Consider the following 72089-nt stretch of genomic DNA (forward strand, 5'->3'; position numbering starts at 1 on the left):
CAACATCACTACTCTGGACGGCTCTGACTTAGAATACGTGGACAACTACAAATACTTAGGTGTCTGGTTAGACTGTAAACTGTCCTTCCAGACCCATATCAAACATCTCCAATCCAAAGTTAAATCTAGAATTGGCTTCCTATTTTGCAACAAAGCATCCTTCACTCATGCTGCCAAACATACCCTTGTAAAACTGACCATCCTACCAATCCTCGACTTCGGCGATGTCATTTACAAAATAGCCTCCAATACAACAAATTGGATGCAGTCTATGACAGTGCAATCTGTTTTGTCACCAAAGCCCCATATACTACCCACCATTGCGACCTGTACGCTCTCGTTGGCTGGCCCTCGCTTCATACTCGTCGCCAAACCCACTGGCTCCATGTCATCTACAAGACCCTGGTAGGTAAAGTCCCCCCTTATCTCAGCTTGCTGGTCACCATAGCATCTCCCACCAGTAGCACACGCTCCAGCAGGTATATCTCTCTAGTCACCCCCAAAACCAATTCTTTCTTTGGCCGCCTCTCCTTCCTGTTCTCTGCTGCCAATGACTGGAACGAACTACAAAAGTCTCTGAAACTGGAAACACTTATTTCCCTCACTAGCTTTAAGCACCAACTGTCAGAGCAGCTCACAGATTACTGCACCTGTACATAGCCCACCTATAATTTAGCCCAAACAACTACCTCTTTCCCTACTGTATTTTATTTATTTATTTATTTATTTTGCTCCTTTGCACCCCATTATTTTTTATTTCTACTTTGCACATTCTTCCACTGCAAATCTACCATTCCAGTGTTTTACTTGCTATATTGTATTTACTTTGCCACCATGGCCTTTTTTTGCCTTTACCTCCCTTATCTCACCTCATTTGCTCACATCGTATATAGACTTGTTTATACTGTATTATTGACTGTATGTTTGTTTTACTCCATATGTAACTCTGTGTCGTTGTATGTGTCGAACTGCTTTGCTTTATCTTGGCCAGGTCGCAATTGTAAATGACAACTTGTTCTCAACTTGCCTACCTGGTTAAATAAAGGTGAAATAAAAAAAATAAAAAATAAAAACTCCTGGACAGTCTGTGGTGCAATGTGGCGTTGGTGGATGGAGCGAGACATGATGTCCCAGATGTGCTCAATTGGATTAAGGTCTGGGGAATGGGCGGGCCAGTCCATAGCATCAATGCCTTCCTCTTGCAGGAACTGCTGACACAATCCAGCCACATGAGGTCTAGCATTGTCTTGCATTAGGAGGAACAAAGGGTCTGAGGATCTCATCTCGGTACCTAATGGCAGTCAGGCTACCTTTGGCGAGCACATGGAGGGCTGAGCGGCCCCCCAAATAAATGCCACCCCACACCGGTCATGCTGGAGGATGTTGCAGGCAGCAGAACGTTCTCCACGGCGTCTCCAGACTCTGTCACGTCTGTCACATGTGCTCAGTGTGAACCTGCTTTCATCTGTGAAGAGCACAGGGCACCAGTGGCGAATTTGCCAATCTTGGTGTTCTCTGGCAAATGCCAAACGTCCTGCACGGTTTTGGGCTGTACGCATAACCCCCACCTGTGGACGTCGGGCCCTCATACCACCCTCATGGAGTCTTTTCTGACCGTTTGAGCAGACACATGCACATTTGTGGCCTGCTGGAGGTCATTTTGCAGGGCTCTGGCAGTGCTCCTCCTGCTCCTCCTTGCACAAAGGCGGAGGTAGCGGTCCTGCTGCTGGGTTGTTGCCCTCCTACGGCCTCCTCCACGTCTCCTGATGTACTGTCCTGTCTCCTGGTAGCGCCTCCATGCTCTGGACACTACGCTGACAGACACAGCAAACCTTCTTGCCACAGCTCGCATTGATGTGCCATCACTACCTGAGCCACTTGTATGGGCTGTAGACTCCGTCTCATGCTACCACTAGAATGAAAGCCCCGCCAGCATTCAAAAGTGACCAAAATATCAGCCAGGAAGCATAGGAACTGAGAAGTGGTCTGTGGTCACCACCTGCAGAACCACTCCTTTATTGGGAGTGTCTTGCTAATTGCCTATAATTTCCACCTGTTGTCTATTCCATTTGCACAACAGCATGTGAAATGTATTGTCAATCAGTGTTGCTTCCTAAGTGGACAGTTTGATTTCACAGAAGTGTGATTGACTTGGAGTTACATTGTGTTGTTTAAGTGTTTAAGTTATTTTTTGAGCAGTGTATATTTTGATTTGTTTAACATGTTTTTGGTTACTACATGAACCCAGAAGTGTTATTTCATAGTGTTGATGTATTCAATGTTATTCTACAATGTAGAAAATAGTCAAAATAAAGATAGACCCTGGAATGAGTGGGTGTGTCCAAACATTTGACTGGTACTCTATATCTCATCAATCTACACACAATACCCCATAATGACAAAGTGATAACAGGTTTTTAGAAATGTTTGCAAATGTATTAAAAATAAAAACCAAAATACCTTACATAAGTATTCAGACCCTTTGCTATGAGACTCGAAATTGAGCTCAGGTGCATCCTGTTTCCATTGATCATCCTTGAGATGTTTCTACAATTTGATTGGAGTCCACCTGTGGTAAATTCAATTGATTGTACATGATTTGGAAAGGCACTCACCTGTCTATTTAAGGTCCCACAGTTGACACTGCATGTCAGAGCAAAAACCAAGCCATGAGGTCAAAGGAATTGTCCGTAGAGCTCCGAGACAGGATTGTGTCAAGGCACAGATCTGGGGAAGAGTACTAAAAAATGTCTGCAGCATTGAAATTTATTTAACCAGGTAGGCCAGTTGGGAACAAGTTCTCATTTACAACTGTGACCTGGCCAAGATAAAGCAAGGCAGGGTGACCAAAAACAACAACAGAGTTACACATAACACAAGATCCCCAAGAACTCTGTGACCTCCATCATTCTTAAATGGATGAAGTTTGGAACCACCAAGAGTCTTCCTAGAGCTGGACGCCTGGCCAAACTGAGCAATCGAGGGAGATGGGAAAACCTTCCAGAAGGACAACTATCTTTGTAGCACTCCACCAATCAGGCCTTTGTGAGAGAGTTGCCAGATGGAAACACTCCTCAGTAAAAGGCACATGACAGCCCGCTTTGATTTTGTCAAAAGGCACCTAAAGGACTCTCAGACCATGAGAAACAACATTCTCTGGTCTGATGAAACCAAGATTGAACTCTAGCCTGAATGCCAAGCATCACATCTGAAGGAAACCTGGCACCATACCTATGGTGAAGCATGGTGGTGGCAGCATCATGCTGTGGGGATGTTTTGCAGGGACTGGGAGACTAGTCAGAATTGAGGGAAAGATGAACTGAGCAAAGTACAGAGAGATCCTTGATGAAAAACTGCTCCAGAGCGCTCAGGACCTCAGACTGGGGCTAAGGTTCACCTTCCAACAGGACAACGACCCTAAGCACACAGCCAAGACAACGCAGGAGAGGCTTCGGGACAAATAGCTGTGCAGCGATGCACCCCATCCAACCTGACAGAGCTTGAGAGGATCTGCAGAGAAGAATGGGAGAGTCTCCCCAAATACAAGTGTGCCAATTTTGTAGCGCCATACCCATGAAGATTTGAGGCTGTAATCGCTGACACATTTGCTTCAATAAAGTATTAAGTAAAGGTTTTTTTGCAAACATTTAATAAGAACTGTTTTTGCTTTGTCATTGTGGGGTTTTGTGTGTAGATTGATGAGGGAAAACATTTAATCAATTTTAGAATAAGGATGTAACGTAACAATGTGGAAAAAGTGAAGAGGTCAGAATACTTTCCGAATGCACTGTATTTGATAACCTCCTCACTGGAAATGTAATTCTAGTTTAAAGGAACAACATGTTCCTCCATCTTGATGACAAAAGCAGGAATGTCTTGGGTGGGATGTCAGCGGGAGTAGCCTCTGGTTTTGCTGACCAATTCCAAAAACAACTCCAACACAAACACTACTGCTTTAGGACGGTGTGGTGCAGGGAAGATGAGATTAATGATTTGACATGAGCGACTTTGTGTGCACGCGCGCACATCTGTGTTTGTGCTTGAGGGCTAGCCAGTGGTGTGAGACAACAACCAAGGAGCATTTCACGTGTGATGGAGCAGTGTTTAAGCCCCCCTCTTCTTCCACACCCCACTTGTTCCTTCCTGTTCCGCTGTCCACTGGACAGGAAGTCTGTGCTACTGGGCTGTGACAAAGCTCTGAGTCATTCCACTGGCTTCAGCCTCAGGGGTCCACCACTGTCTAGCCATGCTGAATTATGAGACTTTCTTAAGTAACCTATAGGTTTTTACCACTTCTAACAAATATCTTATGTACTTGCTCATCACTTAAGAAAAAAAATACAATTTGTCCTTTTATTGTAAGCCTTGGAATGGAGTGACTGACTCACTGTCTTTTATTAGAGACTATCTGGGTGCACCTGCTTTGCCTGAGTCATCTATTACTCTGTCTCTCTTTGGCTGAATTCCAAACACTTAAAAGACACCCTATCCTCAGCCCTCAAATTAAGTGGGCACTTCTCATGACGGATCATGACGTCTGACGAGTAGACGCTTGCAGGGCAAGGAGCGAGGGAGGAAGGAATGATTTTTAAATGGTCCGCCCTTGCCTGGAAATTCGTCACTCGTTCAACCCGCGATGATTATTTCAGCCACCGGTAGCTTGTGAGTGCTTTATATGCGCTACAGTCAATTATGATTGCAAGTCTACTTAAATTATCTATATCATTATTAATATACGCCTACTGTATGACAGATAGCAAATTAATTAGCTAACGAATGTTAGCCTGCCTAGCTGGAACTTCTGAAGAAGGAAAACATTTATTTCTACAATTTCCAAAAGCTAATCAAACAAAAACATAATTACTTTTACGATACGTGTTTGTGCCATCATGTGCATTAGTAGCACAATTTCTTTTTTTTCACCCCTTTTTCTCCCTTGTCCCATCGCTGCAACTTCCGTACGGACTCGGGAAAGGCGAAGGTCAAGAGCCATACGTCCTCCGAAACACAACACAACCCAACCAAGCCGCACTGCTTCTTGACACAACGCCCGCTTAACCCAGAAGCCAGCCGCACCATTGTGTCGGAGGAAACATCGTACACCTGGTGACCGTCCCGGCCCGCCACAGGAGTCGCGAGTGTGCAATGGGACAAGAACATCCCTGCTGGCCAAACCCTCCATAAACGCGGACGACGCTGGGCCAATTGTGCGCCGGCTGGCTGCGACAGAGCCGGCTGCGACAGTGCCTTAGACCGCTGCGCCACTCACGAGGCCTGAGTAGCACAATTTCTAACCTTTTTTACTTACACTTGTATGTTGACTTATCCATATTGACATTGAGGTTTTACATTTCGGCAGACTATTCGTAGCGGATGTACAATCTTCGCGAATTGAATTATTGGGCCGAAGTAAACATAATTGTACACTTGCAAACTCGATCAAAAACGAGGGCTGAAGGGCTTACGTTGCGAACTTCCCTTGTTACAGTTGAAGTCGGAAGTTTACATACACTTAAGTTGGAGTCATTAAAAATCGTTTTTCAACCACTCCACAAATTTCTTGTTAACAAACTATAGTTTTGGCAAGTCGGTTAGGATATCTACTTTGTGCATGACACAGATAATTTATCCAACAATTGTTTACAGACAGATTATTTCACTTATAAATTCACTGTATCACAATTCAAGTTGACTGTGCCTTTAAACAGCTTGGAAAATTCCAGAAAATGACATTGTGGCTTTAGAAGCTTCTGGTAGGCTAATTAACATCATTTGAGCCAATTGGAGGTGTACCTGTGGATGTATTTCAAGGCCTACCTTCAAACTCAGTGCCTCTTTGCTTGACATCATGGGAAAATCTAAAGAAATCAGCCAAGAACTAAAAACAAAAATTGTAGACCTCCACAAGTCTGGTTCATCCTTGGGAACAATTTCCAAACAGGGGTGGCAGCATCATGTTGTGGGGGTGCTTTGCTGCAGGAGGAACTGGTGCACTTCACAAAATAGATGGCATCATGAGGAAAGAAAATTGTGTATATATTGAAGCAACATCTCAAGACAGGAAGTTAAAGCTTGGTCGCAAATGGGTCTTCCAAATGGATAATGGCCCCAAGCATACTTCCAAAGTTGTGGCAAAATGACTTAAGGACAACAGAGTCAAGGTATAGGAGTGGCCATCACAAAGCCCTGACCTCAATCCTATAGAAAATATGTGGCCAGAACTGAAAAGCGTGTGCGAGCAAGGAGGCCTACAAACCTGACTCAGTCACACCAGCTCTGTCAGGAGGAGTGGGCCAAATTCACCCAATTTATTGTGGGAAGCTTGTGGAAGGCTACCGAAACATTTGACCCAAGTTAAAAAATGTAAAGGCAATGCTACCAAATACTAATTGAGTGTATGTAAACTTCTGACCCACTGGGAATGTGATTAAAGAAATAAAAGCTGAAATAAATCACTCTCTACTATTATTCTGACATTTCACATTCTTAAAATAAAGGGGTGATCCTAACTGACCTAAAACAGGGAATGTTTACTAGGATTAAATGTCAGGAATTGTGAAAAACTGAGTTCCTCCCTGACCAAGGCCCTTGGCCGCCGATTGCTCAGTTTGGCCGGATGGCCAGCTCTAGGAAGAGTCTTGGTGGTTCCAAACTTCTTCCATTTAAGAATGATGGAGCCACTGTGTTCTTGGGGACCTTCAATGTTGCAGAAATCTGTGCCTTGACACAATCCTGTCCCGGAGCTCAAAGGACAATTCCTTTGACCTCCTGGCCTGTTTTTTTCTCTGACATGCACTGTCAACTGTGGGACCTTATATAGACAAGTGTGTGCCTTTCCAAATCATGTCCAATCAATTGAATCTACCACAGGTGGACTCCAATCCCGTTTTAGAAACATCTCAAGAATGATCAATGGAGACAGGATGCACCTGAGCTCAATTTCGAGTCTCATTGCAAAGGTTCTGAATACTTATGTAAATAAGGTATTTCTGTTTTTTATTAATTCGCACAAAAATCTAAAAGCATGTTTACGCTTTGTCATTAGGTATTGCGTGTAGATTGCTGAGGATTTTATAAATCAATTTTAAAATATGTAAGTGTAACGTAACGAAATATGGAAAAGTCAAAGGGTCTGAATACTAACAGACTACAGTGGAAATGTACAAATTAATGAACGTGATATTTGAGTTTCTCTCTCACCAATTGATTGTACAATGTAGCTTACACATATATTTCAGTTTGTGAGTGTGTGATATGGGGGATGGAGACATGTTTATTTCGACATAAATAATAAAAAAAATAAACAATGGCAACACTGCCATGTTGCACTGAGACTTGCTGTTGGAAAACCACATCAGTGTCTGACTTTTGGCTCTCGCAGATGCACCTCCCGACTTCACTGCTCGACTTTCACATGTACAGCCGGTTACTTTCGCCTTACCAGTCAAACAAGCCCAATAACTCAGCCCAATTGCCAACCACTGCACTGGGTTGATGTAACCCTTAAATACAGATCTTGGATCAGCTTACCCTCTCCAATTTCTAACCTTAACCATTAGGGCGATAAATCGAAACTGATCAGGGGAATTTTCAACTCCCGCGCCCACTCCCTCCTTTTCGTGTCTCAATCTCTCCCAGTTAGGTCAAATTTACCGGTCAACACTGTGTTCCCAATGATTCTACTGAGATTAATATTGGCATATTGTATCACATTGGGCACATGTTGTCTTTATGATAAGAATTAATTGTGTTTTTGATTGAGTAGGATATTAGTAGTGCAATATGAGGCATTCAATAAAGTTTAATATTTCTTATCTGTAGTTTTTATTGTCAACATTTTGATAGTTTTTTTTCTTTAACAAATGATGGCTCAAACACAGAATGAACCACTGAGATCTTACATTCAGTGGTGTAGTGGATGGTATATGCCATATGTCCACTTCTTTTTTTAGTGGACATTGCATATACTCACTTCCTAATCCCCATTGATATGTTTCAAAGTAGTGTAGTGGAGGTACACACTGTATCAATTAATAGTGCAGATAGACCAGATCAGAATGTTTAGTTTAAAATGTACACATGCTGGAAGGCCTACGCATGAATGTTCCAAAATTATATTTGCGGGAAAATACCGTTCACATGTGAGGGGTTTCATGGACAGATATTGAAATATCCGTTGGAATTTTAGAAAGAGGGGTGATTTAAAGATACAACAACTATCATGGGTTGATAATATGACTAGGATAATGCCCTTGGATGCTAGACAATGAAATAAAGTTGATAGAAAACCAATACAACAGAAGGCATGAGGAACTCAATAAAAATAATTGCCTCCACCTTTCTATGGTGGGATTTTGGCTATAGGCTACTTTGAAGCAAAGAAAGTTGAATAAAGGTTCAATAAAAATACATTTTAAAAAGCAAGGAAAGACCCATAATATTAAGTAAAACACCCAGGTTTCAAACAATTAAGGAAAAGGGAAAATATAGTGATGCTAATGATAGGCCTAACCTTCTTCTGATAGATGGAAAAGCTTTCCCAAAAACGTTCTATATTACATGTTAACTAGTTACAAAGTAGCCTACATGTCAAAATTATTATTTGCACCATTGTAGACGATGGCATGGCGACGTTGGTCTTTAATAGAAACACTTTATCCGGTCTAACGGTTGTCTCGCGCCGAATTGAGCATGTGCAGGCCATCAAATCAAAGGGACTCCTTCGATATAAAATAGTTTTTGACGAAAATGAAAACGTGTCAGTTTGTCAATTTCACGAGGTTTGAGTAATAATAGATTCAACTACTTAAGACATTGTCTCGTATCTAGGTTGGGCCATTAGATTTCGTGAAAATTAACAAATAAAGAATAATGTTTCACTTCTCTCATTGACTTCTCAAACCCTAAGCCCCGACCTGGTCTGTTTGGTTTGTTTCGCAAGCTTTCCCGGAAGTCTTGAAATCTAAAACCGGTGAATTTCTGACTCAGTTGACAGCCTCATTTATCAGTTTCAATTAGCCTACTTGCACAGTACAGCTTGGGCTGGGCTAACTGTGAAATACAGAAGGCGATTGATCATTTTAGGTTATTCAGATCGTAGTCTATGTCACTGTTTATCATGTACTTTTTCACACAGGGCACCTGTTCTTTTCCCTGGGGGGCAGTTAGGAAAGAAAAAGTAAAATGATTGTATACCCAATTCTCCTGGCACCTCTAGACCCCTGCTTACGCAATAACACATAGTTATTGTTGCTGTGGTCATTGCTGAATTACTGTCTTTTCGTAAACCCATTCTCCCTGTCCTTAGCCTATGCAGATGTTCCGGTTTTCAGGGGAAATGGAAAAAGAGCCTGTGACGCGACTTCTGCTTTTGGACATTAACAAGGCGACACTCCATCTTAACTCCTCCACATTTACCGGATTGGTTGAACAGTGCAGAAGAGAACCTCCCTCAACAATTTTTTTTTCTTATCGTCAAGACCAGCATATAGGGGGTCTAGTTTCAGGCGTTTCTTTTATGACTGCTACGTTAGGTTACAGGCGGGGAGTCTGTGTCTGGCTGGGTGTGGGTCTTTGGAATGTCCCTAGGCCGGGCCTTTATGAGGCTCATCCATACCACCACATTATAGACCCTGTCGCTAGGCAACAGCAGGTCCTAAACCGTTACCATGGCAAGGGCCCATTGAGTGACGTTGCTGGTCCTGTTTGCCTCTTTTCTCTCTGGAATGGGGGTCATTTTAGAGGTGCGCCCCCAACTCTACACCCCAGACAGTCCCAAAATAACAGCCCAGCCCATTCCCGAAAGATCATACTGCTTCTTTGTGCAGAAACCCCAGATACACATCAGAGTCTGAATGCCTATAGAGGGGGTTATGGGAGTGATGCGATGCCTAGGTTGTCCTCAGCGAAAAGTTACATTGAACGTTTGGGAAAGTCATCTGCAAGTGCACACTAAGATGTTTATTCACAATGGAGTTCTATCAAGTGGTTCTTTGCCACTTTTGGCTAAAATGTCAATTGCATAGCCTACATACATGCAGTTGTTGGACATAATTTCTCTCTACTAATAATGTCGTTGTCTTTTTTTAACCAAAATATAATCAGCCCAACTCATATCTACCTCGATTCAGTTGAGCTGGTGAATGACCTTTACATGTTCTAGTTATAAGTGGGCATATGACCCACTAAGACTCTTATGTGGCCAGCTAAACTATAAGTAAGCTTTGAAAATCCAGCCAAAGCTTTGAACACGGGGCATTCATAATCAGCTCTGAGAATACCAATAGTTTACATGCCAGATGTTTTTGTTAATTAAGTTAAACCTGAATTTTAGGATTTGCATAATGTAGGCCTAGTATTTAAAAAAAAGAATTACAGGAAATAATTTTATTTGAACTCAAAGATGCCTAAAGTTGGGAATATATTTTAAGAGAAAAGGTCAGAACTTTTTTTCATCTCACAAAAAAGTTGTTTTGCCACCATAAAATCTGCCAATTTTACAACCCACAATCACAATCACACAGACAGGCCTACAAAATCCAAAACCCCTCCATTGGCGGGAAAGTGCGATAGTGGTGGAAAGACATCCGAATTTTCACGCCTTTTAAACAGCGCGGTGGATTGAGAAAGAGCTGTCTGAAAGGGGGATGGGTCGGGGAGTATTGTGTGTTTAACAGCAGAGCCCCACTCTTGCTGAATGGGTATTGTCATCTAGATTTCTATAGTTCACCAAAATACTTTCTCCTGCTGGGGAACTCAACGCATCACGCAGGCGTCAGGCCCAGACATAAATAATATTGAAGATTTGCAAACTACATGTTCTGATGCCCTATTTATTATATTAATTAAACTACATTTCAATTTGTTTAAATAAAACACGGTAGAACAAATACGTTTAAAACGATATCAGTTTAATCTCAGTTTAACATTGGAAAGAATATTGCATGAAATATATAATGGATCTTTACATCAAACATCAACAAAACCAGTTAGTAAAACAGCAGTGTATTCATACAAATCCATGACAAGAAACACATCCAGCACAGCTTCTACATACAGATATAAAGCTCACATTTGCAAACTTTTAAAAGTTTCATCTGGACATCCTATATTTGGCATCTAAATCTATGGTCCTAATTTTTGTAAAATAGATTATATTCCACTATTATAGACACATATAAGGACGCCTGAGTTGTGTTTACTTAAAAATAGGCCTAGCCTACATGTATTTTTTTTTAGCTCGTCCCACAGTGCCATGAAGCAAAAATCCACTGTCCAAAAACCTTTCAGGTGGTTTGGAGTGCTATCACTCCGAAATCACAGTAACTGAAGCCTACACTGAAGTAAAACAAAACAGTGGATATATTCAGTCGTATAATCTTCATAATGGTAAACATTTCAAAATGCAAGGGATTATGAGCGATCATAGAAAATATAGACTAGGACATTTAAAAATACAGGTACCTAAAACAAAGACGCTCATTTTTGTCATTGGCTATCACTTTATATCCAGACGTGTATGCATAGTCTCCAAAAAGTTTATTTTCTGCTGTTTGAAAAAATGATGAACGAATATGTTATCCAATAGTGAGTTTAGTTTATAGTCAGTGTAACAAAATGATGCTTTAATTGATTTCAAAGTTCAGAGTAAACTGCAGGTGCAAAAAATACGTTTAAAAAAATAGTTTTTCAAAGATCACAGCACATTTACGCACAGCATAGCTACCCCATCCCGAGGGTGGGAAGCAGGGCTACACGTAATTCCTTTTGTCATAGTCTCCGGTCCCGTTCGGTGTGGCCCGTTTGGTCGGGGAATATTTGGCCGAATAGCCCGAATTCCCGTCAGAAGGACAAGAGCAGCAGAGTAGCGCGCCCCCGATCAGCAGGAGCGCCGTGGCCGCCCAACCGATGTAGAGCGCGGCCCCGATCTCCCTCTTTTTGGAAGCAGGCACCTGTGGGTTGTAGAAGTCAGAGATGATGTTGTTGGCCATCCAGCAGAGGGGAACTAACACAAACAACCCACTGGTGATGTAGATGACCCCTCCGGCGTTTACCACCCGGGTTTTGACGTTCTCGGCGCTAATGCAGTTGGTGCACTGCGCCCCTGCGATCACCACCATCAGCCCCAGCACGCCAAACACACACGAGATGACGGTGAGGGCTCGCGCCGCCTGCAGGTCGTGGCCGAGCGCAAGGACCGAGTCGTGCACCTTGCACTGCATCTGGCCGGTGCTCTGCACCACACAAGACATCCAGAGCCCATCCCAGATGGTCTGAGCCACCACAATGTTGGCCTCGATGAACGCCGTTACCTTCCACATGGGCAGCCCGCACACCACCATCACCAGGAGCGAGCCAATGACGCACAGCCCCAGCCCAAGGATCTCCAGTGCAGCGGACACCATCTTCGCTATTTTAAATGGATATTTGTTATAATTTGTGTCCTCCTCTGTGCTGAACAACGCGTCTTTATGTGGATGGTGCGCTTTGGAATATCTGAGCTTCAGACAGATTCAGACAACGTCGATTTGTTTGAGACTCCTTACATCACTCTTGCTACAAATAGTCTACAATAGGCTGTCGTTTTAGTCAGTATGTTACTGACTGTAAAAACAACTGGACTCATAGAGCGGCTTGACCAATTATATGTTTTGAGTGGGGTGGGGGTGACTCCACAAGTACTAAAGCCAGAGGAAAAACTTTCACCCAATCAGAAGTCCCCGCATCCTCTCAGCACCAATGAGGAGGCAGGGATGTTGGATGAGAACGAACAAAGCCAGGAGACCGCATTGTATGCGTGCGTGCGTGTGAGAACAGTTAGTCGGTTGAATATAAGGTTGGGAACAAACGCAGAGGACTTGTAAGACCCTAGGCTGTAATAAAACATATTCTAACCAAGTTTCTCATTACTGGAATAGCCTTCACAATATCTAAATGATATGACTTTGAAGCAAACATAATTGCTGCGCTCTTATTTCTAATTTAGTCGAATTTAAGAACATACAATGAATTGGTTATACCCATAGCCAGACCCATGGGCTACTGTATATGACTCTGGTTCTAGACAGAACTGCATCATTTAGTATGACATTCGATGTTATTGATTTTTTTATTTTTAATATTGGAACATTGTAATAATAGCCTAATAAAAAACAAAAACACCACATAGCCTATGTAAGGTCCCTAGACATAGCAGTTAGGATTGCCTACTGCTGTCGACAGTATGCTGTTTCCAGGCTACAGACTGGACTCACTGGACCATAAGCAGGTGTAATGTTAGTTGCATTACAAATGTAGCCTATGTAATGGCCCCAACCAGAGCAATTAGAATTACCTAATGCTGTGACAGTATGTTGATTGTAGGCTAAAACTGGACTCACTGGACCATAACCAGGTGTAATGTTAGTTACATTACAAATGTTGTTTTTGCTTCTGGTGGGTTCAGGGCATAATTAAGCATATACACATTTTAATTTACGTAATTTAGCAGACGCTATTATCCAGATCGATTTACATGAGCAATGAGGGTTAAGTATTTTTTACCAAATGTATGTAAACTTTGTTTAAACTCAGTTGCCTGTATTCTATATTTAAATGTTGTCTATCACTAGCAGCACCATACCACCAAGTAACATTCTGAGTAGTCTATGTGTAAATGTAGCCTACTTGGCCAATAAAGGTGATTCTGATTCGAAACAGCGACCTTCAGATTATTGGCCCAACGCCTCTAACCGCTAGACTAGCTGCCGCCTGTTTCAAATCTAGACTAAATCTATATGTTAGAACATTTCTTGAAATATATTTAATTGGAAAAAAATGTTTAAAACGATGCACGCTCTCCTTGACTGTTTTGTTTTCCAAGTTTGCATCGACTTCAATTTAAAGTTTTAATTTAGGATACTTTCCGTAGGCTACATTAGCATAGACAATGATTTTTACAATGTTACTGTTGACAAGCGTGGAACCACAGTGCTACTTCCTACACAATAATGTTTGCGAAATAATGTATCCTCCCACGAACTCCCATATAATAACGTGTAACAACCAAAGCGTGACATCATCAAGAACGATATCCGCCTCGTATAGAAACTGAGAAGTATGGCTTCCATCTTGGATCTTGAATTACCTTTGCATATTGTGATTCCACCCTGGTTTGAGCCGAAATGAACCCAGTTGCACTGCCTCCCACCCGTGAAAAAAGACAAACGGGCGTCATGGGATGAGGGCGGGACATTGGAGCTGTTTCCGGAGTCCCTTCCCTGGCCTGGGATAGAAAGAAGAGGGGGGGAAATACTTCTGTTTATTTACATTTCATAAGTTACACACAGGTAAGGTCTCAAACGGTCGTATATGAATGCTTGTATACCAAATGAGTGAGAGAAAGAGAGAAAAGGGATGAGCTTTTAGCGAGATCAGATAGTTGAAACTTGGCAACATGACACCACTCACTCACTGGAATAGCAACCTTTTCATGCTAAAGTTTGACATAAAACAAAGAGTTTCATAGTGCTTCGGAAGTTGAATTGATAGGCCTGTTTCCTATTTACAATAAGGTACACTGTTTCCATGTAAAGTATATGCAATTATGCCTAACATATTCGCCGTAAATTCTTCATAGTGTCGTGTTTGGAATATGTCAATCTTTCCCAAACTGGGTGTGGACGTCAAAACTAGTAGACAACAAAAGGCTAAAACATTTCCGCTACATTAAACATCCTAATTTATAATTCAAAGAAGTAACTTTTTGTTGTTGTTGAAAAATACAAAATCTTTATAAAAAATCATGAACCACACATTTCACTTGTGACAATATTGACTTTGACACTGCATTATGTAAGTATGAATGAATGAGGGGTAACTATCCCCAGAGGTATGGTCCAATTGTTCACACAAAAAAAGCAAAGTTTGGTAAAAATGTGGTATATGGATGATGGTCGTGCTTAGGCAAACAAACTATGAAGAAAAATAAGTACAGTTTACACTTTTTTAGCTCTTTAATGAAAAGAGGAGCAACAATTGCTCAGCTGCAAAGTGGTAAGCCTCACAAGCTCATGGAGCAGGACTGCTGAAGCGCGTAGTGTGTAAAAATTGCCTGTCCTCTGTTGCAACACTCACTACTGACTTCCAAACTGCCTCTGGAAGCAACGTCAGCACAATAACTGTGCGTTGGGAGCATCATGAAATGGGTTTCCATGGCCGAGCAGCCGCACGCACACAAGCCTAAGCTCAAAAGCTCGCCACCATTGGACTGTAGAGCAGTGGAAACGCATTCTCTGGAATGATGAATCACTCTTCACTACATGGGAGTCAGATGGAAAATCTGGATTTGGCGGATGCCAGGAGAACGCTACCTGCCCCAATGCATAGTGCCAATTGTAAAGTTTGGTGAAGGAGGAATAATAGCCTGGGGTTAGCCCTTTAGTTCCAGTGAAGGGAAATCTTAATGCTACAGCATACAAAGACATTCTAGACGATTCTGTGCTTCCAACTTTGTGGCAACAGTTTGGGGAAGAACCCTTCCCTGTTTCAACATGACAATGCCCCTGTGCACAAAGCAAGGTCCATACAGAAATGGTTTGTCGAGATCGGTGTGAAAGAACTTCACTGTCCTGCACAGAGCCTTGACCTCAACCCTATGGAACATGTTTGGGATGAATTGGAACACCGACTGCAAGCCAGGCCTAATTGCCCAACATCAGTGCCAACCTCACTAATGCTCTTGTGGCTGAATGGAAGTAAGTCCCCGCAGCAATGTTTCAACATCTAGTGGAAAAAGCCTTCCCAGAAGGGTGGAGGATGTTATAGCAGCAAAATGGGGACCAACTCCATATTAATGCCCATGATTTTGGAATTAGATGCTTGCCGAGTAGGTGTCCACATACTTTTGATAATGTGGTATGTATGTAGGTTACTGTATGGATGTAGTCTGTGACCAAAACATGTGTTGTTGTACTGAGTTCATTTCAATTCCTAGAACCTGACATAACCGTTAAACATCAGATTTATCATTGACCTCTGACGGTTTAGCACGTCCTGATAAAATACATTTTATGTTTAGACAACTCCACAATAACAGTAGGAAACAATAATAAGTATTCTCATTGTGTGTGTCTCTGAGCTAAGAGATGGCGGAGGGCCACTATTGAACAGCTATCATCCATCTTGGCTCATATCTTTTGGCTCAGGGAGTCTATGAACACTTCATTTCCCTCTGTTTGAGTGGATGGAGATTATAAAAGGGAAGCCTTTATTGTGAATGTTTAGGTCGTGATAGGAGACCCTTAACTCAAAGATGGTGGTAGTTTAGGTAGAGGTTGCCCATGAGCACAGATCTTGGATCAGCGTACTCTCTAAATTCTGACCTTATCCATTATCGGGGAAACATAAAACTAGTGTTTTATCAGTGTCAAGTGGCAAGTTCCTCTTACTCCTGAAAAATGCAGACTGCCTCCCAAATATCACCATATTCCCTCTTGTAGTGCACTACTTTTGACCAGAGCTCATAGGTCCCAAATGACACCCTGATACCCATCGGCCATTTGATTAACCTCAGTGTAAGCCGTCTCTTTCTCTAGTCTTATCTCATAAGGACAGAGCTGAGAGGGAGCCCTCTGACACCACTCATCAAGGAGGGACGTTTCCTTTTGTTTTGTAGTATGGTGTGAACGGAAAAACAACATGAATCAGACTGACATGTCCAAGTGGAGATCCAGAGTGGTGCTCTCAGTAATTGTACTGTACAGGATATGTTGTAATCCTCAATACTGGCAAATGGACAGTGGCATGGAAGAGGATTTGTGTCCACCTATAAAACAGTCTAGTTCTAACCTCGTAGAAGGATGTCATGAAGATATGCTATGGGGTCTGTTTTCTTTCAGTCTTTCTAAGGATCTTTGGTGCTTTGGTAATGGACACATGCTAAACTTAACTACCCATACATTATGGAAGTTGGGTCAGTACTGAGATGTTTATGCATTGTAGGAGTGGTGTAGTAAGAATTTCATGGTAAGGCCTACACTTGTTGTATTCGGCGCATGTGACAAAGTTTGATTTTAGTTTTATGATTTCACAACATAAATAGAAAAATGTGACATTCTATTTATATTGCTCTGCCATTTAACCCTGTGATCCCATGTTGGTCATACAGTAGCTAGGCCTTTGTGCATAGTGAAACAATGTAATGATAACATTTTTGCTTTGCCATCAAACCCTTCTGTTGCTTGACTATTTCCGCTTCTGTCCGCATCATAATAAAAGGGCCATCCTGTGCTCTGTACTCTGTCTGTGTTATGAACAGCCCTGCTGGTTTCCGTTGGCTTGAAAGGCTTTCTCATTCCGCCCATTGTTGTGGTTTTTCTTTTCATTGCTTGTAGAGAGCTCCTGAAACAGAGTATAACAGCTTTATTATTGTTGCCCACGTCACCTCGTGACCCCCAAAGGACCACTTATTACAGTCAAGCCTCAAACCCCCTACTGTGTATGTGTGTACATGTGAGTCTGCCAACTTTCTTTTTATGAGGCTACGTTCAGTTTATTAATTCGCTGCCCAGTCATAGAATAGCTCAAATCAGAGTGGACATTTCAGGAAGAGGTTCTTAACCAAGAGACCAAATTAAGCAAAAATAGAATTAAAAATAATAACTCATTTATATAGATTTTCATAGGTCTCAAAATTTACGTCTGGCTTAAATTTGTTAAGTTACTGTGTGGCTAAGAGGTAAGGTGTATAGATTCACTGCCACCACAGCCCCTCCAGCTAATAAATCAAGTGTAAACCTCACATGCCAGGATTTTGGCTTAACTAAGGTGGCATTTTTCCTTCTTTGCCAAACTGTTTAATCTCCCTCAGGTCTCCCTTAAATGGGTATTATTAAGTGAGTATTATTGCCGCCTGCCTCCTGCCTGTATCTCCCGTAGTGTTGCCTTTGTGTTAATAGCACAGCGATAATGGAACAGCTTAATTCATCTACTGCTGGTTCCCACAGAGACAGTCCAGGAATAACACGTGCGTGTGTGAGTGAGTGAGTGGACGTGTTTAACTATACTTGTGGGGACCAGATTTGGTCAAACAAAAATTTGACCAACTGGGGACATTTTGTTAGTCCCCACATGCTATTTCTAGGGGGGTTAGGAGCTAGGGTAAGGGTTAGGTTAGGGAAAATAGGATTTTGAATGGGACTGTCCCCACAAAGTTAGTTGTACAAGACTGTGTGTGTGTGTAGGGCAAACTCATTTGGTTGCGGGTAAAATAGTAAAAAAAAAAAACAGACATAAGAAACATACTGTATTGCTTTTGCATATTCAATAAATGCATTGTAACTTGTATGGTATGAAGGCCACAGAACGTAGCCGTAGATAATAGATGAATAATAATAATGCTGTGAAATAAATGTAGGCTATCCCTCGGATGCAGGCCGTCTCACCCCGTGCTGCCCGCTATGTCCTGCTAAGATCCATATCGCAAGCTGTTGACTTGTGGGCCCCGTCCGTCAGGCATGCCACTGACTGACCCTAACCCCCTCTGTGTTTCGACCCCTGATAGTGTGTGTGATTGTGGGCCAGTGGGGCCGCGGGTGGGCTCTTGTTCCGTCTCTTACCCAGGCAGAGGGGTGATCCGTATGAAAGGCCTCAGGAACCTGGGTGATAAACAGCCATTGTTCTCCTGAGAGCTTGATGAAACAGAGAGGGATATCTGGCCATGCCGCCTGCCGCAGACATATGAGGTCCCGCCACCATAAACAATAGATCAGTGTTGTAGTACTCCCGTCTCGAGGCCACATATTGAGTGTCTCGGTTTCGGATACATTTGTACTTGGTCTTGACAGTGAGCACTCATCATTTCTTCACCAGACCAGCGGAGTAAAAAACTCTTATCAGCTTCCATTCAATCAGCGGATAAAACCACTTTGCCGGGCCACATATATACACTCCTTTCTTGAAACATTATCTTAACAGCCTTTATCTATTATATACATGTTTGCACAGTGGTGAACCTATAGGCCTTCAGTGTGTGACAAGTTTGTGATTCTGAAAGGACAGCAACTGTAATACCAGCGCACTCATGTAGGAGAATGCACTTTTTGTAAAACACAAAGAGCCATTGGTGTAGTGGAGGGTATACCCAGGTACAAACTGTATACCCACTTTTGTTTTCAGTGGGCATTGTGTATACTCACTTCTTAATCCCTTCTGTTGTGTATCAAAGTAGTGTAGTGGAGGTATACGACTTATCAATCATGTAGTACAATAGAGAGATCATGCACAAAGTAGCCTACACAATCACAAAGCATGTGAAATATATTCACATTCGCGCCGCACAGATGTCTTAGTTCAGCGGAATATCATCTGCAAGCAGCAAGAGTGTGCAGCTCTCAACTGGTTTTGGCTTGGAGCAGCTCACAGAAGTATAACATCGGTAGCTAGTAGGGTAGGAAAGACATTTATATCTACCAGTAAATGCTAAGTAAGGCAACAATGGGTATGCAAACCAGGTATTTAAAAAGTTTAGTCCCAAGTGTTGGCTAGTAGACCATTTGTGATGTGCAGTTGTCATCATGCGCTGTTTGCATCAGGGGCATAGACATGGATGGGCCTGGGCCTGACAAGCCCACCCAATCAGATTAGATATGGTTTAAGCGTTGTTGTGGACTTAGACCATCACGATTTTGAGAGTGAAAATCTGAAAAAATCTATAGGAAAACTCATTTAAAAAAACATAGGAAAACACAGGATTTTCACACAGGTGCCTTTCCTTTGCTGGATGGGGAGTTTGGGAACTTTTTGGCAAAATTATAGTAAACCCACTTCTCCAGGTACCACTTCTCCACTGCATAGGGCCGATGGAAAGACCGCAATCATACACAGCATGATGTTAAAGGATAAGCAGTCCAAAAACTCTGACATAAGACAGTAGGTCCCAATCATAAGAATACAAAAACACAAGCATTAAGCATTTCCCAATTGAAATGTACAACTATTACTTCCCATTGCAAAATGGTCAGACTGAGGTGTTTTCTAATTTGTGTGGAAGTTGCAAGCTAGCCAACTTTTGCCAGTTAGCTTGGGTGCTTCGATGGGACAAGCATGCATTGGCAGGCAAGCTGCAGAAGGATGAGGAGGCTACCATTGCCCATCGTTTATCAGTGCAATTTTGACAGCCAACTAGCTGAAAAAGTTTGAGAGCATTTGTCTAATGTTCCTTCGTTAGATTTTAGCTCATCTTGCTCTGGCTAGCATTAGTTGTTGTTCTTGTTGATGTGCGTAACTGAGGGAGAGAGCGCCTACTTTTTCATGGTTGTTTGATAAATGGGACTGTAAAGTTCCCAAATGTAAGAGGACTCCCGGGGTGTTTACATTTACAGAAATACATTCAGGTGTATTGTTTTGAATTTTGGCAAATAAATGTGTTCTAATGATCTAAAGTTGCGCTGTTGCAAACACACAGTAAGGTTAAAAGTGAATGATGGCAGGCCCATGTGGCAAATGGCTTGTTTGTATAAAGACCTATTGTAGCTCTGACTGGATGTGTGTGTGTGTATATATACACACATTGGGGAGAACAAGTATTTGAGACGCTGCCGATTTTGCAGGTTTTAATACTTACAAAGCATGTAGAGGTCTGTAATTTTTATCATAGGTACACTTCAACTGTGAGAGACGAAAAATCCAGAAAATCACATTGTATGATTTTTAAGTAATTAATTTGCGTTTTATTGCATGACATAAGTATTTGATACATCAGAAAAGCAGTTCTTAATATTTGGTACAGAAACCTTTGTTTGCAATTACAGAGATATACGTTTTCTGTAGTTCTTGACCAGGTTTGCACACACTGCAGCAGGGATTTTGGCCCACTCCTCCATACAGACCTTCTCCAGATCCTTCAGGTTTCGGGGCTGTCGCTGGGCAATACGGACTTTCAGCTCCCTCCAAAGATTTTCTATTGGGTTCAGGTCTGGAGACTGGCTAGGCCACTCCAGGACCTTGAGATGCTTCTTACAGAGCCACTCCTTAGTTGCCCTGGCTGTGTGTTTCGGGCCGTTGTCATGCTGTAAGACCCAGCCACGACCCATCTTCAAAGCTCTTACTGAGGGAAGGAGGTTGTTGGCCAAGATCTCGCAATACATGGCCCCATCCATCCTCCCCTCAATACGGTGCAGTCGTCCTGTCCCCTTTGCAGAAAAGCATCCCCAAAGAATGATGTTTCCACCTCCATGCTTCATGGTTGGGATGGTGTTCTTGGGGTTGTACTCATCCTTCTTCCTCCAAACACAGCGAGTGGAGTTTAGACCAAAAAGCTCTATTTTTGTCTCATCAGACCACATGACCTTCTCCCATTCATCCTCTGGATCATCCAGATGGTCATTGGCAAACTTCAGACGGGCCTGGACATGCACTGGCTTGAGCAGGGGGACCTTGCGTGCGCTGCAGGATTTTAATCCATGACAGCGTAGTGTGTTACTAATGGTTTTCTTTGAGATTATGGTCCCAGCTCTCTTCAGGTCATTGACCAGGTCCTGCCGTGTAGTTCTGGGCTGATCCCTCACCTTCCTCATTATTATTGATGCCCCACGAGGTGAGATCTTGCATGGAGCCCCAGACCAAGGGTGATTGACCGTCAACTTGACCTTCTTCCATTTTCTAATAATTGCGCCAACAGTTGTTGCCTTCTCACCAAGCTGCTTGCCTATTGTCCTGTAGCCCATCCCAGCCTTGTGCAGGTTTACAGAGAACAGGAAGGCTTCTTAAAGAGAAACTAACAGGTCTGTGAGAGCTGGAATTCTTACTGGTTGGTAGGTGATCAAATACTTATGTCACGCAATAAAATGCAAATTAATTACTTAAAAATCATACAATGTGAATATCTGGATTTTTATTTTAGATTTCGTCTCTCACAGTTGAAGTGTACCTATGATAAAAAATTACAGACCTCTATATGCTTTATATATATATATACAGTGCCTTGCGAAAGTATTCGGCCCCCTTGAACTTTGCAACCTTTTACCACATTTCAGGCTTCAAACATAAAGATATAAAAATGTAATTTTTTGTGAAGAATCAACAACAAGTGGGACACAATCATGAAGTGGAACGACATTTATTGGATATTTCAAACTTTTTTAACAAATCAAAAACGGAAAAATTGGGCGTGCAAAAATTATTCAGCCCCTTTACTTTCAGTGCAGCAAACTCTCTCCAGAAGTTCAGTGAGGATCTCTGAATGATCCAATGTTGACCTAAATGACTAATGATGATAAATACAATCCACCTGTGTGTAATCAAGTCTCCGTATAAATGCACCTGCACTGTGATAGTCTCAGAGGTCCGTTAAAAGCGCAGAGAGCATCATGAAGAACAAGGAACACACCAGGCAGGTCCAAGATACTGTTGTGAAGAAGTTTAAAGCCGGATTTGGATACAAAAAGATTTCCCAAGCTTTAAACATCCCAAGGAGCACTGTGCAAGCGATAATATTGAAATGGAAGGAGTATCAGACCACTGCAAATCTACCAAGACCTGGCCGTCCATCTAAACTTTCAGCTCATACAAGAAGAAGACTGATCAGAGATGCAGCCAAGAGGCCCATGATCACTCTGGATGAACTGCAGAGATCTACAGCTGAGGTGGGAGACTCTGTCCATAGGACAACAATCAGTCGTATATTGCACAAATCTGGCCTTTATGGAAGAGTGGCAAGAAGAAAGCCATTTCTTAAAGATATCCATAAAAAGTGTTGTTTAAAGTTTGCCACAAGCCACCTGGGAGGCACACCAAACATGTGGAAGAAGGTGCTCTGGTTAGATGAAACCAAAATTGAACTTTTTGGCAACAATGCAAAACGTTATGTTTGGCGTAAAAGCAACACAGCTGAACACACCATCCCCACTGTCAAACATGGTGGTGGCAGCATCATGGTTTGGGCCTGCTTTTCTTCAGCAGGGACAGGGAAGATGGTTAAAATTGATGGGAAGATGGATGGAGCCAAATACAGGACCATTCTGGAAGAAAACCTGATGGAGTCTGCAAAAGACCTGAGACTGGGACGGAGATTTGTCTTCCAACAAGACAATGATCCAAAACATAAAGCAAAATCTACAATGGAATGGTTCAAAAATAAACATATCCAGGTGTTAGAATGGCCAAGTCAATGTCCAGACCTGAATCCAATCGAGAATCTGTGGAAAGAACTGAAAACTGCTGTTCACAAATGCTCTCCATCCAACCTCACTGAGCTCGAGCTGTTTTGCAAAGAGGAATGGGAAAAAATGTCAGTCTCTCAATGTGCAAAACTGATAGAGACATACCCCAAGCGACTTACAGCTGTAATCGCAGCAAAAGGTGGCGTTACAAAGTATTAACTTAAGGGGGCTGAATAATTTTGCACGCCCAATTTTTCAGTTTTTGATTTGTTAAAAAAAAGTTTGAAATATCCAATAAATGTCGTTCCCCTTCATGATTGTGTCCCACTTGTTGTTGATTCTTTACAAAAAAATACTGTTTTATATCTTTATGTTTGAAGCCTGAAATGTGGCAAAAGGTCGCAAAGTTCAAGGGGGGCAAATACTTTCGCAAGGCACTATATATATATATATATATATATATATATATAAGTGTCAGGTTCTTCCTGGGGGTGTATATGAACAGATTGTAATACGATTTCATTTTGCTAAAATGCTGTCAGTTCCACTTCAAATGCAACAATGTTTCAAATGCAACAAAGTTTTATTTTCAAAGAGGTGGCTAACAGCAAGCACAGTGCAATATTAAACACAGTTCCACTCACCAGATGATAATCATTTAAAAATGAACTTCTTGTTGAAAGTTATTATTGAAAAGGGAGAAGCTAACAAATGGACAATAACGAAAGCACCAGCTGTCAGAGCAGCTCACAGATCACTGCACCTGTACATAGCTCATCTGTAAATAGACCATCCAATCTACCTCATCCCCATACTATATTTTATTTATTTATCTTGCTCCTTTGCACCCCAGTATCTCAACTTGCACATTCATCTTCTGCACATCCTACCATTCCAGTGTTTTAATTGCTATATTGTAATTAATTTGCCACCATAGCCTATTTATTGCCTTAACTCTTTTATCCTACCTCATTTGCACATGCTGTATATAGATTTTTCTACTGTATTATTCATTGTATGTTTGTTTATTCCTTGTAACTCTGTGTTGTAGAATGTATCGAACTGCTTTGCTTTATCTTGGCCAGGTCGCAGTTGCAAATGAGAACTTGTTCTCAACTAGCCTACCTGGTTAAATAAATGTGAAAAAAAAACATCCTCTTAGATAACACCTGCTGCAGCCGCTGCAAACTAGCCGACAAGAAAAGCTAGCTAGCTAGACCGTGGGAAAACTACTGCTCGTTATTGCACAGTGACCTGTTGGCCTTCAAGAAGGCAGACGTTTCCATAAGTTTTTGTAAAAGCAGTCCCACCCATTAAGCCAATGTGATTGGTTCATTCCACTGTCACTTAAATTCTGCCCTAATATAGTTGAATGGCAGATGCCTTTCTGATGGCCTATCCAATGGCTAACTTAGCAAGCTAGAATTATGTATCCAGAGACCAGCAAAGAAAGATCCTGATTGGATATATTTTTTCTCTTCAGTGTTAACCCTTTCCTTTCTAACTGAAGCAATTAAATCAGAACATCATTGAAAAGAGTAATATAATTATTCTTATAATTTATTATTTTATAAATTCCTAGCCCTTCTCTGAAGGCATAGAAGGCCCATTGTTCCCCACTATGTTTGGGTTAGTAATACATTTTAGTGTCTTTATTTCCCTCAGCATGCATTTTTTCACTATTTGAATGTCTAAAGAATCCATATGTTCTAAAATATGAATGCAGAAATACATGGTCTTGAATAGGACTCACATTTTTTATGGTCTCGGTCTTACTCCGGTCTTGGTCTTGAATTGGTCTCGCTTTAGGTGGTCTCAAACCAAAAACTGCAATAGATAAATCTTCATCACTCTTTAATGGATTCAAGACAATATTAAAGTGTCATATGGCACACACTCCTCAAAAATATTTGTTACATTTCTTTTCTTGTGTTTTTCAAATAAAGTTACATAACAGGGTTCAGTAGTCTGGCTGTGCTTGCCATCTCTCCCCCTTTTGCTTTATCACACACAACCTGTCAGTCAGTGCCTAGTGTGTTATGATCAAATGGAGGGATGTTTTTACACAGTGCAGGGCACAGGTTGGTGGCAATTATGTGATCATTTATCATTCAGGATCATTTCTCTTTCATCCGAGTAGTGCCATAGAGTAAAGCAGCGGGAACCTAACTAAACATACCTGGTTCTTAGTGGAGGTCTGGGAACCAACTTGTTGTCCGCCCTGTTTCTGCTCTATCAGTTGACTGTGATACAGTTAATGGGGATTTCCATGAGGGACTAGATGTGAGCTTAGAGTGCCCTAGTGTGGATGCTGTCATTATTCAGAATGTCGGTGAGAGTGGCTACTACATGTTGAAGGTAGTACTGTAGTAAGAGTTGAGTGTAGGCCTGGTGGTGAGTGATTTATACAGTTGTTGTCTCAAGCAGAGATGGCGAGAGAGCCTGGGTGCCAGTCTGCTTCCGCTTAAACAACGCTACATTGTTACCTTGCCAACAACAAAAGCAAGTTTACTAAAGCATAAACAGACTTGCACCCAGGCTAATGTTAGTGTTGAGTGACTTATATGATATTTATGTTTCTGGTTGCAGGTTCAGGCGACCAGCAGCAGTGACCATGTCTCAGTCTGCAGAGAAAGGGAAGGTGAGTGTACCCCTACTTCTGTAGTATGCACACGCCCTAACCCAGGCACTCAGAGAGGACATCCTGTATAAACACAGCTGTTTCATCGGCAGCTTTATTGCTTTTGGGATTATCTCCTCCGTTTAATCTGAATTTACACCAGCCATCTCTCACACACATCTACTAAAGGCTGGAGGTTAAGAATGTCAGGGAGGAGAGCGATATATTGTCTCAAGCTTCATAAAAAACTGTGTAAACTAACAGTGAAATGCTTACTTATGGGATTTTCCCAACAATGCAGAGAGAAAAATAATTATAACATAAATACACAATGTGTAATGATAACTTGGCTATATACACATAGGTACCAGTACCGAGTTGATGTGTAGGGATACAAGGTAATTGAGGTAGATTTGTACATACAGGTAGGGATAAAGTGACTAGGCATCAGGATGGACAATAAACATTATCCGCACAGATAGAGAGGGGAAGGGAAGAGAAACAATTCAAGACCCTTCCAATGCAAATCCTAGTGAGTTATAGTGCATTACCATTATAACCATGTGTTTGTCAGTTCCCCGAGGCGGCAGGATATGTGGGTTTTGCCAACCTGCCCAACCAGGTGCACAGGAAGTCAGTGAAGAAGGGATTTGAGTTCACCCTCATGGTCGTTGGTGAGTATGGCCTATTCACCAACATTGTCAATTCAAGAGAAACTCACCTACACAGTAGTTATTTTGTGCCAGAATGCTGTTGTGTAGTTGAAGACTGTTTCCCAAATGGCTCCCTATTCCCTATATAGTGCACTACTTTTGACCAGAGCCCTGGTATAGATCTTAGAATGATCACGCCCGGTCCCTATTTCTGCAGGAGAGTCTGGTTTGGGCAAGTCTACGCTGATCAACAGCCTGTTTTTGACAGACCTCTACCCAGAGCGATACATCCCTGGGGCCGCAGGTACACACACACTCTCTCACATTCACTCACTAATAATGGAGAAATGTCTGTTCTGCTGTCTCCAGTATAGTATTGCTTGGAGTGGAATGTTAAGAGTGATCGTTTGTATTAGTCTTTCAAAGGCCCATCCCCTCCTCATGATTTAGATTATTTGCCAGTCTGGAAAACAACCTCCAGCTCCTACCACTTTTGTGTTTGTAGTTCTGAAGGGATCGCATAGGTGTAAGCAATATGGTGTTGATTTTTGCAGTATTGATCTTACAAAAAAACACATGATTTGAAAATGTATTTTTGGAACACTTCACATGTTTTCACATGTAGTTTCATGTTATCACATGTTGTTTTACATGTTGTCACATAGATCATATCACATGAAAACTTGTTTTTGGATCACTTATATTCATGTGAAATTCATGTGTTTTTTCCATAAGGGTGCTTACAACTGTCCAGTGCCTTAAGATCTGCAGAAGGGGTTAGGGGCTGCCTGGGTTTGTTTTCAACTTGGATATTTTGTCCAGAGGCTTGGCTTAGGCAGGCTTTAGAGTCACAAGGAACAGAAGCTTTGATGTGAAAAGTAATTAAACTAGTTTGGGGTGACTTAGAAATATCCTTGTTTTTGAAAGAAAAGCAAAAAAGAAATGTCCATTAAAATAAACCTCAAATTGATCAGAAAAACAGTGTAGACATTGTTAATGTTGTAAATGACTATTGTAGCTGGAAACAGCTGATTTAAAAAAAAACACAAAAAAAAAAAAAACATTTCATGGAATATCTAGTATAGGCATACAGAGGCCCATTATCAGCAACCATCACTCGTGTGTTCCAATGGCACGTTGTGTTAGCTAATCCAAGTTTATAATTTTAAAAGGCTGATCATTAGAAAACCCTTTTCCAATTATGTTAGCACAGCTGAAAACTGTTGTCCTGATTAGAGGCAATAAAACTGGCCTTTAGACTAGTTGAGTATCTGAAGCATCAGAATTAGTGAGTTTGATTACAGGCTCAAAATGGCCAGAAACAAAGACCTTTCTTCTGAAACTCGTCAGTCTATTCTTGTTCTGAGAAATGGAGGCTATTCCATGCGAGAAATTGCAAAGCAACTGAAGATCTCGTACAGCGCTCTGTACTACTCCCTTCATAGAGCAGTGCAAACTGGCTCTAACCAGAATAGAAAGAGGAGAGGGGGGCCCCGGTGCACAACTGAGCAAGAGGACAAGTACATTAGTGTCTAGTTTGAGAAACAGACACCTCACAAGTCCTCAACTGGCAGCTTCAATAAATAGTACCCGCAAAATACCAGTCTCAAAGTCAACAGTGAAGAGGCGACTCCGGGATGCTGGCCTTCTAGGCAGAGTTGCAAAGAAAAAGCCATCTCAGACTGGCCAATAAAAAGAAAAGATTAAGATGGGCAAAAGAACATCGACACTGGACAGAGGATGATTGGGAAAAAAGTGTTATGGACAGACAAATCTAAGTTTGAGGTTTTCGGATCACAAAGAAGAACATTTGTGATAAGCAGAAAAAATGAAAAGATGCTGGAGGAGTGCTTGACGCTATCCGTCAAGCATGGTGGAGGCAATGTGATGGTCTGGGGGTTCTTTGGTGATGGTAAAGTGGGAGATTTGTACAGGGTAAAAGAGATCTTGAAGAAGGAAGGCTATCACTCTATTTTGGAGTGAAGCATGGGGTGAAATCTCTTCAGATTACCTCACCAAATTAACAACTAGAATGCCAAATGTCTGCAAGGCTGTAATTGCTGCAAACGGAGGATTCTCTGACGAAAGCAAAGTTTGAAGGACACAATTATTATTTCAATTTAAAAATCATAATTTATAATCCTGTCAACGTCTTTAACTATATTTCCTATTCATTTTGCAACTAATTTCATGTAGGTTTTCATGGAAAACAAGGACATTTCTGAAGTGACACCAAACTTTTGAACGGTAGTGTACTTATCATTAGGCCGTGTCCCCCGGGATACCTCTCGCTTAACCTAGTGTGTTAAACAAAATATTATATATGTAATCTCTCCCTCTGTAGAGAAGATTGAGCGGACGGTGCAGATAGAAGCCAGTACGGTGGAGATTGAGGAGAGGGGCGTGAAGCTCCGCCTTACTGTGGTCGACACCCCAGGATACGGAGATGCCATCAACAGCCAGGACTGGTGGGTGTGGGTGGGTGCGGGGGGGTGTCTAGGTGGGTGTGTATGGCTGGTGAGACATACACACAGATCTGTCTCACAGAGAAACAGAGGAGTTTTCTCATATTTTGTTCTGTTTCCTGTTCTGAGTCCCCCTCCACTTGTTTTCCCTCCTGTACTCCCATCCTCTTTTACTCCCTCTCTCAAATTCCCTCTCACCTCCCTCCCCCACCCCCTCTTTCCTACCTCAACTCCCCAATCTTTCATTCACCCTTTCACCATTTCCTTAGCCTCCTCCCCTTTGTCTGTTTGTGTGCAGGGTTTTTTCTGGATCAAAAAGGCGCTTAGGTGGTGGGTATGACAATGGGCACCGACGGCGTGTCAGCGCTGCTGAATTTAAAGGCCCAGTGCAGTCAAAAACGTGATTTCCTATGTTTTATATACCTTTCTACACTGAGGTTGGAAGAATACTGTGGAATTGTAAAAATTATGATAATACCCTTTTACTGCAAGAGCTGTTTGAAAAGACTGCCTGAAATTAGGGCTGGATGGAGTTTTGGCCTTCCTGGTGACATCACCAGGTGGTAAATTAGTTAATAGACCAATAAGAAAGAGAGTAAAAAATAACTTTCTACCAATAACAGCTAGTTTTCAGTTTTCTCCTCCCTACTCAGACCGTTCCCAGACAGTCATAGCAAAATTCTTGCTTGAGAAATTGCTCTTCCTAAGAAACAATTTTTGTTTCTTTGACTGTTGAAAACAATCAAAGTAAGGTGCTTTATTGTTACCCAGAAATGATTTGATATTGAGAGAGAACTTCTGCATTGCGCCTTTAATAGCACCCCCGTCTTGGCGGTGTAGAGAAATCTTTTTGTTTTGCCAATTTTCTGCAATTCTACAAATGGATCTACTACATTTTTGTAGTAATAAAGCTAATTTCCTGCAATTCTACACATTTGCCATGGACCTGATGGAAAATGTTGCAGTGTTAAAGCTAATTTCCGGCGATTCTATATTCTTCCATGGAAATGGGAACGTTTTAATGCTAATTTCCATACATTTTGTTATTTTGCTCAAATGTAATAACTAAATCAATACAACTGAATAGTTCTAATTTTAAATCTAGCTTTTTATTTTGGTGGTTGTTAGTTCTCAAAGATTATATTATAAAAAGATATTGGCATCATTCCATTCCATTTCAATTTAATTTGAATTCTTCTCAGTTGAATTGGACAAGGCATTTTTTCACCGTTTTGGCTTGATTCGTCTGGAGTTGATATGGAATGAACCCCGACAATGCCTGGGTCCAACTGGGGGATGTGATTTTTATTTTTATTTTATTTAACTAGGCAAGTCAGTTAAGAACAACTTCTTATTTACAATGGCAGCCTGCCCCGGCCAAACCCTAACGACCCTGGGCCAATTGTGCGCCGCCCTATGGGACTCCCAATCACAGCTGGTTGTGTTACAGCCTGGAATCGAACCAGGGTCTGTAGCACTGGGTGAATATAAGTCAGAGGTAATCTGCATCCCAAATGGCACCTATTCCCTATATAGTGCACTACTTTTGACCGACACTTGGCATTTTGCATGGTGATCTTAGGCTTGTGCTGACGTTGCTTCCAGAGGCAGTTTGGAACTCTAGTGAGTGTCCCAAGGAATTCAATGGCAGAAAATGAATGTGTGTGTGTGTGAGTTTAGCTATGTCTGTGTATGAGTGTAGCTGTGTCTGTGTGTATGAGTGTGTACAATAGTTGATGATGGCAGGTACAGGGATTCTTCCTGTTCCCTTGCCCCCTCAGCTACTGTGTGGGCTCTTTCCCTCCCTCTCTCCCTCCACCTCCCAGCTCCATTTCCTGTTGATTGTCCTGACATGCCTGTGGAAGAGTCGACATAGAAAAATGGTCACATGCTTAGTAAACAACAGGTGTAGACTAACAGAGAAGTGCTTACTTCCGGGTCCTTTGCTAACAATGCCGAGTTAAAGATGAAGAAGATAGAAGTAGAAACCAGGGTTGTTACCACTGGCAGTGGTCTAAGGGTTGTGTGCAATAGAGCAGGTTAGCAGCTCAGTGGCGTTAGTGACAATAAAGCGGCAACAGTAGCAGGTAATCAGGATATGCTAAGATCCAGAGTTGGGATCATTTTAATTGAATTTCAATTCCTCTCAGTTGAATTGGCAAGGCATTTATTCACTGTAGTGGCTTGAGTTGTCTGGAGTTGATACGGAATGAACCACAACACTGCCTGGGTCCAACTGGGTGACGTGAATATAGGTCAGAGGTAATCTGCACCCTATTCCCTATATAGTGCACTACTTTTGACCAGAGTAGTGCACTAATACAGGGAATAGGGTGCCATTTGGGAAGTAGACTTTGTGTTGATGTTACTCCTGTTTGGGGGGGAAGCTGTTGCTAAATACCATGTGACCACGCCTAGTGGCCCTGCAGGAAGTAATCAGAGAAAGCAGGTCAGATGGCAGAGATAGGCTGCATCTCTTTCTGGTCTCCTTTCCTCCATGTTGCTATCTGTTATCCCTGGTTTTAATATCAGTGTAGATGAAGTACGAAAGGTGAGGAAAAAAAGCTTAGACTTTTGAGTTGCACCCACTTCGTAAGTATAGACAGTGTATATACTGCCAAGGCTACAAAGACCCAACATCTATTTCTGGAGGTGGTCTTCAAGTTCACACAATGTCTCTGGTTGGTTTGTGTTTGATGTGTGTTTGTGTCCTGTGTGTGTGTGTGTGTCCTCAGCTTTAAGACCATCATCCAGTACATTGATAACCAGTTTGAGCGTTACCTTCATGATGAGAGTGGCCTGAACCGCAGACACATCGTAGACAACAGAGTCCACTGCTGCTTCTACTTCATCTCTCCTTTTGGACACGGGTAACACACACACACACTTCTACTTCACACCACTATTTAGACTGGGTAGTGGTAACATAATCACTTATTTTTTTCTATCTATTATTTATCTGTATTAAATTTCTACCTGTCTCTGGATCTGTCCAGTCTGAAGCCTCTGGATGTGGAGTTTATGAAGGCCATTCACAGCAAGGTCAACATCGTCCCTGTCATCGCTAAGGCTGACACACTCACACTGAAAGAGAGAGACCGCCTTAAGAGGAGGGTGAGTTGGACACACGTGCATAAGTATGCCACATATTCAATAGTTTTCCCTCATTCCCTTAGGTTTAAATCCCTTTTTAAACACAGGTGTAAAAACATAGCATGGCCCTTCACTAATATCATGATGGAACCGGTGGAATGTGAGATGAGGTTGTTGCCAGGATGTTGTGAGCTGCATCAGCTTCACTAGCTGTTCTTGTTTGTGTCCTGAGCCATATGGAACATTCATTACAACGTAGATGATAGAATAATAATCAGAGGCAGCTATCCAAGTCGGACATTGTGATTGTATGTGAATACGCACATTTGGCCTGTTTGTGTGTGTACATTTGTGATGATGCAGCTTGATTGCTGCTAGACAATAGCAGGATTATTTAGAAGTGCAGAAAGAGAAAATATGGAGCCAAGAGAGAGAAAAGAAAGGGAGAGACAGGGAAGGAGAGAGAAGAGGGAGAGCGAGAAAGCACACATCTTGGTCAGTATCCCCTCCCAGATGCTTCCTATTGGAGCAGACCCAGGTGTCTGCCTGCCTGCACGCTCTCAGTTTGGTCTGGTCTGACATAATATGCACACACACACACCCTTGTTCGACCCCTTGTGTTATCGTAGACAGGTTACACTTTGGGCTCCCTTTCATCTCACATGCATTAGACCCTGTAAAACACACACCACACACACACCAGGAGAGGTGTTTTAAGATGATATCGCCCACTCTAGGCAGAGGAGAATAAGGTTGTGTAAATAGGATTTCCTGCTTCTGTGATATCACTCCCTCATCCCCCTCTTCTCCACCCACCCAGCCCACCCAACAATTGTGCTGTTGCCTGATGATTAGATGTTTTGGTTTCTGCTCCTTTTGAGTCTGTTTGTTTACATTTCTGTCTGGGATCAAACAGTGCCTTTCTCTCTGGTGGGAGAGATGGCAACCAGATCCGGACAGGGCTGAATCGTTGTGTGTGTGCGTACATCCTATAAAATAATTTGGTGACATCCACCCAATATAATCAACAGTGAATATCTTATTGTCTAACTTCTTCCCCTTTGTTTTGCCTGAGCTGTACAGTAACTACTCTGTACTGTATTTCCCCTATCTAACCACCGTACTGACAGTCCAGTCCCAGCTAGTAGTGTATGTTCAGTCCCAGATCCCCCACCAGCACTTCTTTCAGACCTCCGAGACATTGGTCATTTCCCCCAGTGGGGGGGCCTCTGCCCCGGCCTGTATGGGGCCGGAGTGGGGCTTGCCTGGCACTCAGGGCTGGAACGGCTCTCCTAGCTGGGCTCCAGTGGAGGATGGCAGACTCAGTCACTGTACAGCTGCTTTGTTGGAACCCACCATGTGAAATCCATTGATTAGGGCCGATGAATTTCTCAATTGACTTATTTCCTTTTATGAACTGTAACTCAGCAAATCTTTGAAATTGTTACGTGTTGTGTTTATATTTTTGTTCAGTATAGCTTTTACCCTATCCTATAGGGTGAGTGTTCTGACAGCCACAGGGGCTGGGGTGAGAGAGGGAGAGACGATATGCTTTGATAACGTCTCACACCCTTTCCTGCTCAACTGTTTAAAACTGTCTGTTTGTCCAATTGGTTCCCATGGTCCACTTAGCGTTCCCTTAACAACTGTCAGTTAACAAGTAATTAGGATAAACTGAATAGATAGCCTACACACAGATGTGCACTGTAATACATCACAAACTCACATACAGTTTCACACAAACCTCAGCTGCTCCTCCACAAACAACATTTATGAATTCCCACATGGGCCTACCAGCACACTCAGATTAAACAGGGATGGCATAATTGACACAGTCTGTATCAGGCTAATGGTAGTGAGTTCCTGGATAAGTCATTATAGGCAGGAAGTGGAGGGGGGCACTCACTATCACAGGTCCTTATTTAACCGTGGAACCAAGCTGTATTTTTTTGCATTTCCAATTACCCTTCGCTAAGCATAAATTTAATTGACTTTTAAAGGGGGAAAAAAATGTCTGACTGTGATTTGCTCATCTTGGGTTTACTTGTTGTCCTTTGCACTATGTTTGTTTGCCAGTTTAATAGATTGCTATACCAGGGTAGTACAATACCTCTCACCTATTAGACTAGGGTAGTACAATACCCCTCACCTATTAGACTAGGGTAGTACAATACCCCTCACCTATTAGACTAGGGTAGTACAATACCCCTCACCTATTAGACTAGGGTAGTACAATACCCCTCACCTATTAGACTAGGGTAGTACAATACCTCTCACCTATTAGACTAGGGTAGTACAATACCCCTCACCTATTAGACTAGGGTAGTACAATACCCCTCACCTATTAGACTAGGGTAGTACAATACCCCTCACCTATTAGACTAGGGTAGTATAATACCCCTCACCTATTAGACTAGGGTAGTACAATACCCCTCACCTATTAGACTAGGGTAGTACAATACCCCTCACCTATTAGACTAGGGTAGTACAATACCCCTCACCTATTAGACTAGGGTAGTACAATACCCCTCACCTATTAGACTAGGGTAGTACAATACCCCTCACCTATTAGACTAGGGTAGTACAATACCCCTCGCCTATTAGACTAGGGTAGTACAATAACCCTCACCTATTAGACTAGGGTAGTACAATAACCCTCACCTATTAGACTAGGGTAGTACAATACCCCTCACCTATTAGACTAGGGTAGTACAATACCCCTCACCTGTTAGACGGACTAGGGTAGTAGAATATCCCTCCCCTGTTAGACGGACTAGGGTAGTAGAATATCCCTCCCCTGTTAGACGGACTAGGGTAGTAGAATACCCCTCACCTATTAGATGGACTAGGGTAGTAGAACACCTATCCTCTGTTAGATGGACTAGGGTAGTAGAATACCCTTCCCCTGTTAGACGGACTAGGGTAGTACAATACCCCTCACCTGTTAGACGGACTAGGGTAGTAGAATATCCCTCCCCTGTTAGACGGACTAGGGTAGTAGAATATCCCTCCCCTGTTAGACGGACTAGGGTAGTAGAACACCCCTCCCCTGTTAGACGGACTAGGGTAGTAGAATACCCCTCCCCTGTTAGACGGACTAGGGTAGTAGAACACCTCTCCCCTGTTAGACGGACTAGGGTAGTAGAATACCTCTCCTCTGTTAGACGGACTAGGGTAGTAGAATACCCCTCACCTATTAGACTAGGGTAGTAGAATACCCTTCACCTATTAGACTAGGGTAGTAGAATACCCCTCTGTTAGACGGACTAGGGTAGTAGAACACCTCTCCCCTGTTAAACGGACTAGGGTAGTAGAACACCTCTCCCCTGTTAGACGGACTAGGGTAGTAGAATACCCCTCCCCTGTTAGACGGACTAGGGTAGTAGAACACCTCTCCTCTGTTAGACGAACTAGGGTAGTAGATACCCCTCACCTATTAGACTAGGGTAGTAGAATACCCCTCTGTTAGACGGACTAGGGTAGTAGAACACCTCTCCTCTGTTAGACGGACTAGGGTAGTAGAATACCCCTCCCCTGTTAGACGGACTAGGGTAGTAGAATACCCCTCCCCTGTTAGACGGACTAGGGTAGTAGAATACCCCTCCCCTAAAAGACGGACTAGGGTAGTAGAATACCCCTCCCCTGTTAGACGGACTAGGTTAGTAGAATACCCCTCCCCTGTTAGACGGACTAGGGTAGTACAATACCCCTCCCCTGTTAGACAGACTAGCGTAGTAGAATACCCCTCCCCTGTTAGCCAGACTAGGGTAGTAGAACACCTCTCCTCTGTTAGACAGACTAGGGTAGTAGAACACCTCTCCCCTGTTAGACGGACTAGGGTAATAGAATACCCCTCCCCTGTTAGACGGACTAGGGTAGTAGAATACCCCTCCCCTGTTAGACGGACTAGGGTAGTAGAACACCTCTCCTCTGTTAGACTAGGGTAGTAGAACACCTCTCCTCTGTTAGACAGACTAGGGTAGTAGAACACCTCTCCTCTGTTAGACGGACTAGGGTAGTAGAATACCCCTCCCCTGTTAGACGGACTAGGGTAGTAGAATAACCCTCACCTGTTAGACGGACTAGGGTAGTAGAATACCCCTCCCCTGTTAGACTAGGGTAGTAGAACACCTCTCCTCTGTTAGACAGACTAGGGTAGTAGAACACCTCTCCTCTGTTAGACGGACTAGGGTAGTAGAACACCCCTCCTCTGTTAGACTAGGGTAGTAGAACACCCCTCCCCTGTTAGACTAGGGTAGTAGAACACCTCTCCTCTGTTAGACGGACTAGGGTAGTAGAACACCTCTCCTCTGTTAAACGGACTAGGGTACTTCATTGAGTACCAGTCCTTCTATTGAAGTCAGAGAGGCAGTAGCCAAGAATCTGCCACAAAAAGACCTCGGCTGTAGAATGATTAATGACTCTTGTGTTTTCCCCCTGATCTTTATTTGTTTATTTGTTTTTCGATCGCCACTTTCTCACCGTTTTTACATTGTTTGTCCTTTCATATAATTGTGTTCCCCTGCCCTCAGCCACAGCCCTGCTCCCTCCGTATTATTAGGGGGAAACAGCTTGTATAGAACAATATACGTTTCCTGCAATGTGTCAAGACTATACCACCGACAAGACGCAGCCTGCCACCCTGCTCAATATAAGCTTATCAACCTCTGAACAAACCTCTCTTACTCTCTGTCTCCATCCTTTTATTTTGTTCTCTCCTTCTCTCCCCTCCTCTTACTATGTTCCTTTGTTCTTCCTGCTCTCTCTCCTTTCCTCTTTTTTTTTTTGTAGTGCCAGTTTCCCTGCCTAAGGTCACAGTGGTCTGTAACTCATAAGTAGTCCTGAACAGGACATATTTGAGAGTTTATCCTCTGTGTCTGGGACCCTGCAGTCATATCCTGTGTGGGGCTTTACTCATAAACCACCTCACTACTGCTTCTCTATTTGATCAGACTATACACAGGAGCTGGTTTAGACTGGATCTTGGCTGGGACAATGCTACTGAAAAAATATCAGATAACAAAATCCCTGCAAATCAGTGGTAGTGGATTTGTCATATAAGGGAAGCCATTTTGAAATGCACTAGTGAATTTCCAGCGGTCTATGGAAAAGAGAATACAAATAACTGAGCTTATTCAGCAATGGGTTTCAGATGATCTTGGCGAGGGAGGGCATGTGGTGCTAGTACACTGTACGGTATGTACCCACTAACCTGCTTTAGTGGTATAGTAGCATTTTAATTAGTTATTTTACTGCAATTGCTACTATTAGGTCACTACATGGCCACTGTAGTTTGAAGGGAGGCAGAGGTCAGAGATGGCTGGAGAGTTCAGGAGGAGTTATTTTCAAGCGCTGAGCCGGGGGGGGGGGGGGGTACAACCAATTGTTCGGCCCTCCCTTTCTCTCTCCCCCCTCTTCTCCTGTTCTCGCGGAAGGCAGTTTGGCCGTGCGGCAGTCATATATCACCCAGGCCGCCGCCCGTGATGCTGTCACAGCTTTCCCGTCATTGTCTCACTCCTGTCGACTCTCCCAGGCATCCTCAGTCCTCTCAGCCTTGCTCCTGCTATGTGAACCAGCGCTACAGCCCCACAGGGGTATTAGTAGCGTAGTATAGCGCTATACCTCAGTCTCTAGGCCGATAGTAGCAGTGGAGTACAGTTTGCCATAATACCTTGTATTCCCTCCCCAAATCCTGCATTGTTTATTTTTTCCTCTGAGCATCTAATGGGTCTTAACTACTAAAGACCAATGAGTGTTTGTATGGGTAAAGGTCAAACACTGATAATGACCTCATCCTTACTGAGGTCTCTCCTGTGTGTGTGTGTCCGTGTGGTCGTTGTCCAGTCCTTTTCCTGCCTGTTACTCCAACAATTCTGTGGTATTTACAGTGCCTTGCGAAAGTATTCGGCCCCCTTGAACTTTGCGACCTTTTGCCACATTTCAGGCTTCAAACATAAAGCTATAAAACTGTATTTTTTTGTGAAGAATCAACAACAAGTGGGACATAATCATGAAGTGGAACGACATTTATTGGATATTTCAAACTTTTTTAACAAATCAAAAACTGAAAAATTGGGCGTGCAAAATTATTCAGCCCCCTTAAGTTAATACTTTGTAGCGCCACCTTTTGCTGCGATTACAGCTGTAAGTCGCTTGGGGTATGTCTCTATCAGTTTTGCACATCGAGAGACTGACATTTTTTCCCATTCCTCCTTGCAAAACAGCTCGAGCTCAGTGAGGTTGGATGGAGAGCATTTGTGAACAGCAGTTTTCAGTTCTTTCCACAGATTCTCGATTGGATTCAGGCCTGGACTTTGACTTGGCCATTCTAACACCTGGATATGTTTATTTTTGAACCATTCCATTGTAGATTTTGCTTTATGTTTTGGATCATTGTCTTGTTGGAAGACAAATCTCCGTCCCAGTCTCAGGTCTTTTGCAGACTCCATCAGGTTTTCTTCCAGAATGGTCCTGTATTTGGCTCCATCCATCTTCCCATCAATTTTAACCATCTTCCCTGTCCCTGCTGAAGAAAAGCAGGCCCAAACCATGATGCTGCCACCACCTTGTTTGACAGTGGGGATGGTGTGTTCAGCTGTGTTGCTTTTACGCCAAACATAACGTTTTGCATTGTTGCCAAAAAGTTCAATTTTGGTTTCATCTGACCAGAGCACCTTCTTCCACATGTTTGGTGTGTCTCCCAGGTGGCTTGTGGCAAACTTTAAACAACACTTTTTATGGATATCTTTAAGAAATGGCTTTCTTCTTGCCACTCTTCCATAAAGGCCAGATTTGTGCAATATACGACTGATTGTTGTCCTATGGACAGAGTCTCCCACCTCAGCTGTAGATCTCTGCAGTTCATCCAGAGTGATCATGGGCCTCTTGGCTGCATCTCTGATCAGTCTTCTCCTTGTATGAGCTGAAAGTTTAGATGGACGGCCAGGTCTTGGTAGATTTGCAGTGGTCTGATACTCCTTCCATTTCAATATTATCGCTTGCACAGTGCTCCTTGGGATGTTTAAAGCTTGGGAAATCTTTTTGTATCCAAATCCGGCTTTAAACTTCTTCAGAACAGTATCTCGGACCTGCCTGGTGTGTTCCTTGTTCTTCATGATGCTCTCTGCGCTTTTAACGGACCTCTGAGACTATCACAGTGGAGGTGCATTTATACGGAGACTTGATTACACACAGGTGGATTGTATTTATCATCATTAGTCATTTAGGTCAACATTGGATCATTCAGAGATCCTCACTGAACTTCTGGAGAGAGTTTGCTGCACTGAAAGTAAAGGGGCTGAATAATTTTGCACGCCCAATTTTTCAGTTTTTGATTTGTTAAAAAAGTTTGAAATATCCAATAAATGTCGTTCCACTTCATGATTGTGTCCCACTTGTTGTTGATTCTTCACAAAAAAATACAGTTTTATATCTTTATGTTTGAAGCCTGAAATGTGGCAAAAGGTCGCAAAGTTCAAGGGGGCCGAATACTTTCGCAAGGCACTGTATTTGTCTGTCCTGTGGCAGTCATTGTGCCAGGGCATGCCCGCGCTTCTGCAGGATTAAAAATAATAAATACACATTTCCCTCCGTGGAGAGAATGACTAACACACAATTACCTTCTCAGGAGTGGATTTGGAACGGGCCTTTTACAGTGAGAAAACAGCAGGTTTCCTTGCTTTTGGAACATCTTAGTCTCCCCCCTGAATAATTGTTTTGCCTGACACCCCATCAAAAGAAAGACATAGAATCTACTTATTAGTTAGACAAATAATTTAAGTAAAGATATTAGCCCCTAGAAGTCAGAAGATCTTGAAGTCAAGATGGTGAAGTAATTATATCTATCCATGTGTTTATGCTAGAGACTTACCATCTTGTAGTGGCTACATCTCAATCCCTTCTTTCCGGTGATATAAAGTTCACGTGTTATTATTCCATAACACAGGGCTTGTGATTGTACACATGAGAGGATCCGGACAAGAAAATCATCACTAAATCGTCTGTAAAACCCAAACCATGTGAGCTACAAACGAATATGTCACCAAAGGGGAGACTCTCACATTTAGCTCTACGACATCCACAAACTTTACGGCCGTCGTCTGAACTCTCTGTCGCGGATGTCCTCCTTTCAAAGAGGTCTTCTCTCAAAACCGACTGTCCAGACCGAACCGTTGGAGCTATAAACTAATATGTCACCAATCTCAATGCACTCAAGCTTCAGGGGAGTGGTCTGAAGGAAGCTCAGCACCTGGCTGTAAAAACTGCAAAAACTGCATAGGAGTAAACCAAACATCTTATATCTTTCAGATATAGAAGACACTTCAAAACCTTGTCTCTTCTGATTCATTTTTCGACTTTCTGTTTTTGCCATTAATGAGTGTTATTCAATACGTCTCTATGGGATTTACCAGTAATGACCAAATTCAATGTTTCATCAAATAATTTGTTTATTTTTAAAAAGTATACCTACAGGGGGCCTAAAATTCTAAATCAAATGGCTAAATGATACATTTCATGACCATCTTAAAGCAATTCCATATGTTAGCTTACTAGATATTGCGATCTAAGGGCTTCGACCTACGGGGTTAATAGATATATTAGTTTCTTACTACATTTATGTTCAACCTACTGTGAAACTGCACTGTGACAACCAGAACCAGCCTGAGGTAGCCTGAGCCCCTTTCAAAACTCTTAAGCTGACATGTTCCTTTGTGATACTAGCTTATACATTATTACTAGGCTTAATTAGTACTGTACTGAACTTTCCTTCACACTCTGTGATCAGAGTTTGTGTGGGTGGTCTGTGGATCGGTTGGGCCTTAGCTCTACTGTACGAATGCTCCCAGTCGAGAGAGGGGGGGGGTTGCTGTCATTCCGTTGCCTTTTTTAAATTACGCATTAAGCCCCACTAGTTACCTTAGTGACTGTCTTCCCCAACACCCCTCCATTCCCATGCTCCCAACCTGGGCAGACCGAGCAGGACCGGTCCAGTCTGGTACAGTAATTACAGGAAGGACCTCTGCTCTTGTGGTCCAGTGAATAGGTCTGGAATGTCAACTTGATGTCTTTGTTTAAATGCTCTTTCAGAATGAGTCACTCTTTGCTTCACCCTTTTCATTTCTGATCTGGACGAAAGAAGAAAGCTACTCTGTTTTCCCATGCAGTGCTGTGAGGGTCTCTGTTAGCCTGCGTACCTGTACACCTCCATGCTACTGTACATTACTGTCTGGGCAGCCAGATCATGGTGCAGTCGTCAGGATGTCTGTATGAGGTTGCCTCCAAAATGGCACCCTATTCCCTATATTGTGCACTACTTTTGACCAGAGCCCTCTGGGCCCAGGTCAAAAGTAGTGGACTATATAGGCAATAGGGTGCCATTTGGGAAGCTGAATGAATCTTCGACAGGATCACCTGGAGCTTCTCAGCCCTAGGGCCAGATGTTAGGGGCCTTGGGGGCAAAAGATGGAGCAGGGAGTCAAAGGCTAGTTGTGTAATACTGAGAGGCTGGGGCAGGTTTACAGGCAGCCCCAGACAGTATGTACCATTACAGGCATCCTCTCCTTGGCAATCGCCCCCCATGGAGATCCTAAGCTCCACGTCGTCTTTCTCTCCACACACACACATTCATTCTCCTGCTGTCTGCCAGATTATCCCAACCCGAGAGCTGATCCTACAGAGAGCGAGAGAGAGGTGTGTGTGTGTGGAGGGGGTGGCATGGGTGTCTAATACCCTCAGCTTGCCTCCCTCAGAGTGAGTATTGTTGGGGCTCCGTCACCCCCTCTGACTCCCTAGGGGCAGCAGGAGGGTAAGTCTCAAGACATTTCCTGGAAAGACGGAATCATTTGTTCTCTCAGGGCTTAAGGTTAACAAATTACATTTTGAATTAAAGTTGTTTTTGAGGGAGGGACCTAGAGGGATCTAATGCGCAGTCAGCGTTTTCCCCCACTGACTCCATCATTGGTTGTGTTATGTGTGTGAGCCATGTTAGCAGGAGCATGTGTGAGCTCAGTCAGTGGTCAAATATGACATTTTTGGTTGTTATTCATTGTGTATTGGATAGCTTTATTGGCTACAGAGGCTGTGGTCTGTAATGTTACATAAAGCTTACTTAGCATTCTGGGCCACTGCTTCCTTGCCCTCCTCACCCTGGGTCGATAAGAGTTTAATGATGCCATTCGTTTTTCACTCTGATTTGTTGATTTCATAAGACTTTCCTTAGGTGCATAGTTTCACTTCCAAGCATTGTTCCCTGGTGGACTAGTTGTTTAGTGGGCACAAACAGCCCATGATGGCAGACCTGAACAGGCTGCTGAGTCAGGCCAAGAGTAGGGCCAGGTGGACAGACAGGGCTGTGGTCTGTGGCTGATGTTACACAGGATGTGTCCCAAATGGCACCCTATTCCCTTTATAGTGCACTACGTTTGACCTGGGCCCATAGGGCTCTGATCAAAAGTAGTGCTATATAAAGGGAATAGGTTGATATTTGGGACATAGCCACAAAGATTGGGACTGTTGTTCTCATAATGTAGAGGCTGCTATCTACAAACACCATTATGGTATGTGGCCACTGTAGCTAACTGTACTGTGGTGGAGCGGGGCTTAACCCAGGTGTGTGTTTGTGACTGTTTTTCTATTGGTTTGTGGCTATGATAGTCATACTCCTGTGGGTGTTTTTATATTGGGTTTACTTTGAGGTCATGTTTATGAGAAAACCATATGGAAATATGATTTGTGTTTGTTATTCCATGGTGTCTGTAACCAGGGTTACTGCATCTGTTAGTGTGTGTTGGAGGCCTAAGTGACTCAATATTTTCTTTTTCCCTATGTAGATAAAACATCCTCTATATATATATATATATATATCTCCATATCCTATGGCCCTGGTCAAAAAGTAGTGCACTATGTAGGGAATAGGGTGCCATTTGGGACAAAAGTGTTTCAACTTATCATATTCACTGTCTCCATAATACCCCATACAGTAAGAATGTCCCTCCCCACCCTTATAATTTATTTATTTAATGTTTCTTCCTCCTCCTCATCACAGCTCCACTTACACACAGTCATATTAGATCACATATCAAAACAAACCAAGCGTTTAAATCAGAAGCTCTCACTTCCTTTTCTAATTAATACTGAGGCAGAACCCTGTGTGCCATTGTTACCAGAGACCTGGCCTGCCAAATCAAACACAGCAACGGAGAGCGAGGCAGAGAGAGAGACGGAGGCAGGCGGCGAGAGGGAGAGAGGCGGAGGCAGGCGGCGAGAGGGAGAGAGGCGGAGGCAGGCGGCGAGAGGGAGAGAGGCGGAGGCAGGCGGAGAGAGGGAGAGAGGCGGAGGCAGGCGGAGAGAGGGAGAGAGGCGGAGGCAGGCGGAGAGAGGGAGAGAGGCGGAGGCAGGCGGAGAGAGGGAGAGAGGCGGAGGCAGGCGGAGAGAGGGAGAGAGGCGGAGGCAGGCGGAGAGAGGGAGAGAGGCGGAGGCAGGCGGAGAGAGGGAGAGAGGCAGGCGGAGAGAGGGAGAGAGGCGGAGGCAGGCGGAGAGGCGGAGGCAGGCGGAGAGAGGGAGGCAGGCGGAGAGAGGGAGAGAGGCGGAGGCAGGCGGAGAGAGGGAGAGAGGCGGAGGCAGGCGGAGAGAGGGAGAGAGGCGGAGGCAGGCGGAGAGAGGGAGAGAGGCGGAGGCAGGCGGAGAGAGAGGGAGAGAGGCGGACGCAGGCGGAGAGAGAGAGGGAGAGAGGCGGAGGCAGGCGGAGAGAGAGAGGGAGAGAGGCGGAGGCAGGCGGAGAGAGGGAGAGAGGCGGAGGCAGGCGGAGAGAGGGAGAGAGGCGGAGGCAGGCGGAGAGAGGGAGAGAGGCGGAGGCAGGCGGAGAGAGAGGGAGAGAGGCGGAGGCAGGCGGAGAGAGAGAGGGAGAGAGGCGGAGGCAGGCGGAGAGAGAGAGGGAGAGAGGCGGAGGCAGGCGGAGAGAGAGAGGGAGAGAGGCGGAGGCAGGCGGAGAGAGAGAGGGAGAGAGGCGGAGGCAGGCGGAGAGAGAGAGGCGGAGGCAGGCGGAGAGAGAGAGGGAGAGAGGCTGAGGCAGGCGGAGGGAGGGAGGGGGACGGACGGAGGCAGGCAGGCAGGCGGAGGGAGGGAGGGACGGACGGACGGAGGCAGGCAGGCAGGGAGAGGGAAGGGGACGCACGGAGGCAGGCAGAGGGAGGGGGACGGACAGACGGACGCAGAGGGAGGGGGACGGGAGGGAGAGAGAGAGGGAGGCAGGCAGAGAGACGGACAGAGAGAGAGGGCGAGCGAGCGAGAGACGGACGCAGGCAGGCAGGGAGAGAGAGAGAGGCAGGCAGGCAGCGACGGATGCAGCGAGTGAGAGACGGACGGAGGCAGGCAGGCAGGCAGGCAGGCAGGGAGGGAGCGAGCGACGGAGGCAGGCAGGCAGGCAGGGAGGGAGCGAGCGAGCGACGGACGGACGGAGGCAGGCAGGGAGCGAGAGAGAGACGGAGGCAGGCAGGGAGCGAGAGAGAGACGGACGGACGGACGCAGAGGGAGGGGGACGGGAGAGGGAGAGAGAGAGAGAGAGAGAGAGAGAGGGAGGCAGGCAGGCAGAGAGACGGACAGAGAGAGAGGGCGAGCGAGCGAGAGACGGACGGACGGAGGCAGGCAGGGAGCGAGCGAGAGACGGACGGAGGCAGGCAGGGAGCGAGCGAGAGACGGACGGAGGCAGGCAGGGAGCGAGAGAGAGATGGACGGACGCAGGCAGGGAGAGAGAGAGAGAGGCAGGCAGGCAGCGACGGACGCAGGCAGGGAGAGAGAGAGAGAGAGGCAGGCAGGCAGCGACGGACGCAGCGAGCGAGTGAGAGACGGACGGAGGCAGGGAGGGAGCGAGCGAGCGACGGACGGACGGAGGCAGGGAGCGAGAGAGAGACGGAGGCAGGCAGGGAGTGAGAGAGAGACGGACGGACGGAGGGAGGGAGGCAGGGAGCGAGGGACGGACGGAGGCAGGCAGGGAGCGAGAGAGACGGACGGACGGACGGACAGACGGAGGTAGGCAGGGACAGAGGGAGGGACGGACGGAGGCAGGCAGGGAGCGAGAGATGGATGGATGGACAGACGGACGGAGGCAGGCAGAGAGAGGGACGGAGGCAGGCAGGGAGAGAGAGAGAGACGGACAGACGGAGGCAGGCAGGGAGAGAGAGAGACGGACGGACGGAGGCAGGCAGGGAGCGAGAGAGAGACGGACGGACGGACGCAGAGGGAGGGGGACGGGAGAGGGAGAGAGAGAGAGAGGGAGGCAGGCAGAGAGACGGACAGAGAGAGAGAGAGGGCGAGCGAGCGAGAGACGGACGGACGGAGGGAGGGAGGGAGGGAGGCAGGCAGGGAGCGAGCGAGAGACGGACGGAGGCAGGCAGGGAGCGAGAGAGAGACGGACGGACGGAGGCAGGCAGGGAGAGAGAGAGAGGCAGGCAGGCAGCGACGGACGCAGCGAGCGAGAGACGGACGGAGGCAGGGAGGGAGCGAGCGAGCGACGGACGGACGGAGGCAGGCAGGGAGCGAGAGAGAGACGGAGGCAGGCAGGGAGTGAGAGAGAGACGGACGGACGGACGGAGGTAGGCAGGGAGCGAGGGACGGAGGCAGGCAGGGAGAGAGAGAGACGGACAGACGGAGGCAGGCAGGGAGAGAGAGAGACGGACGGACGGAGGCAGGCAGGGAGCGAGAGAGAGACGGACGGACGGACGCAGAGGGAGGGGGACGGGAGAGGGAGAGAGAGAGAGAGAGGGAGGCAGGCAGAGAGACGGACAGAGAGAGAGAGAGGGCGAGCGAGCGAGAGACGGACGGACGGACGGAGGGAGGGAGGCAGGCAGGGAGCGAGCGAGAGACGGACGGACGGAGGCAGGCAGGGAGCGAGAGAGAGACGGACGGACGGAGGCAGGCAGGGAGAGAGAGAGAGGCAGGCAGGCAGCGACGGACGCAGCGAGCGAGAGACGGACGGAGGCAGGGACGGAGCGAGCGAGCGACGGACGGACGGAGGCAGGCAGGGAGCGAGAGAGAGACGGAGGCAGGCAGGGAGTGAGAGAGAGACGGACGGACGGACGGACGGAGGTAGGCAGGGAGCGAGGGACGGACGGAGGCAGTCAGGGAGCGAGAGATGGATGGGCAGAGAGAGGGACGGAGGCAGGCAGGGAGAGAGAGAGAGAGACGGACAGACGGACGGACGGAGGCAGACAGGGAGAGAGAGAGAGAGACGGACGGACGGACGGAGGCAGGCAGGCAGGGAGAGAGAGAGAGACGGACGGACGCAGGCAGGCAGAGAGGGAGACGGACGGACGGAGGCAGGCAGAGAGCGAGAGACGGACGGAGGCAGGCAGGCAGAGAGAGACAGATGGATGGACGGAGGCAGGCAGGCAGAGAGACGGACGGAGGCAGGCAGGCAGGCAGGCAGAGAGACGGACGGAGGCAGGCAGGCAGAGCGAGAGAGAGACGGAGGCAGAGAGAGAGAGACGGAGGCAGGCAGAGAGACAGAGAGAGAGACGGAGGCAGGCAGAGAGACAGAGAGAGAGACGGAGGCAGGCAGAGAGACAGAGAGAGAGACGGAGGCAGGCAGAGAGACGGAGGCAGGCAGAGAGACGGAGGCAGGCAGAGAGACGGAGGCAGGCAGAGAGACGGAGACAGGCAGAGAGACGGAGGCAGACAGAGAGACGGAGGCAGGCAGAGAGAGAGAGACTGAGGCAGGCAGAGCGAGAGAGACGGAGGCAGGCAGAGAGAGAGTGAGACGTAGAGCTGGTGGGTCATAAAAACCAAAATGGCCCCCATATCTACCTTCTCTCTGCCAATTACAACACAGGACTGTAATCAGCCTTCTAGTTAGACAGTAAGGAGAGAGGATTGTGTAGGAGCATGTCAATACTCTGTTACAGCAGCGCCGCATGTTGCAACTAAGAGGCCTGGTATCCTGTACAAAAGCCCAATATCTCTGTCAGGATTACTTGTATTGTTAGATGACTGCTAAAATCCACTTTAAATGCAAGCCTATGAAATGTACTTATTTTCAGTGACTTTAAAGTGTGATGAATGAGTATAGTAAAGAAATCTAAATAAATAGGATAACAAATATAATTGACTTGCCTAACATTGTATGTTATATTTGTCATTTAGACGTATTTAGATCAGGCAGTGGTTTGAACACATCACCCCTGAAGCTAGTGATTACAGGTGTGGATGGTTAAGTCAGGCTGCTGTAAATAGATGTTAGGTAAATCCAGGTAAATAGTTATTAGGCTTAGCAGGTTGGGGAACAGGTCCAAACACCAGTTGAGATATTGGTTTTTAGTTGAGATGCAACTCCCGCGTTCCTATAAATCTCCCACTGATATCACTGGATGATTCACATGAAACCTTTTGTTATGGCAGTTGGTTGTTGAGTGTGTTGTTGGTCGCTGTGGCCCTGCAGGAGTTTTTCAGCATTTTAAACTGGATTGACGTAACCAGTTTTGTTGTTTGTTACTTTTTTCCCTGCCATTGTGTGATATCTGTTTATTTCCCCTCGGTGGCACGTTTCCCGAACTCTTACCCCACAATACTGATGTTTCTGTTCTGTGTGGGAAGAATCCACAGGTCGTGTGTGATGGGGAACGGGTCTTGTTCTGTGTCCAGCTGTCCTCTGGGTCCAGTAGGTCTGTTTGTTTTCAGTTGTCCTTAACAATACCCTCCTCTCCCCACACACACCCTATAACACACACTCTGCTCTGAGAAAACAACCCACAGCCATAACAGGAGCTGGAACAGTGGCCTGCTCTGTAGGAAAAGGCTGCTCTCACATCCTGGGTTCCTGTTTCCCTCTCTACTGTACTTTATAGATTACATGAAAGTCCCAAAAATGTCAGGGAAACAACACTTGACATTTTTGGGCTCAGTTATGCAACACTCATGCATTGTTAATTGAATTTTGCTCTTGAGAAAACAGAGAAAAATACACGTTTGATGTATAAAATAAACATTTCCACCTGTCCTCTAGATACTGGTGAAGAAAGGCCTTTGTGTTGTTGCTTCACTGCTGGAGGCTGAACAAAGGAGTGGGGAGAACTTTCCTTATGACTCTGTTAGACATCTCTCACAAACACACCCTCTCTCTCCCCCGTCTCTACCCTAGGGGTAGTTAATTAAAGTCCCTGGGCCTGTTAGACATCCCTCACAAACACACCCTCTCTCTCCCCCGTCTCCACCCTAGGGGTAGTTAATTAAAGTCCCTGGCCCTGTTAGACATCTCTCACAAACACACCCTCTCTCTCCCCCGTCTCCACCCTAGGGGTAGTTAATTAAAGTCCCTGGGTCTGTTAGACATCTCTCACAAACACACCCTCTCTCTCCCCCGTCTCCACCCTAGGGGTAGTTAATTAAAGTCCCTGGGCCTGTTAGACATCTCTCACAAACACACCCTCTCTCTCCCTCGTCTCCACCCTAGGGGTAGTTAATTAAAGTCCCTGGGCCTGTGAGGCTGCACAAAACACCAGGTATTCTCTGGCTCTCAGCAGTGCAGTAGTGGACTGACTGTAGTGTAGTCAAAAGCCCTCTCCTGGTGTCGCCCTGAAGAGGTGTAGGGAAGTGAACTAGGACCGGGGCAAGTGGGATGTTTTATTCTCCAGATAGTGTTGAGGACCGGGGCAAGTGGGATGTTTTATTCTCCAGATAGTGTTGAGGACCGGGGCAAGTGGGATGTTTTATTCTCCAGATAGTGTTGAGGACCGGGGCAAGTGGGATGTTTTATTCTCCAGATAGTGTTGAGGACCGGGGCAAGTGGGATGTTTTATTCTCCAGATAGTGTTGAGGACCGGGGCAAGTGGGATGTTTTATTCTCCAGATAGTGTTGAGGACCGGGGCAAGTGGGATGTTTTATTCTCCAGATAGTGTTGAGGACCGGGGCAAGTGGGATGTTTTATTCTCCAGATAGTGTTGAGGACCGGGGCAAGTGGGATGTTTTATTCTCCAGATAGTGATGAGGACCGGGGCAAGTGGGATGTTTTATTCTCCAGATAGTGTTGAGGACCGGGGCAAGTGGGATGTTTTATTCTCCAGATAGTGTTGAGGACCGGGGCAAGTGGGATGTTTTATTCTCCAGATAGTGTTGAGGACCGGGGCAAGTGGGATGTTTTATTCTCCAGATAGTGTTGAGGACCGGGGCAAGTGGGATGTTTTATTCTCCAGATAGTGTTGAGGACCGGGGCAAGTGGGATGTTTTATTCTCCAGATAGTGTTGAGGACCGGGGCAAGTGGGATGTTTTATTCTCCAGATAGTGTTGAGGACCGGGGCAAGTGGGATGTTTTATTCTCCAGATAGTGTTGAGGACCGGGGCAAGTGGGATGTTTTATTCTCCAGATAGTGTTGAGGACCGGGGCAAGTGGGATGTTTTATTCTCCAGATAGTGTTGAGGACCGGGGCAAGTGGGATGTTTTATTCTCCAGATAGTGTTGAGGACCGGGGCAAGTGGGATGTTTTATTCTCCAGATAGTGTTGAGGACCGGGGCAAGTGGGATGTTTTATTCTCCAGATAGTGTTGAGGACCGGGGCAAGTGGGATGTTTTATTCTCCAGATAGTGTTGAGGACCGGGGCAAGTGGGATGTTTTATTCTCCAGATAGTGTTGAGGACCGGGGCAAGTGGGATGTTTTATTCTCCAGATAGTGTTGAGGACCGGGGCAAGTGGGATGTTTTATTCTCCAGATAGTGTTGAGGACCGGGGCAAGTGGGATGTTTTATTCTCCAGATAGTGTTGAGGACCGGGGCAAGTGGGATGTTTTTTTCTCCAGATAGTGTTGAGGACCGGGGCAAGTGGGATATTTTATTCTCCAGATAGTGTTGAGGACCGGGGCAAGTGGCTAGAACTAGAAGTATTAAGAGGGAGAAGGAAATGGCGTGTCCAGAATCTTACTCCTGTCGTGGAGGCTGGGCCATGTCTGAAACAGTGACACAGGAGAGCGAGAACAGAGGGAAGAGGGGCCTGACAGACAGCAGTGACATCGAAAATTATCAACTGCCTAGTTCAGATGAGAGGGATTCTTGCTTGGTTGGGGGCGGCTCTGGCCAGTACAGGTTGCCCTTAGGCACAGATTGTGAAACTGACCTTAGATCAGTGCCTAGGGGTAACTTCATCTGCCTGAGAGAGTTTGAAAGGTCAAAAGGTCACGGCGGGTTTTTGACCCTGTGTGTATGTTTCTGTGTTAGATCCTGGATGAGATTGCAGAGCATGGCATCAGGATCTACCAGCTGCCAGACGCTGACTCAGATGAGGATGAGGAGTTCAAGGAGCAGACACGAGTACTGAAGGTACGACACACACAGGCAAATGGCACCATATTCCCTATGTAGTGCACTATTTTTGCCATCTGGTCAAAAGTAGTGCACTATGTAGGTAATAGGGTGTCATTTGGGATGACGTAGCCACAGAAATACTAACACCAATTAAGAGAAAGTACACCCCTAAGTGAAAATGTCCAAATTGGGCCCAATCAGCCATTTTCCCTCTCCGGTGTCATGTGACTCGTTAGTGTTACAAGGTCTCAGGTGTGAATGGGTAGCAGGTGTGTTAAATGTGGTGTCATCGCGCTCACACTCCTCATACTGACTGGTCACTGGAAGTTCAACATGGCACCTCATGGCAAAGAACTCTCTGAGGATCTGAAAAAAAGAATTGTTGCTCTACATAAAGATGGCCTGGGCTATAAGAAGATTGCCAAGACCCTGAATCTGAGCTGCAGCACAGTTTCAGGGTGTACTAACTTTTGGGGTGTACTCACTTTTGTGATATACTGTAGGTCAGCGTTATGTCAAACCTGAACCATCTGGTCATTATTTCCTTCCTTGATCTCTATCTCTATATCCCTTTGTTTTCACACTCCTCTCTGTCTCCCTTTATCTTCCTCACCCTTCTATCCATCTCTCCCCCTTTACTCCTCCCCCTCAGGCGAGCATTCCATTTGCTGTGATTGGTTCGAACCAGCTGATTGAGGTGAAAGGGAAGAAAATAAGAGGTCGTCTCTACCCCTGGGGGGTCGTGGAGGTGGAGAACCCAGAGCACAACGACTTCCTCAAACTACGCACCATGCTTGTGTGAGTCACCATGACAATGCAATGCAACTTTTGTTAAAAAAAACAATTAATCAAATGTATGAACAGGTAGCCTTTAATACTACATGTAAAGTAATAGGAATCTATGCATGCTCTTATCCCTGCTTTTTCTTTATGTATTACTATATTGCCATCTAGTGGGTGAATAGAGAACTTCAAGTCTGCCCATCTGTTGCTTCCTCTAGTGGTGCAGTCCAATCTAGTGGGTGTTATGGGGGTTCGTACTAGCCGTATAGTGATGGTTGTGTGTGTTTTCAGCACCCACATGCAGGACCTCCAGGAGGTCACGCAGGACCTGCACTACGAGAACTTTCGCTCAGAGAGACTGAAGAGAGCTGGCAGGTCCGTCTGCAGTGTTATATATATATATATATATACGCGCGCACACAGGCTGATGCTGAGGCTATTACAGTTATGTTCCTTATTATTCCCCTACAGAGCTGTGGAAGAGGATGTGGTTGACAAAGACCAGATTCTCCTGCAGAAGGAGGCTGAGGTGAGTAGCTAATACAGGGTTAACGTGAGAGACAAGGGTGTTTGCCTCTACCCTTTTGTCCATACTAAACCATGCAGCCAGTGATCTGTCGGAGAATAACAAATGACCCGATGCTTCCGAATTCCCTCTGATTGGGCTGTTTGTTTTGCCATTGCGAAGTATAGAGATGGTGGAGTGCAATTAAAGCTGTTATTAAACATGCACGTCCAATTAAAGCTGTTAGTAAACATGCATGTCTGTACAGGATATGACATATCTGACTTCCTGTCCCAGTTAAATGGTGGGAATGAGTCAGGTGATGTAAAGAGTATTGAATACAGGGTTTATACTGGCTTGGCTGCTGGTGGGGGCTGTGTCCATAAAGATCCTATTAAATTACTATTCTATGGCTGTGTCCTTATGGGAGGTCAGATTGGTTTCGTACACCATATGTTTTGACGGTTTCTGTTCCTTGACTGATGTTACTGGTACTACTTTATGAAGAGGGTCAGAAGTTTTCAGTCAACCAGAAATAGATGATTTAGAAATCAAATTGTATTTGTCACATGCGCCGAATACAATAGGTCTAGACCTTACATTGAAATGCTTATAGTCTGGGTAGCCATTTGATTAGATGTTCAGGAGTCTTATGGTTTGGGGCTAGAAGCTGTTTAGAAGCCTCTTGGACCTAGACTTGGTGCCTTACTCTGACACCGCCTAGTATAGAGGTCCTGGATGGCAGGAAGTTTGGCCCCAGTGATGTACTGGGCCGTACGCACTACCCTCTATAGTGCCTTGCGGTCGGAGGCCGAGCAGTTGCCATACCAGGCAGTGATGCAACTGGTCAGGATGCTCTCGACGGTGCAGCTGTAAAACATTTTGAAGATCTGAGGACCCATATAAGAACATTGTTTGGTGAATTCTGAAGACCCATGAAGTGTTTGTACTTGTAAGTCTTAGTGAATTATTATTTTATTTAAAGTGCTCTTGTTATTCAGTCAACAAATAAAATACAATCCACATTAATGTCAGACAGAATAAAATAACTGAAATAAACAAATGAGACATTTAGAGCGGCACTATCAGAAATCATGTTAGATAGTTCCAGCTTTAGCCGAGACAATGAGCACAAAATGAGTTTTGCAGCATCTAACATATCATATGAAACACACATTTCATTAAGCACTCCATTCACTCTGTCCAGTTTGAGATGAAGTTGAGTGGAGACCAGAGTCTATTGAACCTGGGCTGTCTTTTGCAGAGGTTTGGTGTCGTTTAACACTGGTCACAAACTGTGGATGTGACCTATTAGACAGACTTGCATTCTTGTAGCAAGCAGCTTGGGATACCAGATCAGCTTAGCTAAGTGTTACGTTTGTTTGCATTCCTTCAGTCTGCAACATGCAGAGCACTAACCTGCTTTAGTGTAAATTGAAATATCAATGCATATTTTTTTATTCAGTCACATGCTTAAGTGGGAGAATTAGTATAAGTCAATTTGACCCCCGTTGGGTGTGAAGTCAAATGATCCACTTGAAGTTCTATCCACGATCCACTAGATGGAGATGGGTTCTATTGGAAAAAAGGTGGTTTTGCATAGAGGCTCTTAGAAAGCTAGGCGAATGTATTCTCTCTCTGGTATTAATTTTATTCAACTATCCCTTTCCCTCTCTTTCCTTCTCTTCTCTCTGTAGCTGAGGCGTATGCAGGAGATGATTACCCAGATGCAGGCACAGATGAAGATGAAGGGAGATGAGTGAAAAGAGAGGGATCGGGGAGGGGGAAGAGAGGAGCCCCTCACCCATCAAACCCTCTGTGCGTCTGAAACTCCATCATGGTTGTACTGCTGGGCGCACTCATCACCGCCTATCCCTCAGTGTCAGTCAATCAATTAACCAATTAAAGGTCCTCAATAACCTAATTTTAATTTGGAAGTCTTCAATATGGCCCCTAGTTCACCGTGGTACTGAGATCCACTGATCTGCTAGTCTGAGTGTTGTTTTGGAAAGCGTTACTGACGTTATGACATGAGGTATGTTTGTCAGGAGTGTTATAACATGACATAATAAAGGATATGGGTTATGATATATAATAAGACATACTGTAAAGACAATGATTGCATGTTCTCCCAATAAGTGACTAATGATGTAAATTTGTTTTCATCAGTACTACTAATTCTGTACAATGCAGATCTTCCATTGATAATGGTACTAATACATCTCATTGTTAGACAACAGACTTCAGTGTTTACAGAATGTTAAGGGAATGTGTTGACTATATTAAGGGAAGGTTTGTTGAGAGCTGGGTGTTTTTGTGCCATTTGCAACCTCTGTCTTCACATTTGGACTCAGCGGAGGACATATCAGTCCAGGTGTAGTAATAAGTGTCCCTCAGGTGGCACTGTAGTCTGTTCTATAAGCACAATACTTGGAAATAACTATAAAAGTAATATAGATAGACTTGTGTGGAAATATCCCACATATTAAAAATGTTGATTTTTGAACCTTATCACATTTGGTCTATATTTTGAAATATTTACGAAACTTTGTGCCTCTGTTGTATTGGAGACAGTTTGCCTTGGGCTCAAGTGTTTTCAAACTATGCACAACCGTGTCATGTCTTAATTTGGTTAATATGCCTTTTGTATCTCCTAAGATGTGCACTTAAACCTTTCAGCAGCGTTTGTCTTTATTACTTCCATTACATCATGAGCAGTTATAGCATTTATATGTGGGTTTTTTCTTTGGTTGTGTTTTTGTTTGGGATTTTCCTAAAGGGGTTTTTCAATGATTTACTGTATGCACATTACTCTTCTCATATTGGCCAGCTCCATGGAACTTACAGTATTAAACTGAATTCCTAACTATTTTCTGATTCACCATGTGCATGTCCCAAATGGAACCCAATTCTTATATGGTGCACTACTTTTGACCAGAGCCTAACCAGACCCCCGGGCAAAAGTAGTGCACTATATAGGGAATAGTGTACCATTTGGGACACTACCCATGTCTGTCTGTGGCTGTGCCATCCCACTTTCTAGACTACTGACTGTCTTATACAGTGAACTCTCTGTGTTCAGAAATGTTTGTGTTTAGGAGTGCTATCGTCAGTTGCTTTGGCATCGTCTCTGTAACCTGGTTCTTTCTGCTTAGTTGGTCAACAGATTTGTCTGTTTTGAATCTTTGAGCCATTAACCAATCTAGGCTTGAGACCTTTTTTTAGTAGTTTCTCAACTTTTGCACTGCATTTTCAGAAATAAAGTTTCCGTAGAAGCAGACTTGTAGTGGGAGTGCTTTTTTCAGGCCATAAGTATGATGATGAGAGGCCATGTAGAAAAACAAAGGCGGGGGGATTGAATGGAGACTGAGGTTTCAGTTGCCAGGCCTTCTAGACATCGATCAAAGGGAAAACACTAGAAAAGGAGCTGCTGTAGAGGTTGGTGTAGCGATGTTGCTAGATGGTAAAAAGCTGACAAGACAAGGATGCATAGATAGTAAGCCTGTGTTATTCTCTTACACATATCTGCACAAAGTGTATGTTGAACAACGAATGTTTAAAACATAGTAGTGATAGGTTTGAACAGGATTATTTATTATGCAAGCTGCCTACAATATTATTGACATCAACAGTAAGATCATAGGCAACTTCTCCCCAGCTAACAAATTCTAGGAAGAGAGAATGTTTTTGTGATGTTCTCCATGTTTGAGTGTCCAGTTTTCTGTTAGTTAGGGGAACATTCTATGTATGTTAGCAAAAACCTCCTGAGAACCTGTTTAGCACGTCTTGGCATTAGAGTTAGGAGAACATTCCCTAAATGTCAAACATAACTTACCCAGAATGTGGTTTTTATGTCCAATATTAATTTTCTAATGTTTCATTGGAACTTTGCAAGAACATTCCTCCCCGTATGGAAATTATTTAACAGATATTCTCTCAAAAGAACATGTATTTATTTTTAAACAATTACTGGTGGCATAAAGTCAGTGGTCCTACCTGTCAATGATTTTAGAGGCCGATATAATGATTTAAATGATTTAACCATCCAGATCTGTTTATACTTTATTGATATCTTAGAAATGTCCTTGTTTTTGAAAGAAAAACACATTTTTGGTCCACTAAAATAACATAATTGATCAGAAATACAGTGTAGACATTGTTAATGTTGTAAATGACTATTGTAGCTGGACACAGCTGATTTTTTAATGGAATATCTACATAGGAGTACAGAGACCAATTATCAGCAACCATCACTCCTGTGTTCCATTGACACGTTGTATTAGCTAATCCAAGTTTAGCATTTTAAAAGGCTAATTGATTGTTAGAAAACCCTTTTGCAATTATGTTAGCACAGCTGAAAACTGTTGTGCTGATTAAAGAGGCAATAAAACTGGCCTTCTTTAGACTAGTTGAGTATGTGGAGCACCAGCATTTGTGGGTTCGATTACAGGCTCAAAATGGCCAGAAACAAAGACATCAAAGACCTTTCTTCTGAAACTCGTCAGTCTATTCTTGTTCTGAGAAATGGAGGCTATTCCTTGCGATAAATTGCCAAGAAATTGAAGATCTCGTATAATGCTGTGTACTACTCCCTTTACAGAACAGTGCAAAGTGGCCCTAATCAGAATAGAAAGAGGAGTGGGAGGCCCCGGTGCACATCTGAGCAAGAGGATAAGTACATTAGAGTGTCTAGTTTGAGAAACAGGTCTTCAACTGGCAGCTTCATTAAATAGTACCCGCAAAACACCAGTCTCAACGTCAACAGTGAAGAGGTAACTCCGGGATGCTGGCCTTCTAAGGCAGAGTTCCTCTGTCCAGTGGCTGTGTTCTTTTTCCCATCTTAATAAAAAAAATTATTGGCCAGTCTGAGATATGTATTTTTCTTTGCAACTCTGCTAGAAGGCCAGCATCCCGGAGTTGCCTCTTCACTGTTGACGTTTGTTTCTGGACATTCTGAGCCTATAATCAACCCGCTAATGCTTCAGATACTCAACTAGTCTAAAGGTCAGTTTTATTGCTTCTTTAATCAGAACAACAGTTTTCAGCTGTGCTAACATACTTGCAAAAGGGTTTTCTAATGAACAATTAGCCTTTTAAAATGACAAACTTGGATTAGCTAACACAACGTGCCATTGGAACACAGGATTGATGGTTGCTGATAATGGGCCTCTACGCCTATGTAGATATTCCATTTAGAAAATAAGTTGTTTCCAGCAACAATAGTCATTAACAATGTCTACACTGTATTTCTGATCAAATAACCTTAACCACTATCCCAATAAGGGATATCCTTGGGGATGGTTTATAACCCTAACCACTTCTCCGGAGGCACTTGTGTAGATCTGCAACAACTGCATAGGTGTAAGCAATAGGGTGAATGCACTTTGAAGTACATTTCTGCTCAGTTAAAAGTACACTCAAAAACTTTTATTGATCATAGTGGTTCAGGAGTAAAGTGAAAACAGGGTTATATGCCCCACCAATATTTAGACAACTATACAGAAACCCTAAAATTTCTGAAATATGTAGATCAAATCAACGATGAGAGAATAGTCAGATTAACTGAGATGTTTTAACTGATACAAACATGGTGGGGTAGCAGGGAGATCTGAATGCCTTCAACTGTGAATGGATTAGTCATTCACCAATCAGAGCCTTGATGGGCTAGGCCATAGTAAGAAGGGGTGATGTGTAATAAAACGTTTTGTTTTTGTTGGGAGAACGTTTCTTTGGGACCGTCCTGATGAATGATACACAATTTTCTTTCAGCATTTTAATAAAACTTGTCTAGAACATTATCTTATATTCTCTGAACATGGCAAGCATGTTCTGTGTATGTTTGGTGGGACGTTGATGGAATATTCTCCTAACCCTTAGATAACTGGACACAGGAATGTTTGTGCAATATTGTCATGAAACGTGTCTAGAACATTAGTATTGAATATTCGGAGAAAATGTTAACCACATTCTGAGTAAGTTCTGCTTGACATTAAGGGAATGGTGTCATCGAAACAGTCCTTGTAAATCACTGGAATATTCATATGAAAGGTGAGGTAATTATAAAATGTAACTGTTAAGGGAAGTTTCTCTAAAGTTGTGGGAACGTGTGTTGTTAGCTGGGTCTCCATCCACCATTGGGTACCACATATAGGAGGGCGGGGCTCTCACACAACCTATCAAACCATTGTGAGGCAAAGGGCGGGGGTCGCAATCTTTTGAAACTTAAAAACGCGCTATTAAGTGTCTATAATCAGCATAAGTGCTTTCATTGCGTTCATTCATATTATTGAAATTACATAGATATGTTTACAGTGATATATATTGGGGGGGGAAATCATATTTTTCCCAGGATAGGGGGGCCGTGTCCCCCCTGGGATTTCTGCCTATGCACGTGATATCTCCTCACTCACGTGGTTGATTGAAGGACGTGGTTGATTGAAGAACTGATTTGTGTTGATGGCAATTACCATATAAATTCAAAGATGAAGAAGGAGGGATGACTAGAAACGATTCAGTTGACCGTTTTATGTGTGGATTAATTGTCGGAGTAGAGGAATTTGTGTAATTCAGGTAAAAAAATAACGCAATGTTTATATCACAGGACAAATTAGCTAGCGGGTTAACTCGCTAAATTGCCATACATGTTTCATGCTTTTCGGCCTGTCCCCAATTTAATGCCATTGGTCACATATTTTGTTTTGATATTTTAACCTGCGTGTCTTTATCGCGTCTGCAAGCACGCAGCTGGTATGTTTATAATGAACTTTATCTGTCGAAAATGGAAATTGTGAGCTTTGAGGTCTTGTGGTGGCTTATGGGGGAGGAAAGGGGGGAGAGTACAGGGGGTTGGGGGGAAAAGAAGGGTGTGGTGTGGGTCCAAATTGTGGGTAGAGCCTATTCTAAATTTAGCTGCTCACACCAATTATTAAAAATGAGGTCTGCTGTGGTTGTTGTCCAGTGTATCAGGTCTGTTGTGTGGAATTCATCATGGGGTATCTCCAAGAGAAATGGGCCATGTGTGGTGATGTAACCGTTAATGACTTTGAGGTTCCGTTTTCGATCTGGTGAAAGGAGGTGTGAGTGGTTAATAATGGGGATGTAAATAATTGCATTAGGGAAAAAGTGACTCTTGCTTCCTTGTGCATTGATGCATTCTGTTTGATGTTTTGTATGGGTCATTATCCATATTGTTGATGCCCACCGAGAGAACCACTATGCTGGTGTCTAAATGAACCTCTGTTTTCTCCAGGACCTTTTTGAAATGGTAAAATGTTGCTCCAGGGTAACTGTCCACTTGAATGGGTTATGGGTTATGAAATGGAGGGATTCTATTAACATTTGAGTCTCCCAAGACTAGTATTGGTTTATTTCCCTTAAAATTCCAATCTGCCACCTTGCCATTTGGTGTAATACTTAAAAAGGCCCGTAGATGTCCTCCTAGGATCATAAATTAAACTGAGGTAAGCTCCAAGTTGCCTCTTTTTCTGGGTGGCAGTGCAGAAGTCGATGTGGTGAGAGATTCATTCAACCATAGTGTTGTTAAATATGAACATAAACGCCATATTGTGCATTTAAATGGTTTTATTGTTTTGTTAAAGGAAAGGAAAAACCTAAAAGAGGAAGTGCCAAACTAAAACCAAACAAACCATAAATATATGGAGTAAAAATAAATTATGAATAAAACCATGTTCTTCTCCATCCATTTTCCTGTCTGTTAAAACCCATTTTCTAATACAGGCCATTTGGTGTTATTGTCTGTAGGTGCTGGATCCACTCCCGTTCTACCCTCTTTCGCTGCCCACAGGTCCAGCCTATATGTGACTGTAACCCTGATATGGTAAGGTGAGTGATGGGGTGCTCCTGGAAGTGGGTTATGAGTAAATTGTAGGTTGATGTGGGCACTTGGCCAATGCCTCTCTATCCCATTCAGCAATGTAAGTTCAAAACAGAAAGTGTGACCCAATTAAAGGCACTTCCGGTTGGCACAGGAAGCTATACGTAAACACATATCTTGCTTGGGGTATTCTCTTACAGAATCCTGAGTTTAAAGTCTTTATGTTAAAAATTGACTGATCTACACAGGGTTGAATGAAGTCATTTTCACATTTGCAGGTTATGTACATCAAAATACCTTTTGGGTGAATTTAACCACTTCTGGTTGCTTCAGGAACCTTAGAATTGACACAGGTAGACCTCATAGTGGTCTGATGGACTGTCATAGAAGACAGGTTCATAAGGCATTCATAACCCACATAGGCTTCAGGTTGAATTTAGAGGTGCAGGCAATGTATTCCTATGGGGAGAGAAGTCAATGCAAACTGTTTTGAGGTAAACACCTTCTTTTAACTGCTAAGGGTTAATGCCACACGGCCAAGGTTAGGCTTTTTGGAAAGATGTGACTTTTTTAACCCTTCACAGGAGCTCTGGCCGGGCTAGCTTCAAGCTTAATGGATGGAAACGCTAGCCAGGAGTTAACATCCGGGGTTGCAGTTAGCTAGTTGTGAAGACCCAGCTGAAAATGTTCCGTATGCGGTGGGAATCCGGGGATAAAAAAATAATAATAATAGGTCCGTTATGCTCTGGTTAGAGTCGCGTTGTTCGAACTGGCGAGAGCTTTCCGCGCTGAAGGTTAGCTGAAGACCGCTAGCAATGGTTTGCTGGTAGTTAGCTGTCTAGCTTCAGTTGAGGGGTGCTAGCTAGCTAGCTTGATAGTTAATGTTTGCTTTAGTTTGCGCGCCAGCTCTGCAAATTCAGCAGGTGTGTGTGTGTGAACGCTTCCAACAAAACTAATGACCTGCAGTGGATCAAACCATTGTGAGGCAAAGGGCGGGGGTCGCAATCTTTTGAAACTTAAAAACGCGCTATTAAGTGTCTATAATCAGCATAAGTGCTTTCATTGCGTTCATTCATATTATTGAAATTACATAGATATGTTTACAGTGATATATTGGGGGGGGGAAATCATATTTTTCCCAGGATAGGGGGGTCGTGTCCCCCCTGGGATTTCTGCCTATGCACGTGATATCTCCTCACTCACGTGGTTGATTGAAGGACGTGGTTGATTGAAGAACTGATTTGTGTTGATGGCAATTACCATATAAATTCAAAGATGAAGAAGGAGGGATGACTAGAAACGATTCAGTTGACCGTTTTATGTGTGGATTCATTGTCGGAGTAGAGGAATTTGTGTAATTCAGGTAAAAAAATAACGCAATGTTTATATCACAGGACAAATTAGCTAGCGGGTTAACTCGCTAAATTGCCATACATGTTTCATGCTTTTCGGCCTGTCCCCAATTTAATGCCATTGGTCACATATTTTGTTTTGAAAATGGGAGATACGGGTCCGGAAACCTTTTTTTTTTTTTTCTCGTTATTTGTGGACCGCTCGGTGTAATTGTAGGTCTCTATCCACCTACGTTCCACTGCTTTTTGCCGCCCACTCTAGCCATTTACAGAACACGACTGTAATCTGATATATTGAGGTAAGTGATGGGGTGATCCTGGAAATGAGTCACTAGTTCTGTGTGTAAATGGGCCCGTTTATATTGTATAGAATGTTGGTTTCTAAGTCTATTTTCTATTGTATACTGGGTTTCCCCAATGTAGTGTTTTTTGCTAAATGTGCATGATTATATAAGATATATATGACATTTGGAGTGTAGAGTGAATGAAAGACAACCCCCCCTCTCCAAAAGTTGGGTCTGTGCTGTTGTGAGTTGAAAAGACTTGGAGAAATCACTATGAGAGGGGGTCAACTACCCCCTCTGCTGGGTAATCTAAGAAAGCAAATGGGGAGGAAAGGGGGTGTGTACAGGGGGTTGGGGGGCTCACCTCCTCCCTGTAGGCCGTCTCGTCGTTGTTGGTAATCAAGCCTACCACTGTTGTGTCGTCCGCAAACTTGATGATTGAGTTGGAGGCGTGCGTGGCCACGCAGTCGTGGGTGAACAGGGAGTACAGGAGAGGGCTCAGAACGCATTCTTGTGGGGCCCCAGTGTTGAGGATCAGCGGGGAGGAGATGTTGTTGCCTACCCTCACCACCTGGGGCGGCCCGTCAGTAAGTCCAGTACCCAGTTGCACAGGGCGGGGTCGAGACCCAGGGTCTCGAGCTTGATGACGAGCTTGGAGGGTACTATGGTGTTGAATGCCGAGCTGTAGTCGATGAACAGCATTCTCACATAGGTATTCCTCTTGTCCAGATGGGTTAGGGCAGTGTGCAGTGTGGTTGAGATTGCATCGTCTGTGGACCTATTTGGGCGGTAAGCAAATTGGAGTGGGTCTAGGGTGTCAGGTAGGGTGGAGGTGATATGGTCCTTGACTAGTCTCTCAAAGCACTTCATGATGACGGATGTGAGTGCTACGGGGCGGTAGTTGTTTAGCTCAGTTACCTTAGCTTTCTTGGGAACAGGAACAATGGTGGCCCTCTTGAAGCATGTGGGAACAGCAGACTGGTATAGGGATTGATTGAATATGTCCGTAAACACACCGGCCAGCTGGTCTGCGCATGCTCTGAGGGCGCGGCTGGGGATGCCGTCTGGGCCTGCAGCCTTGCGAGGGTTAACACGTTTAAATGTCTTACTCACCTCGGCTGCAGTGAAGGAGAGACCGCATGTTTTCGTTGCAGGCCGTGTCAGTGGCACTGTATTGTCCTCAAAGCGGGCAAAAAAGTAATTTAGTTGGCCTGGAGCAAGACATCCTGGTCCTATGGGCCTGATTTCTTCCTGTAGTCCGTGATTGACTGTAGACCCTGCCACATGCCTCTTGTGTCTGAGCCGTTGAATTGAGATTCTACTTTGTCTCTGTACTGGCGCTTAGCTTGTTTGATAGCCTTGCGGAGGGAATAGCTGCACTGTTTGTATTCGGTCATGTTACCAGACACCTAGGATCATAAATTAAACTGAGGTAAGCTCCAAGTTGCCTCTTTTTTTCTGGGTGGCAGTGCAGAAGTCGATGTGGCTAGATTCATTCAACCATAGTGTTGTTAAATATGAACATAAACGCCATATTGTGCATTTAAATGGTTTTATTGTTTTGTTAAAGGAAAGGAAAAACCTAAAAGAGGAAGTGCCAAACTAAAACCAAACAAACCATAAATATATAGAGTAAAAATAAATTATGAATAAAACCATGCTTCTTCTCCATCCATTTTCCTGTCTGTTAAAACCCATTTTCTAATACAGGCCATTTGGTGTTATTGTCTGTAGGTTCTGGATCCATTCCCGTTCTACCCTCTTTCGTGCGCAGGTCCAGCCTATATGTGACTGTAACCCTGATATGGTAGGTGAGTGATGGGGGTGCTCCTGGAAGTGGGTTATGAGTAAATTGTAGGTTGATGTGGGCACTTGGCCAATGCAAGTTCAAACAGACAGTGTGACCCAATTAAAGGCACTTCCGGTTGGCACAGGAAACCATACGTAAACACATATCTTGCTTGGGGTATTCTCTTACAGAATCCTGAGTTTAAAGTCTTTATGTTAAAAATTGACTGATATCTACACAGGGTTGAATGCAGTCATTTTCACATTTGCAGGTTATGTACATCAAAATACCTTTTGGGTGAATTTAACCACTTCCGGATGCTCCAGGAAGCTTAGATTCGACACAGGTAGACCTCATAGTGGTCTGATGGACTGTCATAGAAGACAGGTTCATAAGGCATTCATAACCCACATAGGCTTCAGGTTGAATTTAGAGGTGCAGGCAATGTATTCCTATGGGGAGAGAAGTCAATGCAAACTGTTTGAAGTAAACACCTTCTTTTAACTGCTAAGGGTTAATGCCACACGGCCAAGGTTAGGCTTGCACGGATCGGGAGGACCTCAGGAACGTACCTGAGGTCGAATTGTGCTTCTCACCCTAGCAGTTCTCTCACTGTCACCCAAAACAAATGACATTTAGGGCTAGGCTTCATTTTGGGCCTACTTTTCTCATGGTCGCTGCGCTCAGACCGAGCGAGCTACGGGATATCTGCTCTCTGTGTCTTTCAGCACCACACTTTTTCACTCCATCCTTGCTGTGTGTGTGTGAGAGAGCTTTTCTTTGACATCTGCTGGGGGAAATTACTGATTTACAGTTTAGGAGGGTTACCTAGTCACACATATGAAGTTTTGGAAAGATGTGACTTTTTTAACCCTTCAAAACAGACAGTGTGACCCAATTAAAGGCACTTCCGGTTGGCACAGGAAGCTATAAGTAAACACTTGTCTTTATTGACATAGCCACTTACAGAATCCTGAGTTTTAAGTCTTTAAGTTAAGAATTGACTGATCTACACAGGTTTGAATACAGTGATTTTCATAATGACAGGTTATGTGTTTCAAAACACTTTTAGGGTGAGCTAGCTTGATAGTTAATGTTTGCTTTAGTTTGCGCGCCAGCTCTGCAAATTCACCAACAATACTAATGACCTGCAGTGGATCAAACCATTGTGAGGCAAAGGGCGGGGGTCGCAATCTTTTGAAACTTAAAAACGTGCTATTAAGTGTCTATAATCAGCATAAGTGCTTTCATTGCGTTCATTATATTATTGAAATTACATAGATATGTTTACAGTGATATATTGGGGGGAAATCATATTTTTCCCAGGATAGGGGGGTCGTGTCCCCCCCTGGGATTTCTGCCTATGCACGCGATATCTCCTCACTCACGTGGTTGATTGAAGGACGTGGTTGATGGAAGAACTGATTTGTGTTGATGGCAATTACCATATAAATTCAAAGATGAAGAAGGAGGGATGACTAGAAACGATTCAGTTGACCGTTTTATGTGTGGATTAATTGTCGGAGTAGAGGAATTTGTGTAATTCAGGTAAAAAAATGACGCAATGTTTATATCACAGGACAAATTAGTGATCCTTAAGAGTTACTCGCTAAATTGCCATACATGTTTCATGCTTTTCTGTGTTCTCTAAGATCCAATGCCATTGGTCACATATTTTGTTTTGATATTTTAACCTGCGTGTCTTTATATGAACTTTATCGTTCTGTGTGTAAATGGGCCCGTTTGATATTGTATAGAATGTTGTTTAAGTCTATTTTCTATTGTATACTGGGTTTCCCCAATGTAGTGTTTTTTGCTAAATGTGCAAGTGATTATATACATATATGACATTTGGAGTGTAGAGTGAAATGAAAGACAACCCCCCCTCTCCAAAAGTTGGGTCTGTGCTGTTGTGAGTTGAAAAGACTTGGATAAATTCATGATGAGAGGGGGTCAACTACCCCCTCTGCTGGGTAATCTAAGAAAGCAACTGGGGGAGGAAAGGGGGTGTGTACAGGGGGTTGGGGGAAAAGAAGGGTGTGGTGTGGGTCCAAATTGTGGGTAGAGCCTATTCTAAATGTAGCTGCTCACACCAATTCTTAAAAATGAGGTCTGCTGTGGTTGTTGTTCAGTGTATCAGGTCTGTTGTGTGGAATTCATCATGGGGTATCTCCAAGAGAAATGGCGCAGTCGTGGGTGAACAGGGAGTACAGGAGAGGGCTCAGAACGGATCTGTGGGGCCCCAGTGTTGAGGATCAGCGGGGAGGAGATGTTGTTGCCTACCCTCACCACCTGGGGCGGCCCAGGAAGTCCAGTACCCAGTTGCACAGGCGGGGTCGAGACCCAGGGTCTCGAGCTTGATGACGAGCTTGGAGGGTACTATGGTGTTGAATGCCGAGCTGTAGTCGATGAACAGCATTCTCACATAGGTATTCCTCTTGTCCAGATGGGTTAGGGCAGTGTGCAGTGTGGTTGAGATTGCATCGTCTGTGGACCTATTTGGGCGGTAAGCAAATGGAGTGGGTCTAGGGTGTCAGGTAGGGTGGAGGTGATATGGTCCTTGACTAGTCTCTCAAAGCACTTCATGATGACGGATGTGAGTGCTACGGGGCGGTAGTTGTTTAGCTCAGTTACCTTAGCTTTCTTGGGAACAGGAACAATGGTGGCCCTCTTGAAGCATGTGGGAACAGCAGACTGGTATAGGGATTGATTGAATATGTCCGTAAACACACCGGCCAGCTGGTCTGCGCATGCTCTGAGGGCGCGGCTGGGGATGCCGTCTGGGCCTGCAGCCTTGCGAGGGTTAACACGTTTAAATGTCTTACTCACCTCGGCTGCAGTGAAGGAGAGACTGCATGTTTTCGTTGCAGGCCGTGTCAGTGGCACTGTATTGTCCTCAAAGCGGGCAAAAAAAGTAATTTAGTCTGCCTGGGAGCAAGACATCCTGGTCCGTGACTGGGCTGGATTTCTTCCTGTAGTCCGTGATTGACTGTAGACCCTGCCACATGCCTCTTGTGTCTGAGCCGTTGAATTGAGATTCTACTTTGTCTCTGTACTGGCGCTTAGCTTGTTTGATAGCCTTGCGGAGGGAATAGCTGCACTGTTTGTATTCGGTCATGTTACCAGACACCTAGGATCATAAATTAAACTGAGGTAAGCTCCAAGTTGCCTCTTTTTTTCTGGGTGGCAGTGCAGAAGTCGATGTGGTGAGAGATTCATTCAACCATAGTGTTGTTAAATATGAACATAAACGCCATATTGTGCATTTAAATGGTTTTATTGTTTTGTTAAAGGAAAGGAAAAACCTAAAGAGGAAGTGCCAAACTAAAACCAAACAAACCATAAATATATAGAGTAAAAATAAATTATGAATAAAACCATGTTCTTCTCCATCCATTTTCCTGTCTGTTAAAACCCATTTTCTAATACAGGCCATTTGGTGTTATTGTCTGTAGGTTCTGGATCCATTCCCGTTCTACCCTCTTTCGCTGCCCACAGGTCCAGCCTATATGTGACTGTAACCCTGATATGGTAAGGTGAGTGATGGGGTGCTCCTGGAAGTGGGTTATGAGTAAATTGTAGGTTGATGTGGGCACTTGGCCAATGCAAGTTCAAAACAGACAGTGTGACCCAATTAAAGGCACTTCCGGTTGGCACAGGAAGCTATACGTAAACACATATCTGGCTTGGGTAATCTCTTACAGAATCCTGAGTTTAAAGTCTTTATGTTAAAAATTGACTGATCTACACAGGGTTGAATGCAGTCATTTTCACATTTGCAGGTTATGTACATCAAAATACCTTTTGGTCAATCTGCCTACCATTCCCTGATGCTCCAGGAAGCTTAGATTCATAGGTAGACCTCATAGTGGTCTGATGGACTGTCATAGAAGACAGGTTCATAAGGTATTTATAACCCACATAGGCTTCAGGTTGAATTTAGAGGTGCAGGCAATGTATTCCTATGGGGAGAGAAGTCAATGCAAACTGTTTGAAAGACAAAGACTCCGGAACTGCTAAGGGTTAATGCCACACGGCCAAGGTTAAGGTAGCGGGATTGGACTTCAGGACCTCAGGAACGTACCTGAGGTCGAATTGTGCTTCTCACCCTAGCAGTTCACTGTCACCCAAAACAAATGACATTTAGGGCTAGGCTTCATTTTGGGCCTACTTTTCTCATGGTCGCTGCGCTGAGACCGAGCGAGCTACGGAGGTCCCGTTGAACTCTGCACGGCCTGAAGATTGACGGATGCCCTTGCCTGCTCTCTGGGTCTTTCAGCACCACACTTTTTCACTCCATCCTTGCTGTGTGTGAGAGCTTTTCTTTCTCACTGTGGAGTCACTGATTTACAGTTTAGGAGGGTTACCTAGTCACATAAGTTTTGGAAAGATGTGACTTTTTTAACCCTTCAAAACAGACAGTGTGACCCAATTAAAGGCACTTCCGGTTGGCACAGGAAGCTATAAGTAAACACTTGTCTTTATTACATAGCCACTTACAGAATCCTGAGTTTTAAGTCTTTAAGTTAAGAATTGACTGATCTACACAGGTTTGAATACAGTGATTTTCATAATGACAGGTTATGTGTTTCAAAACACTTTTAGGGTGAGCTAGCTTGAGAGTCAATGTTTGCTTTAGTTTGCGCGCCAGCTCTGGAAATTCACCAACAATACTAATGACCTGCAGTGGATCAAACCATTGTGAGGCAAAGGGCGGGGGTCGCAATCTTTTGAAACTTAAAAACGTGCTATTAAGTGTCTATAATCAGCATAAGTGCTTTCATTGCGTTCATTCATATTATTCAAATTACATAGATATGTTTACAGTGATATATTGGGGGGGAAATCATATTTTTCCAGGATAGGGGGGCTGTGTCCCCCCCTGGGATTTCTGCCTATGCACGCGATATCTCCTCATGACGTGGTTGATTGAAGGACGTGGTTGATGGAGAAACTGATTTGTGTTATTAGCAATTACCATATAAATTCAAAGATGAAGAAGGAGGGATGACTAGAAACGATTCAGTTGACCGTTTTATGTGTGGATTAATTGTCGGAGTAGAGGAATTTGTGTAATTCAGGTAAAAAAATGACGCAATGTTTATATCACAGGACAAATTAGCTAGCGGGTTAACTCGCTAAATTGCCATACATGTTTCATGCTTTTCTGTGTCTCCTCATTTAATGCCATTGGTCACATATTTTGTTTTGATATTTTAACCTGCGTGTCTTTATAATGAACTTTATCTGTCGAAAATGGAAATTGTGAGGTTTGAGGTCTTGTGGTGAGGTGGTCACCTTTGTCCCGCTCCGGGATGGTCTAGCAACCATCGCGTTTTTGTCCATTTGGGATCCTGTGTATGCGGTAGATTTTTGCCGTGTTTGCGTCCACTTGGAAATGGGAGATACGGGTCCGGAAACCTTTTTTTTTTTTTTTTTTGCGATTTGTGGACCGCTCGGTGTAATTGTAGGTCTCTTATCCACCTACGTTCCACTGCTTTTTGCCGCCCACTGGTCCACCCAGAACACGACTGTAATCCTGATATATTGAGGTAAGTGATGGGGTGATCCTGGAAATGAGTCACTAGTTCTGTGTATAAATGGGCCCGTTTGATATTGTATAGAATGTTGTTTAAGTCTATTTTCTATTATATACTGGGTTTCCCCAAATGCAGTGTTTTTTGGGAAGGGGGTGTGTACAGGGGGTTGGGGGGAAAAGAAGGGTGTGGTGTGGGTCCAAATTGTGGGTAGAGCCTATTCTAAATGTAGCTGCTCACACCAATTCTTAAAAATGAGGTCTGCTGTGGTTGTTGTTCAGTGTATCAGGTCTGTTGTGTGGAATTCATCATGGGGTATCTCCAAGAGAAATGGGCCATGTGTGGTGATGTAACCGTTAATAGTTTTGTTGACGTTTTGTTGACGTTGAGTGTGAGGTTATTTTCCTGACACCACACTCCGAGGGCCCTCACCTCCTCCCTGTAGGCCGTCTCGTCGTTGTTGGTAATCAAGCCTACCACTGTTGTGTCGTCCGCAAACTTGATGATTGAGTTGGAGGCGTGCGTGGCCACGCAGTCGTGGGTGAACAGGGAGTACAGGAGAGGGCTCAGAACGCATTCTTGTGGGGCCCCAGTGTTGAGGATCAGCGGGGAGGAGATGTTGTTGCCTACCCTCACCACCTGGGGCGGCCCGTCAGTAAGTCCAGTACCCAGTTGCACAGGGCGGGGTCGAGACCCAGGGTCTCGAGCTTGATGACGAGCTTGGAGGGTACTATGGTGTTGAATGCCGAGCTGTAGTCGATGAACAGCATTCTCACATAGGTATTCCTCTTGTCCAGATGGGTTAGGGCAGTGTGCAGTGTGGTTGAGATTGCATCGTCTGTGGACCTATTTGGGCGGTAAGCAAATTGGAGTGGGTCTAGGGTGTCAGGTAGGGTGGAGGTGATATGGTCCTTGACTAGTCTCTCAAAGCACTTCATGATGACGGATGTGAGTGCTACGGGGCGGTAGTTGTTTAGCTCAGTTACCTTAGCTTTCTTGGGAACAGGAACAATGGTGGCCCTCTTGAAGCATGTGGGAACAGCAGACTGGTATAGGGATTGATTGAATATGTCCGTAAACACACCGGCCAGCTGGTCTGCGCATGCTCTGAGGGCGCGGCTGGGGATGCCGTCTGGGCCTGCAGCCTTGCGAGGGTTAACACGTTTAAATGTCTTACTCACCTCGGCTGCAGTGAAGGAGAGACCGCATGTTTTCGTTGCAGGCCGTGTCAGTGGCACTGTATTGTCCTCAAAGCGGGCAAAAAAGTAATTTAGTCTGCCTGGGAGCAAGACATCCTGGTCCGTGACTGGGCTGGATTTCTTCCTGTAGTCCGTGATTGACTGTAGACCCTGCCACATGCCTCTTGTGTCTGAGCCGTTGAATTGAGATTCTACTTTGTCTCTGTACTGGCGCTTAGCTTGTTTGATAGCCTTGCGGAGGGAATAGCTGCACTGTTTGTATTCGGTCATGTTACCAGACACCTAGGATCATAAATTAAACTGAGGTAAGCTCCAAGTTGCCTCTTTTTTTCTGGGTGGCAGTGCAGAAGTCGATGTGGTGAGAGATTCATTCAACCATAGTGTTGTTAAATCTAACATAAACGCCATATTGTGCATTTAAATGGTTTTATTGTTTTGTTAAAGGAAAGGAAAAACCTAAAAGAGGAAGTGCCAAACTAAAACCAAACAAACCATAAATATATAGAGTAAAAATAAATTATGAATAAAACCATGTTCTTCTCCATCCATTTTCCTGTCGGTTAAAACCCATTTTCTAATACAGGCCATTTGTTGTTATTGTCTGTAGGTTTCTGGTCTCATTTCCGCTTGACCCTCTTTCGCTGCCCACAGGTCCAGCCTATAGACTGTGACTGTAACCCTGATATGGTAAGGTGAGTGATGGGGTGCTCCTGGAAGTGGGTTATGAATAGGTACTGTAGGTTGATGTGGGCACTTGGCCAATGCAAGTTCAAGACAGTGTGACCCAATTAAAGGCACTTCCGGTTGGCACAGGAAGCTATACGTAAACACATATCTTGCTTGGGGTATTCTCTTACAGAATCCTGAGTTTAAAGTCTTTATGAAAATTGACTGATCTACACAGGGTTGATGTAAGGGGCCATTTTCACATTTGCAGGTTATGTACATCAAAATACCTTTTGGGTGAATTTAACCACTTCCGGATGCTCCAGGAAGCTTCATATTTTCGACACAGGTAGACCTCATAGTGGTCTGATGGACTCACAAGAAGACAGGTTCCATAAGGCATTCATAACCCACATAGGCTTCAGGTTGAATTTCAGAGGTGCAGGCAATGTATTCCTATGGGGAGAGAAGTCATGAGCTGTGTTTGAAGCAAACACCTTCTTTTAACTGCTAAGGGTTAATGCCACACGGCCAAGGTTAGGCTTGCACGGATCGGGAGGACCTCAGGAACGTACCTGAGGTCGAATTGTGCTTCTCACCCTAAGCAGTTCTCTCACTGTCACCCAAAACAAATGACATCTCAGGCCAGGCTTCATTTTGGGCCTACTTTTCTCATGGTCGCTGCGCTCAGACCGAGCGAGCTACGGGATATCTCGTTGAACTCTGCACGGCCTAGAGATTATGTTTATGCCCTTGCCTGCTCTCTGTGTCTTTCAGCACCACACTTTTTACTCTCATCCTTGCTGTGTGTGTGTGAGAGAGCTTTTCTTTGACATCTGCTGGGGGAAATGACTGATTTACAGTTTAGGAGGGTTACCTAGTCACACATATGAAGTTTTGGAAAGATGTGACTTTTTTAACCCTTCAAAACAGACAGTGTGACCCAAGAAAGGCACTTCCGGTTGGCACAGGAAGCTATAAGTAAACACTTGTCTTTATTGACATAGCCACTTACAGAATCCTAGTTTTAAGTCTTTAAGTTAAGAATTGACTGATCTACACAGGTTTGAATACAGTGATTTTCATAATGACAGGTTATGTGTTTCAAAACACTTTTAGGGTGAGCTAGCTTGATAGTTAATGTTTGCTTTAGTTTGCTGTGAGCTCTGCAAATTCACCAACAATACTAATGACCTGCAGTGGATCAAACCATTGTGAGGCAAAGGGCGGGGGCTCCGGAATTCTTTCAAACTTAAAAACGTGCTATTAAGTGTCTATAATCAGCATAAGTGCTTTCATTGCGTTCATTCATATTATTGAAATTACATAGATATGTTTACAGTGATATATTTGGGGGGGAAATCATATTTTTCCCAGGATAGGGGGGGCGTGTCCCCCCCTGGGATTTCTGCCTATGCACGCGATATCTCCTCACTCACGTGGTTGATTGAAGGACGTGGTTGATGGAAGAACTGATTTGTGTTGATGGCAATTACCATATAAATTCAAAGATGAAGAAGGAGGGATGACTAGAACGAATTCAGTTGACCGTTTTATGTGTGGATTAATTGTCGGAGTAGAGGAATTTGTGTAATTCAGGTAAAAAAATGACGCAATGTTTATATCACAGGACAAATTAGCTAGCGGGTTAACTCGCTAAATTGCCATACACGTTTCATGCTTTTCTGTGTTTCTTAATTTAATGCCATTGGTCACATATTTTGTTTTGATATTTTAACCTGCGTGTCTTTATAATGAACTTTATCTGTCGAAAATGGAAATTGTGAGGTTTGAGGTCTTGTGGTGGCTTACTACTTTGTCCCGCTTCGGGATGGTCTAGCAACCATCGCGTTTTTGTCCATTTGGGATCCTGTGTATGCGGTAGA

At 44.2% G+C, this 72089-nt stretch overlaps 2 protein-coding genes across 3 annotated transcripts; one reads left to right on the plus strand and one right to left on the minus strand.

Annotated features, from left to right (window-relative positions):
• Nucleotides 1-10897: 10897 nt before the first annotated feature.
• Nucleotides 10898-12611, minus strand: LOC139389763 (claudin 5a). Its single transcript, XM_071136702.1, has one exon. It carries the CDS (start codon nt 12402-12404, stop codon nt 11751-11753), a length of 654 nt encoding a protein of 217 aa, XP_070992803.1. The 5' UTR covers nt 12405-12611; the 3' UTR covers nt 10898-11750.
• Nucleotides 12612-14111: 1500 nt separating this feature from the next.
• Nucleotides 14112-54822, plus strand: LOC139389335 (septin-2). 2 transcript variants are annotated; one of them, XM_071136007.1, is made up of 12 exons: nt 14112-14327; nt 25728-25779; nt 26333-26432; nt 26629-26715; nt 28756-28879; nt 31612-31746; nt 31873-31990; nt 50168-50269; nt 50907-51052; nt 51329-51412; nt 51509-51566; nt 53240-54822. In XM_071136007.1, the coding sequence occupies exons 2-12, from the start codon at nt 25753-25755 to the stop codon at nt 53303-53305; spliced, it is 1047 nt and encodes a 348-aa protein (XP_070992108.1). In that variant the 5' UTR covers nt 14112-14327; nt 25728-25752; the 3' UTR covers nt 53306-54822. The 2 variants fall into 2 exon arrangements, with proteins under 2 accessions (XP_070992108.1, XP_070992106.1); XM_071136005.1 differs by having other exon boundaries at nt 14227-14327; nt 51329-51566.
• The last annotated feature ends 17267 nt before the right edge of the window (nt 54823-72089 follow it).

Source organism: Oncorhynchus clarkii, chromosome 30, assembly GCF_045791955.1.
Source record: "Oncorhynchus clarkii lewisi isolate Uvic-CL-2024 chromosome 30, UVic_Ocla_1.0, whole genome shotgun sequence".
NCBI lineage: Eukaryota > Metazoa > Chordata > Actinopteri > Salmoniformes > Salmonidae > Oncorhynchus > Oncorhynchus clarkii.

Coding starts and splice junctions, on each gene's coding strand:
- LOC139389763 (XM_071136702.1), bottom strand. CDS start 12,404: ATGGTGTCCGCTGCACTGGAGATCCTTGGGCTGGGGCTGTGCGTCATT.
- LOC139389335 (XM_071136005.1), top strand. CDS start 25,753: ATGTCTCAGTCTGCAGAGAAAGGGAAG. Junction 28,880..31,611: donor GCCATCAACAGCCAGGACTG/GTGGGTGTGGGT, acceptor GTGTGTCCTCAG/CTTTAAGACCATCATCCAGT. Junction 51,053..51,328: donor AAACTACGCACCATGCTTGT/GTGAGTCACCAT, acceptor GTGTGTTTTCAG/CACCCACATGCAGGACCTCC.